The following is a 72089-nucleotide window of genomic DNA, read 5'->3' on the forward strand; positions in this document are numbered from 1 at the left end:
CTTGGAGCTGTCATAACATGAATCATGCAAACAAAAGGTGCTGGTGCTTTCTGTTAGCCTGGAGTTCTTCTAGAATACCTGGTTGTAGACTTACATCCAAGCACTCAAAAGTTACTAATATGCCATTCAGTGTTACATCATACAGAGCTACAGCATTCCCATCTGGATAGCATCAGAGTTAATGATAAAAGGAAATTAGAAGCCTCTGGTGGGCCTTTGTAGTTGCTGTTATCCCCTGGAGACAGGACTTCATCCATGCAAGAACCACATGGGTGAGAGTGCAAAGAAAGGATATCTTGCTGCAGCAGAAACACTTCTGTAAGTTATTCTTTCAATAATTACTAGACAACCCTTTTCCTAGTGTTTCGTCTGAGTCTTCTGTATCCATGAACAAAAGTTTTGCTATGACAATTTTGAAATGACTTTAAGGATCTGTCATATTTGCAATAAACCTGAGAACCACTTAACCGTTTTCTTTTCATGCCCTAAGGGCTCAAAGCTGCTGGAGGCATGGTATTAAAATTCTTTGCCAAGAGGGTGTGCGTGTGGGGGAACCATGGAAGGAGACAAGGCTCCTGGTGGCGTGGTGGGGAAAAGCATATGTGTTTCATCTTTTCAGCAGTGTCTATTAGAAGGCACTGCTGGATTGTTTCCCAGCATTAATTTGCAATTATCACAATAATTTACATTCAAGCCTTAATTAATGATGATCTGGATGCATATGGGTGGGGTGATGTGAGAAGGACAGACAAAATCTATTTCTGGCCCTTTTCATTCTGGTAACTCTGTGAGCATGACTCACTGCTCCTTGCTGTCTCCTGACAATGTATGAAGAGAGAGATGTACAGCAGAACAAAATGTTTCTTACTCTGATTATTTGCTTCTCAGCAGCTCAGTGCCTCCCTTACCACAGCCTGATAAATGGCTTCCGAATAATTTTAAATCCTCAGAATTTTTAAGGAAAAGTTTGAATAAATGATTACTTCAAGGTTATTTGTATATCAAGCTATCGTTTTAGTGCTGAACGGTTGTTGGAAGGGCAGGGGGTAGAAAACCCTTTTCTGTGGAATGTGCTGTGGGGGCACCTACAACCTGCTGGTGACAGGCACTGAGGGAAGTTGCTAACAGAAGGAATGCTATGAGGTTAAGAGGCTTCATTTTATATACAATAAGATAATTAACCTACAATCCAGCACCCACTTGAAAGCAGCACTGCATTTTTTGAGTGCTCAGGTGCTGTCTGCTCCAACTCAGATCCCAGCCTGGCTGCTGTTTAAAATCTCTGATTTGCTAACTTCTGAAGTACACCTCTATCTGCATGCTGTCTTGTATGGCTTTGTTGTCTGCATGTAGGGGAAGCACATAGCTGCACCTTCCTGCTGCACAGGGCTGTCCTCAGGTTCATGTATGGGTAACACCCCATAAAACCGGCCGTGTGCAGCAACCCCTCTGCACCCAGTGATTGCTTTAGGACAGAAATCTTGTTATACCAGTAAGGAGCACGCCATGCTGGATGGTATTAAGTCTTCTGGTCTGCACAGCATAGACACAGTTGTTGAGAATAATGACCACTGAGCTCTGAGTACAGTTTTACTTTAATCAATGGCATAGCTCTCACTGAGCTTGCTTCCTTTGGAAGAATCAACCATTTCTCTTATGTCCATGCAAAATTTTGTAACAGGATTTACTGCTGATACTTGATGAGATCTTTCTTTCTTGGTTTTAATGCATTTTACACTGTTCTGGAGAAAATACTTCAGTATTTATTGGGGTAAAGTCCACTACCAAATGATGTCTTATGTTTGGACAATGAAAGGTAGATGTTAGCATACCTTCCTTCCCCCCCTCTCCCCCTCCCACAGAATTGGAAGCAGAAGTGGGGTCCTCAGGATCTCTTTCTGTTCTATTTGGTGGTCCAGTTCAATAGCACAGGGTGCTGAAGACATCTCAGGAGCATGGGCACAGCAGAGGAAAGATGACCTGAACACGGGCCAGGCCTTTCTAAGATAAGAATTGGTGGGCCTATGGATACAGCTCAGTTGCAGGATGAACTGGATTAGAGGCAAAAGCATTTGGAAGAAGGATTTGATACCACAAAAGAGATGGAAGGAGTGTGGGCTGGAACCACCCCACTGACTCTTCACTTGCTCCACACCACTTTTGCAGTGGAAACCAGATGGGCTCTCCAGGCCTGCAGTTTCATCAGTCTGTGAAGTGAGGAGAAAGTTCTTTGGCCATCCCTAAAACTTTGCTTCCCATTGTAAAGATCTACTTAACAGCATAAAACCTGTGCTGGATGGATAGCTGGATATGCATGAAAAATACATGTCTGGAATCTGATCTGAACTGTAGAAACAGGCGGAAATGATCCCAGGGAATAAGTTTCTTGAGTTACCCATTTACAGCCTGCACACATTTCATATCTGACAGTAGGAAAAAGCACTGTAAAAATATCCTTAAGAATGTGAATCTCTGCTCTGATTTGCACTTAAAAGGCAACATCTGATTAATGTCTGTGTTTTATTAGCAAAAGGCTGAGACGATGAAAGCATCTCAGATATTACCTCTATTGTATCAGGTACTTTTGATAGCATATTGTGGAAGAAAATGTCACATTTCATTAAAAAGGATCACCATACCACAAAGGATTTGGCAACGGTTTATAAACCTAGTGGTAATTTTCAGTGTCACCCATTTTTCAGTCTCTGAAGATTATTTGAAAAAATGCTTCTGATGACCTCCAACTGGATCTGCCAGTGCTCACCGGTCTGTGCGTGGCTGCATGCTGTTGTGCACCAGCTGTGGAGCTGCCTTCGCTATAAGCAGCACAGCTGCTGTGTCAGCAGTTAGCACAGCTCAATTTTAATAGACTTGGTTACACAGCATATTCTCAGACCTTCCAGCTGTGCCTAATGAAAATGCATACTGACACTCGTTCCAATCTCTGTGTACCCCTTTGTGCCAGTGTTAACTTATTATTTTTTTATTATTCCGCGTACAAGGAGCCTCAGCGCTCCAGATAGATGAAATGCCATATATGTTGAGGATAATCTCCCATCACTGCAAGGTTTCTCCTCTATTAGTTGTCTCTGTGTGCCTCATTTAATCTGTTTGCTACCCGTTAGAAAGGCTGCCAAAGCATTTGGTTCTTGAAGAGCTGAGTGCTTCATTTTATCTGACGTAACTGCATCAGCACAGCAACAATTTACAAAGAATAACTTGTTTGGCAGTCTTAGGCTTTTTTTCATGGATTGTCTTTGAACAAATTGCAATTTTCTTGGATTTATTAATTATTCAAAATGTTAAAGACTTTGAGGATTTGATTATGAGCAATTTTATGTGACTATTTGGTATTCACTACTCAGCTTCTAAGGCCATTACTTTGTTGCGTAGACAGACGAAGGCACATCTTGTCTTCTTTTTTCTGTTGACAGAAGATGCTGAAAAATGTCATGAGAATTTTGCTCAGAGGGTAAGAGCTTAGGAAGAGACAAGAAGAAAGATCCGAATTTTCCCCCAAAACTACAGGTTAGATAAATAGTTTTCTAAATATAATTTCTAAAGTAAAGATCATTGCCAAATTTATTTTCTGTACATATAGAATATTTGTTTCTCATCATACTCATGTTTGTTTCTCATGTTTCTCATTCCCACATAGGGGAATTGGGTGCATGCCCAGGAGAGCACCACAGCTCAGGTCATGGCTGCCTTGTGCTTTGGTGAAGAGTATGTTTCTTCATACAAAATACTCTGAAGGTGCAGTTGTCATCAGTCTGCAAATTTCTCTCGGGATTATTGTGAAGGTAACGGGATGCAGTTTCCAGTTCTGGAGGGTGCTGCCAGACGACTGTGCAGTTTGCTGGTCTCTGAACATTTGCTTTCTAATTCTACTGAAGCACAAAAGGTTTTAATTTACAGTTAATGAGCTTTCTGTGGGATAACAACCTGAGCTCTTGAACAGCAAGTGGCTTAAATGCATTTGAATACTTGATTAGGCAATATTTTGTAATGAGTTCTTTGATCTGCTCTTGCCTAATTTTGCTGCAAGGAGGAGGGGAGAAAGGGAAGGCTGTTGCTGTGAGATAGAGTTACATATTGCTTCTGTCTTTGTGTAGGTATAGATCTGAATGATGAGCATGACAATGCTGAAAATTCATATTTCCATTACCATATCTATTTGCTATATATATAATTGCTATAAACAATCTGGGAAATGGGTGTGTGACTGGCTGCTGCTGGCTGGAGTTTTCTTCCTATCTCTAAGCTCTACACCTCCTCAACATAACTTTTTCATTGCTCTGATGGACATATCTACTTCTGGAGTTCTCTGAAAAGCAGACTGTTATCCAGACCTCAGAGTCGCATGCTGTGCTGAGGCCCTCTGTAGCTGTTCAGGTGAATAAAGAGCACTTTCATTCCTTCATATGGCTCTGCACAAGCTAAGGCATATGAAGGGTGCAAGCACTACTGAGGACTGCCAGTTCAGCACAGGAGTGGATCACAGCACAGCCTGTCTGAGCACTTGAGAGGACCCACCTGCAGTTCTTTCCCAGTCTGTTCAAGATATTTTTTCAGTGAATGTCCAGTTGTTGCCTTATTTCTTTTCCCACAACCTTCCACCATCTGGCTTGTGTTTAAAAGTTTAGTTCAACACATCAAATTTCAACAATGTGGGTTGCAGCCAGCTCCTGCTCACCAGAAACTGGTAGGGTGTTGTGTGTCAACACTCAGAGAAAGATAAGAGTTAGCCAGTTAGAAAGTGAGCAGAAAAGAAAAAGCTATACACCTTAAGGTTCCCACAAGCAATATAAATTAATCTATTTTAAACTCCTTACATCATTTAAGCTTCTTGGAGCAGGGATTTGTCTTTAAGTACCTGTAAAATATCATGTTATATCCATTCTGCTCTATAAAATGAGTAAAACCCACAAGACTCAGCAGACATGCCAGAAATGTATGGAGTACCTGCATTTTATCTGTGCAGAAGCATCACCAAGCCAATCTCGATGATGTCTGAAAAGTCATGGCAGTTAGGTGCAGTCTCTGGTAGAAAAAAAGGCAACAAAGCACTCATTTTTAGGAAGGGTAGTAAGGATGACCCAAGGAACTACTGACCTGTCAGCCTCAGTGACCTCAGTGCCAGTGAAGATCAGGGAGCAGATCCTCCTGGAAGCTGTGCTGAGCTACATGGAAGTCAGGGAGGTGATATGGAATAACCAGCATGGCTTCACCAAGGGCAGGTCCTGCCTGACCAACCTTGTAGCTTTTTATGATGGCATAACTGTATCAGTGGACAAGAGAAGAGCCACTGGTGTAATCTATCTGGAATTTGGTAAGATCTTTGACACAGTCTCCCACAATATCCTTCTGTTCAAACTAGAAATACGTGGATTTGGTGGGTGGAGTGCTTGATGGATGAGGAACTGACTGGGAGATTGTATCCAGAGAGTGGTGGTCAATGACTCAATGTCCAGATGGAGATGAGTGGCAAGCAGCGTCCCTCAGGGGTCAGTAATGGGGCTGATGCTCTTTAACATCTTCATCAATGACATCAACAGTGGGATTGAGTGCGCTTTCAGCAAGTTTGCAGGTGACACTAAGATGTGTGGTCTAGCTGACATGCCCAAGGGATGGGATGCCATTCAGAGAGACCTAGACAGGCTCCAGCAGTGGTAACATCATGAAGAACATCACGAAGTTAAGTAAATCCAGGTCTTTCACCTTGATTGTGGCAACCTGCACCATCAGTACAAGGTGGGGGATATAAAGATGGAGCACAGCCCTGCCAAAAAGGACTTAAGGGTACTTGTGAATGGCAATCTGGACATGAGCCAACAGTGTACCCTCACAGCCCCCAAAACCATTCTGGGCTGCATCAAAAGAAGAATGGCCAGCAGGGAATGGCCAGCAGACCAAGAGAAGTGATCCTGCCCCTCTACTTTGCACTGGTGAGGCCTCACATGGAGTACTGTGTCCAGATGTAGAGTCCTCAGTGCAGGAGTGATGTGGATCTGTTGGAGCGTGTCCAGAGGAACACCACAAAAATGATAGAGGGGATGGAATGCCTCCCTTGTGAGGACAGGCTGAGAGAACTGGGACTGTTCAGCTTGGATCAGAGTAGGCTCAGGGAGACCTGAGAGAGGTCTTTCAGTACTTAAAGAAGGGCTATAAGAAGGAAATGACAGATTCTTTAGCAGAGTCTGTTGTGACAGGACAAGGGGAAACAGTCTCAGACTAAAACGGGAGATTTAGATTGGTATAAGGAAGAAGTTTTTTACAATAAGGGATGAAACTCTGGCACAAGTTGCCCAGAGATGTGGTGGATGCCCCGTCCCTGGAGATGCTCAAAGTTAGACTGGACAGGGCTCTGAGCAGACTAATCTAGCTGTAGGTGTACAAGTTCATTGCAGGGGAGTGGGCTAGATGACCTTTAAGGATTCCTTCCAACTCAAACATTTCTGTGATTCTTTGATCAGTAAATCCAATCTAGCTCTGCACAGTATGCACTGAAATAAAAACTCATCTTCAGTTAACAGTGCTTTGGCATTTCTCTGGCTGTACTTCAGAAACAGACTGAGCTGGATACATTTTATTGCAAAAAAAAATACAGAATTAATCAAATTCTGTTCAAGATTATGACTGCCAAATTCAAGCATTCATTCATTTGTATGTGAGCTAAAGGCATGATGCAGGTTTTGATTACAGGTTTCTGCAGCATTCAGAGTTGCTCAGCGGCTCAGCTGGGGTTATCTGTGAGCATTTGGACTCCCAAGTCCCCATGGTGGCATAGAAAAAACAGATGGAGTAACTGAGATGCCTATGTTTAGGCAAATTAATCAACAATTAGGTATATAATTCCCTTTGTAGTCAGTGGACATTTTTTCAGTGCAGTTGAGAGCAATTTGATCACATTGAGGAGGGAATCTTGGGCCATTTTTTCTCATCTCATCTCAAAACTGTCCAGAACTTCTCCTTCATGTGTCAGAGCAGGGCTGCAGCAGGGTGCATCTTTGCATCTTCCTGCCCCCCAGGTCAATCGCACTCACCTTTTGGTTTGACCTTCTGGTCGACAGCTCTCTAACTACACGCCACAGAGGGTTACTAGATTTCAAATACTGCTTTTTTAAATGTTGCTATTGCAACACACAGTTTTTCTGTGTGTGGTCTTCTTTCTGTACAAAGAACAAGGTAAGAGAGCAAGAATGTTAAGTATACAAGTATAAGCACGTACATGTGACTACAGCATACAAAGACTATAAGGAAAACAGCAGTTTCTGTTGTCATTAAGCTGTCTAATAATTTCCATTTCCTTTTACAGATGCCTCTGGATATGAAGTTTATATGAGTTAAATCTTTGTTTGCTAATTCTGAAACAGACTCTCTATTGATTTGACTTCCCGTGCTGTAAAACCCTGCTGCTTCTAATGCACATGCCTTTGGGCCAACTGGGGATCAACAGATACTTCCTAAGAAAGATCTTGGTGGCTTTTCTTTTCTTCACTTGAAATGCAAAGTCCTCTCTCTTCGAATGTTACAGAAAAGTGCAGTAATGGCAAAGCTACAGGGGAAATGGATCCATAAATTTAAAGGTAACAGCCAGGAGTCTCTCTCTGTTCTAGTTTGGGGTACACACAGTTGGCCAACCGCTGCGTGTTTCTGGAACGCACTAAAATACCAGCAGAGGCTCGTTCTTTGTCTCCCACTTTTAACTTGACAAGATTTTTATGTTTTTATGTTTATATGTTTTTATAGTTTCCTTCCTGACATGCTCTTGAAGTAAATGGCAGGCCAGTACTGGCTGCTAGAAAGCTTCTCTTTGCATTGTCTAGCAAAAGCTACAGAATTTGCTCCTGATTTCTCTGTTAAGCCACCACAGCCAAAGGACAATGCATTTCTAATTGATGCACTCTTGGTTACTCTGAAAGTGATATAAAGAAATTTTAAAACTCCTATGCAGTGTAATATTTGATCATGTACTTTTTCATGGACTTTGATGAAGAGAGGTGGATTACAAACTGTGAAAGGATTCTTCTTTGTTCTACATGGGACAGCATTTTCTGTTTCAGTTCGTTACACTGAGTTTTCCTGCATGGATATTCCTAATACAAGTCTGCTGTGTTCCTGGGTTCTCTTTCATATTCATATCACTGAAGGTAGATTTTGTTTTGATTCCAACTATTCTGAAACATTTAAAAATTATTCCTTCAACAGAAATGCTTTAAAAAGTAGAGTAGGAATATCCACATGGGAAAACTCAGTATAGTAAAATGTAGTTTGCTATTTTATTTATCTTGGGAAATGGGGAATGATAAATAACAATTGCTGTTTTAGAAATAGCAGAAAGCAGTAGATTCTGCAAACTCACCATGCATCTACAGCTTTATGCGGGGCTCATACAGCCTTTGGAGCAGGTCTACTTCTCTTTCTGCTCCTGACCTGCTATCCTGGTCCTGTATCAATGCATTATAAAGAGCATGAATGACACCAAAGGTCAGTAGCTGAATTTGAGGTTCTGATGGGGCCTACTGATAAGGCAAGATGCAATACTTACAAATAGGTGATAAAGTAGCTTGGTCACAGTGTCCTAATATTTGCCCCAAAGAGGGAAAATAGATGGTGGAGCAGCTGCTCCCTGGGAGAGGACAGTGGCGAGGGACCACTTCGTTCCTGTGCAGATAGGTGAACTGCAGCAGACCTGGGAGGCCGTCTGGACCCTCCTGGTCTTTGACACTGTAAGAAGCAAAGAGTAGAGCAAACTTGCTTGTACAAAATCACTGATTTCAGGAAGTTATAAGTGCTAAATGATCAAAGTCATTAGCCAAAGGAGACAAGAGCCACTAAAATCAATGGGAAGATATACTGATCTCAGCAGCCTTTGGATAAGGTTCCACAAAAAGGATGTTGGGTCACTACTCATTGAGGAATTGAGGAAAAGTAGGAGAAAAACTGCTTTAAACAGAACTTTACTTTGTAGTTTACATCTTTACTGAAGAAAGTTCTCTAATGCAAAGGACATACTTCCACCAGCTTTTAACTGGTTAGCATGAAGACTGCTTTCCTTACATGTACACAGCAGTGACAGTTCAGGAGGACAATAAGAGGTACTCAGGTAGCTGAATTAAAAAAAAGAAAACACACAAAAAAATGAACCCACAAAAAAAAAAAAAAAAAAAAAAAAGGAATTAGAGGAAGATAAATGAAGCAAATCCCTGCAAGTGAGAAAGCTTCCAATAACCTAGTTACACAGAAAGGAAAAAACAGCCAACTTCACAATTGTCAGGAGAGGCATTTGGAAATGCTCACATAGAAAAACCTTCAATAAGAAGCAGGTGAGCTCTACCACTTTTTTAGTCAATACAGAACTATTTTACCTTTTCCAGCATCACTTCCAATGTCATCTAATACAGTAATATAACATGCAAATGAAGTTGTTGTTATGGAGAATAGCCTGTTATTTTTTATAATTGTCAGCAAAGAAACCAGAAGATTGTATTTACATCTCAGTAACGAATGAAATGCTCCTTGGAAGAGTTTAGGGAGCCCAAGGATGAGTAGGTCCCTGCTGTTTAACTTGTCAAGAGGGCAGATGTGCAGTAAGTAACTGGGGAGAAAATCAACAGAGATCAAATTGTGTCAATGCCAATGAGATATTAAGAACCTCCTGAAATCTGTAGAAGTGCTTTGAAAAAAGAGATCTTTGAATAGTTTTAACAATTTCAACATAGGAAGCGAGTATCTTAATGTATCAGGGCACTTACAGTATTGGCATTTAGGAGCAGAAAAGAGTATGTTTCTATTCTCAGACCTTACTTGTACTTTGCAATGATCTAAATATAGATGTATATTTATATACATATATGTACATATATTCATAGAGAGAGAGAGGTATATAACAGGCAGAACCTGTTCTGGCTGGGGTAGAGAAAACTTTTTTCACAGCAGCTGTCATGGTGCTGTGTTTTGGATTTAGGATGAAAATAGTGTTGATAACACACCAATGTTTTAGTAGTTGCTGAACAGTGCTGCACAGAGCCAAGGACGTTTCAGCTTCCCACACTGCCCTGACACTGAAGAGCTGGGGATCACAAGGAGCTGGGAGGGGACAGAACCAGGGCAGCTGGCCCAGGCTGACCAAAGGAATATCCCATATCATATGGCATCATGCAGAGCATCAAAACTGGGGGGAACTGGGGGACTGCCATTGCTTGGGGATGGATTGGGTGTTGGTCAATGGGTGGTGAGGAATTGTGTTTTCATTGCTTGTTTTCTGATTGCTTTTGTTTGTTTGTTTGTTTCCTATTAAATTATGTTTATCTCAACCCACAAGATTTCTTTTTTTTTCCCCACCAATTCTCTTCTCCATTCCATTGGGAGTGAGCAAATGACTGTGTGATGCTGAGCTCTCTGCCAAGCTAAACCACAGCAATTAGTCGGTGAAAGCCAAAAGGCCATGGTTGGGACCTTTGCACCTCTGAAGTGCTCCTACAGTGTTATTCAGAAGATACGAATAAATGTCAAGCAGTACATAAGCCTTACATTACAGCCTTGAACAGGATAAAGTTAGTCCTGAAGTCCTATTGCCAAGCAAAAGTCCTGTGAGAAGCCTCATTTCTGTAGAAGAATGTCATTATAGCAGGAAGAGATGAGATTCATCTCCACACACTTCTGTGATCTCAAAGCTGGGCACTGGGAATAAAGGCAGGAGGCAGCAGTTTCTCCAATCAAAGCAGGAAGATGTCAGCTCCCGTGACTAAGTGATTCACCCCAGTCTAAAGAAGGCAGCTGAGACAAATCAAATGAGCTGCTCTCTAGAGACTTCTGTCTCTCCGCTGACAATAGAGAGAACCTGGACTACAAGAACAGACCCAGTGCTAAATTCTAAGTGGCTATAATAAAGTGACAGAAATCCTATCTTTCACCAAGCACTGACAGTGTTTTAGTGTAAACCATTTAAGACACAATGAAAACATTTAAACGAGGAGAAATCAAGCATGTTTATGCAGAGAAGCAAATACTAAGAGGTAACACACTTTAGATGTCTGAAAATGGTATACTTATAGCTTATTGTGTAAACAAAGAATAAAGCATGCAAGTAAGGAGTAAAGAGTACCTTCAGGTACATTCTTTATCCCTGGTATTTTTCAGTATGACAGCAACAAATCTTACTACAGTGGATGCTGATTTCTCAGTCTGGCTGGTCACTGGCTGGAGGCCTCCATCCTGTAGATGCTTTGCTGTGGAGGTGTTCATGGACCCAGCACCTCGCTGTACTCCTGGGGCTGGTGGCACAGAGCTGGGCAGCTCAGCAGGGTGCAGTTTTATGTAAAATTGCAAATAAAGCTACAGCTACTGTCTTGGCATTTCATTAAAATTCTTCTTACCACCTGAGTGGGCAAACTCATTACAAAAAGGGGAAGAACGTTAACATGCTGTTTCAAAGGAACATTTTCAGACACTACATAGGTGATTAGATGTTGAACACTTGTTATTCTTAATATGAATGATTGCTTTAATCCCCTTGCTATCATGCTACAAAATTACCCTTGACATGATCTTCTGCAGTGTGCTGAGCATTATTTTAGAGGCTGTGCTCCTAATGAACTTGCTCTGGTGAGAAAAATGCCAGTGAAACTGAAAGTCTGCACCTCTTTCTCATGTCTGATTTCTTTTGCATTTCTTCTTGAGGTAACGTCTGGATCGTGATCTCTTTGTTGCTAGTGCAGTACATTAAGAATCAGCTAATGTAGCATTAACTAAACACTAATAGGCCATTAAAGATGGACTTTCATGCTTGAGAAAACAAGAATGTTTCAAATGTAAGTATGAGGCAATTTCATATGCACGAAGTTTTGCTGTCTGATGCCTTTTATATTAATAATTTACACACAAGTACTATAAGCCGCAGTAAATATCCCAACTTTCTTGGCTCGGTGCTGCTTCTTGTCCTCAATAAAGGTGCAGGGGGCCCACAGAAGGCTGGCCACTGCCCCATGTTCCCCTGCCAGCTACCTGGCTGGAGAACAAGCCCAGCTGGGTGCAATGCTGGCAGCACAGCAGTGATCCAGGAGCAAGTAATCCTTGAGAAGAAACCCGCTGTCGTAAGCCCCTACAATTTGCATGATGATCAGCAAATGTTTTCTTGTATTTTAGGGCACAGTTATACTTCCACTAAATTTATTCAGAGTGCAGATACATACACAGCCACCCTGGGAAGCCGATAACCTTGTTAGGCACACGCACACACGCTTCTGCAAGCACGAAGGAAATTTCCACTGCAGATCTGGTTGAAGCCCTTCCTGCTGTGGTGTTTATCTCCATAACACAGACCCGCAAGCCAGAAGGCCTGCTGTCATGCAGCCCCCACATGAGGCAGGGCTCCCAGCCCATACATTTGGCTGCCTGTGTTCTGCCCATCTCTCACAGAATGTAAGCCTTGGAGCAAGCAGCCAGCCCTGTGCTGCCCATCCAGTGTACCACACTGCCCACCCCGTGCACCCTGAGCCCCCACTGCCTCCCAGAAGGCTGCCAGCATCTTGCCACAGCTGAGAAATTAAATCCTTGTACACTGCCCACTGAAATCAATGGGTATGTTTGCTCTGCATAACCTCACAAGCCATGCTTTTTATAAGATCTGGACTTGTGGCAGGTATAGTTCAAGAAATACCTTTGAAATTATCCAACTACACAGTTGACATGAGGAAACAGAATGAGAATGGATGGTGAAGATGAAAACTTTCACCTCCTAGAGCTACTCTCCCGATGATTTCCTAATAAGAAGTTCTGTTTGAGTTGTTGTGACTAAATAAGCTATTGTGTTTTGCTTTGGAATAATCATGATAATGAAACTTGCCTGTAGCAAAATGCTGTTGTGAGGCAAGGACATGATTTCCATCTGTCTTTCTCAGCTTGTCTTAACCTCAGCAAAAACTTTCATTTTTTGAACAGAAGCTGCTCACACACATGCCTAAGTCCAAGACACATTTTCAGCCTCAGTCTGCTGATAGCAATCATTCAGTCCCTTGCCTTCCCTCCACTTGGGTGGGAGTCTTTATTAGAGAAAGGAATCAAAATATTCCTGTTAGCATTGAAGTTGTAGTACATACATACTACCTAACCAGAAAGAGGCAGAAGGGATTTTTTTTTTTTTTTTCACATGACAAGTAAATAAAACATCAGAAAAAAATCTTGCTCTGATAGAGCCAAATATAATTTCAGTCTAAACCAAAGAATAAAAAAAAAAAAAAGAATCAACCAGCTTATTTCTGGTGCTTTCCCATCCCACCTGGTCTGAGGTCAGACAGGCATGGCTCAGTCTTTGGGCTTTCTCAGGCTTTTCCATGGGACTGTTCTGGGTTTGTTTGATGTGGCAGAGTTAGGGTACCCACTCACTAGATTTAAAGACCTCATCAAGCTGATGCCTTGATAGATCGTTATCTTTTCTAATTATTGCCTATAGTTAATTGGAATGAACACTGTTGAGCCGATACTTTCAGTTTAAAAGCATGTGCAGATAAATTGTTTCTGGTCTTTGAAACATCAGAGTAATAGATGCATTGTTTATATCTGAAATATGCTAGTTTTACAAGTGTCCCTTTTGCAAAAAAAAAAAAAAAATCTGTTCCTATGCCCCTCAAGGCAGCATTAGATGATGTTAAGTGCTCTCATTTTTCTGCTTCTTAAGATATTTTTATCAGGATGAGTCATTAGGTATTCTGGTCACTCCTCTTACAGATGCAGTTATGATTTTAATGGGGAAAATGTCAGTTCTGTGACACCTCTCTGCTACAACCTCTTTCTATTCAGGAAGGATTTAAGCTATTGTGGAAGTACAGAATGTGACACACAGGACATCTTGCCCCCTGCCCCAGGGCAGGCTCAGCATGCCTTCCCAGCACTGCTCAACTTGTCTCCAAGGACAGACAGCCTCTGGCATTCCCACAGCTCGAAACTGGTGTTATTTAACCTAAATACGCTGTTCAGGCACTTTTTAGGACAATTTATTTTCCTGGCCAGCAGAACAATTTTATATCTTGCTGCTTCTGCTCTGCAAACTGACCCTGTGTTTCTTCAAGCAGAGCTGAGATGTTGCCAGTGATAAACAGGGCAGAAGGATTACTTAACATATCTTCCACACAAATCCTCTGTTTCAGCATCCTGCTGCAAATCTGACTGCCCTCAGTAGCTCAACATCGCTGACATAGGTCATGTGCCCCTTGTGGACTCCACAGTCTTTACTAATACACAGGTGCTTTGTTGGGCTTTTCTCATCTTATGTTGGTACAGTGAATTTTACTACCTACTTATTGTATTACTTATTTCAGATCATTTCAGTTTTTAAATACCTGTTTGAAGTCCAGCCCTGTACTGCAGCATCTGTCCTGTTCAAGAGTTACATTGCCTCGTGTCCAAGCCCAAAATATTGTATAATACTGAACTGTGAAGAAATCCTAGCATGAATTTACATGTCATTTTCTGTAGAAATACAGATTTCCAGCCAATTCTACAATTTCACAGGAGTTTTGGTAAGAGTGCTTCCTTAATTCGGTTATGAAACTCCCCTGGTAAGTAAAGTTAGAAGCTGGAGCCAATATCATAATACCTACCAAATTCTTCCCTGCTCAGAAGTCCTTGTTTCCTCTCTACACGTAACATTAACCTTCTCTTTCCTTAGAAGCGAGCCTCTTTCTTCCTTGCCTGCACACTTTAGCAAATGTCCTTTCATTATATTTTTCCTACTGCTTCTTCGTTTCATTCTGTGTCAATTCTGTTTTTTTCCTATACACTGTCCTTTCTGATTTTGCCCTTCTAGGTTTGTGCTAGACTTACACATACCTTCTTAGTAACTTGACCTACTTTCTACGCCAAATAATTTTCAGGTCACTGAAAAACTCCTGAGTTAGCACAAGTGATTTCTCACAACACTTCCTGTATCTCTTTCTCTGAGAATAAAGTGTGCTTCTCTCTTCGAGACGGCGTTTTACAGAACTTCCTTCTGAACCCCCTTTCTCTATCAGCCTAGCTTACCTCTCAGTTCTCCAAATAATGTTTGTTTCCTTGAAATCCTATATTTTTATTTGTTTTCTTGATTGCTAGATATCAGGAATTCCATTCCTTATGATCACTTGCATCAGTTTGTCTTTTTCACACTCTGGGCCAATTCATCCTTTGCTCTATAGAAAGAAGACTCAAGGGAGCCTTTCCCTCTCCAAGATGGCAATCCCAACACAGCAGGGCTGCTTCCCCTCCTCTTGTCATGCTCAGAGTCTCTCTGCATCTTTGTCTGTCTTAGGGGCTCTTGTAATGGCACAGGTTTTCAGTATTTGCTTGCATCCAGGCTCTCAGGAACAAGGTCTTCTGGGATGTTAGGTTAAATCTGGAAACATGTATCTCTGTCACTCGTATACTTTTCCTCAGCAGACTGCTGGTTTCATACATCTTACAGTGATCAATGAATGTCCTCAAACCTTACCAACGATGAGACCTCATCAGCTACTAAGGCAGAGTGTGGATAACTACTCATGTCACCTAGAAAAGAGTTATTAAAACACAATAAAATAATAACCACACTGTATACTCCCAGTTTTCATCAGCATGAGAGTGGTCTACTGCCAAATGTCATCTCACTTCAGTATTTTTATAACAGGCAACGCTTATATGAGCTTAACTACAAACACAGATCAACCCAGTGGAGCTATCAACACCAACAATCAACGTCTAAATGACAAACAGATGCCTGCTGTTCATCTGGTCTAGTCTAATGGCAGTATGCAGACTTCTCTACAAAAATAATCTGTGCTACTCAATACCCTGGAAGTCAAAGGTGCGAACAAAACTGCTTTCATTACCAAGTCTGAATTTGATTCCAACTAGCAACATGTCGAATAGTTTCTTTTTGACTCTGTTTCAGAAATTCTAGGATTATGTGAGGCTCCAAGATTTTATTAAAAGCTGAGCAACGCTTTATGATTGCAGAGAGAAACTGGAAAACGTGCACCTTTTTGGTTCAGCAGCAAAACAGCAAATTTAGAAGTCTGTGATTTGTTGATTGCTTCATTTATTTGAATCCTGCTATTTTAATGAGAACTCTGTGCTTAATGATTTTGAAATGTTTAGGCTTGCTGCAGTGCCAGATAAGCGTGGCAAATGTTTTCAGGATTGAGACCATTAGATGAAGTGGTCTAGTTCAACTTACTTTCCTACCTGCCTTTCTGAGAAAAGAAGTTGTAGAGATATAAAATAATAACCTGACCAAATATCAATACTATGGAGCCAAATTTATCTTGGTTGATGAATTTGACCACTCATTATGCGCAGGATGATTCTTCTTTTGTGTGCTATATCCCTTAGCTTTGTAGACTCTTTATCCAGTGACAAATTAGTCTCCCCTGGTTTGTCACTGATAACAAAGCCACTCACACAATAGGAAATCAAGTTTATTTCTTCAAGGCTTAAGCAAGCAACATTTTCTATGGCTTATTTCCGTAGTGAAGAAACTTGCAGATAACGTGGAAAATTGGCTTTCCTATTTTCCTTGATGGGAGCACTAGGCATTCTCCATTGTGCCAGCTCCTACTTGCAAAACATAGTAGTTGGGAGGAATAGTCAGCTTCCTATTATTTAGTGGGATGTCATTCCTCTGTGTAATGCTAGCACATATATCATACTTCGGCTTTTTATGAGAAAATCATGTTTTACACAGATTACGAAGCCACCCTAGTATGGATCACTTCTTTGGGCAAATTTACCTATAGATCAGTATGCACATATTTGGGCAGAATCCCTCAGCGGGTGTTTAAGGTAGTGGTATGAGCAGAAGCAATTCAAATTAGGCATGCTGTGGAGCTAGGGCCATCATTAATCTACACAAGGTGCAGAAAAGCACTTCTTGTCCTTATCCATTGTCATCCTCGCCTGGAAAGTATTAAGCTGTTATATTAAGTTATTTAGAATGTTAGTAAAATAAAAAAAGGAGACTCTTTTATTGGACACTGGTATTTTAACAGCCAGCAGCAGTCTCATATCTTAATCAAAGCGAGGCCTCGCTCAGAGGAAATCCACTGTTTCCTTGTGCAAGTGCAAGCAAATGACTGCTACATTCCTGAGTTTTCCCAAATCCTAGAAACTTCCAAGGGGAAGGGCTACTGCACCAAGTTATTATTCTGGTGTTTGAAAATGAGGATGATCTGATCAGAATTTGAAAATGAGTGTTAATTTTGTTTTTTTTTTCCTTGCTTCACTATAATTAAATAACTGGTGCCCTTCACTTGCTTTTTCCTCTGCGTAGGGAAAGCTTTTGGGGCAACGCAGAGATGTACAGCAGTTCAAATAAGATTTCATTCACTGAGGAAAGAAGGCAAGAGGAATTAGTTAGCAGACAAAGTGTACAATCAGTAAATGTACAGAGGTGTAAACATCAACTGGCATACAGAGTTTTAGGCTAAGTAAGACTATCACAATAGAAAGATAATAAACGGAAACTGCTTACCAATGCTGTAGGCTCACAATGTTCTCCACAAGGAGTGATCTCCAGGAAAACTCCTTCCTCAGTGGCAGTTAGCACTTGGGATCTAGGAGAGGTGGAGCCAGGCTCAACCCCTTCCGGTAGCACAGGTGAGTTGCCTTCACCTGTGCTCCCGTGGCTGACTCATTGCTTGCCTCAGGTGGTCAATCAGAGGTTCAGGCCATGATTCAGCAGTTCCCATACACAGAGGTATTTCTTTTTCTTTCTGTGTTAGTGAACATGAACCTCAAACATTTTTGCAGCCCAGAAACTAGACATGGGGCTCTAAGACCTGGATGCCAGCAACATAAACACCATCACCACCTACTAAATGCAGAGAGAGGGCTGTGAATGGACAGAAACACATATGTTCATGTTTGCACAAGAAGAAAAGAACAAAACAAATCAGTATATACTGTTGCATCTTTTCTACCTCCCTCTGCTTGGCTGGACGAGGAGGGGATATGGCACATGGAACAGCCTGGTCCCTCAGCCTTGTTCCTCCTAATAACCAGAGCAGATTGCATATTTCTGTAGTGCTTGCAGAAAAGTTGCAGCTTTTCCTCTGCCTTGGCTCAGCACAAGGTGTAGCACCAGCCCAGAGTGTTGGCCAAACCATGTGAGGATCACAGCTCTAGGTTGATTTCCATACCAAGAACCACACCAGTTTTTCTCCCCTGCCTCTTACCGTGCCTTAGTTTGCTGGAGCCTGACAAGAGATGAGGGAACCTTTAAAGCTTGTCAATTTCTATCCACATTGCCTATTGCACTCAGAGCTGGGAATTCACTCAAACCTGGGATTTAACATAAAATCCCTCTTCCTCATCTATCACACTCTACACAGCCAAAGCAGCATGCAGGCCTGTATAAGGCACTGAAGTGACATCCACTTGTGTTCCTGATAAAATCAGACTGGCTGCCACAAACTGATGCTAGAATTTGCAAGAATTGTCAAATGCATACACATAGGATGGAACTGCTATATATATATATACTTTTTTTTTTTTTTTTTTTTTTTTTGCAAGGTTACTGGGGCAAAACACTGGAAGTCAAAATTGTTCCAAACCAGCAAGTTTTTTTCAAGCCCCTCAACAGCTGTACAGGCTGCTGAGCACTAGGAAATAGTTAAAGTCAGCTCAGATTTTGATTCTTGTTTTAAAAGACTGTTAGCATAAAGCACTCAGAAATATTGGATCATTTAGTGCAGTGACTAGCAAATTCCTGCTGGGTTGGAGTTTGGTATTTCATCTTCCAAATAATTTCACTGAGCACAGAAAAGCAGCTGGAGAGACTTTCCTGCAGTGGGAAAGATGCTTTTTCCATACATTGATGAGAAAATAAGATTCTCACTATGGTATTACATTTGCCAGAGTGTGCCGTAGTTCAACTCCAGTGCTCAGTACTGGAGGAATTAAAAGGTCTCCTTGGTTCACTTGAAATTAAAGCTGGGATATCTTTCTCCATCATGATTTACAGGACAGTAGGGACATCATGGTTGGAGTAGCTACTGTCTGCAGGCACAGCAGACAATAAGGCAGCGTGTCTGGCCTCCTTGTCCAACCTCCTCACTTGGATTCCTGCAGCAATATTGGCATGGGCAGAGGAGGTACTGCCATGGCTGAACACACACACACACAAAAAGCTATGGGGAAAGATGCAGATCACTTCTCGATCCTAAATTTGGTGTTTCTAAATAAAAAGGATTTATTCCACGTTGCCTCCTTTCTCTGCTAAGATGCAGTTCTCAACAGATGGTGAGGAGCAGCCTGGAATTAAATGTATCCTGCTGCATTGCTAGATGCCTTTTTACAGTGCTACACACTGGGTCACGTCCTTGCCTCTCACAGCTATGGGGTGTAGATTTAGCTGCTCACGCTGCTTTTTTCAAAATGCAATTTCTGCTGGAGATCCTGTTTCTTCAGAATGGCCAGATGCACGCATTTCCACAAGGCTGCCCATTGGCAAGGAGCGAGGGGTACTGCTCAGCAGTGTCACAGCAGGCTCAGGTCTGTGATTTACCCACAGAGAAAGGAGTAGCGCTTCAGGAGTGGCACGCCTGACAAACATTTCATTAGTAAAATGGATAAAACACTTGAAAACTAACTGCAGGGAGTAAACTTCCTACTCAAAGGTAACCACTCCTCAGGCTGTGCATGGTGAGTCTATGTTGTGAGGTAGGAGACTAAAACACACCTTTACATAGAATCACAGAACTGTAGGGGTTGGAAGAGACCTCTGGAGACCATTTAGTCCAACCCCCTGCTAAAGCAGGTTCCCTAGAGCAGGTTGATTAGGAAAGCGTCCAGGTGAGTTCTCAGTATCTCCAGAGTGGGAGATTCCACAATCTCTCTGGGTTCCATCGTTGCCAGAAGGTCTGAAATACCTTCTCAGTGACCCTTTGAATAGTGTCTTGCATTCTGATGGCATTTAGTTTTAGATTTAGATCTTAGAGCTCCTCCTTGAGTGCAAGGATGCTTTCCCTTTACATTTAGGATAACATGACCAAACTGACTAGTGATTCCCAGTCAATTAGTGCAGTGTTTTAGAGAGCTGGTTCTCCACGGTCATCTGCTGCCCTCAGCTTTGCAGAAGTTTGTTCCTTCAGCTGCCCTAATGCTGGTTGGTTGCACATGGTCCTCTGCCTTGGATATACTGAAAACTGAAATTTCATCTCCAAGCTTTAGACTGAAACAAATGATTATTTACCTTATAGATAGTCTTCTAGTTGAGGAAAAAGAACTCAGGCATCCCTTCTGTCAAACTAACAGAATCCACTTGTGGCAAGGCTGGAAGGAGCAGTCCTTGAGAGTAGCCCTGCAGAGAAGAACCTGGCAGTCCTGGTAAATGGAAAACTTGGATGGATGAGTCAGCAGTGTGCTCTTGCAGCTTGGAAAGCAAATGGTATCCTGGGCTCCATTCAGAGGAGGGCTGGCCAGGAGGAGGGAGGGCCGTCAATACAAGAAAGACAGAGAGCTGTTGGAAAGGGTCCAGAGGAGGGCCACAAACATGGTCAGAGGGCTGAAGCTTCTCCCCTATGAAGACAGGCTGAGGGATAGTCTTGATCAGCCTGGAGAAGAGAAAGCTGAGGGGTGACCTCATTGCAGCCTTTCAGTACCTAAAGGGAGCCTACAAACAGGAGGGGAGTCAACTCTTTACAAGGGTAGATAACTGCATGAGAAGGGGAAATAATTTTAAGTTGAAGGAGGGAAGATTTAGGTTGGATGTCAGGGGGAAGTTGTTTACTATGAGAGTGGTGAGGTGGTGGCACAGGCTGCCTAGAGAGGTTGTGGATGCCCTGTCCCTGGAAGTGTTCAAGGCCAGGTTGGATGGGACGCTGGGCAGCTTGGTCAAGTATTAAATGTGGAGGTTGGTGGCCCTGCCTGTAGCAGGAGGGTTGGAGATTCATGATCCTTTAGGTCCCTTCCAACCCAGGCCATTCTGTGATTCTGTCATTCTGTGAACTGGTAGACTTGGCTTAGCAAAATGAAGGAGAGATTCTTTTCATGATTCTTTTCATAATTCTTATGTCCAATTAAGTGGAACAAATCAAGGAGTTTTGGGCCAATTTTTGGAAGCTCTCCTCTGGGAGAGAAGAGTATCCAGAAGTACTCAATTGAGGAAAGAGAAGAAATAGCACACAGAGAAGTACACTCACTCCTCCTCCATCAGTAAGCCCTGGGAGTTAGAGAATGAATTCCTGCAAGATGCATATATAACATGATTTCGGCAATGTTGAGGTTCTTTACATACAATATTTCTCTTTCGTGTTTTTATTTATAACTAGCCCCAGACATATCAAAAGGCACTAAAGATTTATTATGTTTAGCATTTTTTTCTTTTCTTTTTTTAATTGCTTGATGATAATGACTAGTTGATAACGAGGAAGTTACTGCAGACCAACAGTGAAACCAATGCAAGTCAGTTTTAGTTAAAAAAAAAAAAAAAAAAAAAAAAGGAAGAGAAAGACTAAGCCAACTGGAGTACTCCCGGAGAAAAAACAACAAGGGAGTGATAGCCCCTGTTAATTACCGACAGAGTTGCATCAGGGAAAACCTTAAGATCAAAGGTGGTACTATTTATAAGGAAAACACGTATCTTATTGGGATGGATCAGCAATTTCAAAATGATCAGTTAATATTTTAAATTTCAGGGTATAAAATGTTGACAATTAAAGCTGTATCTTCCCTGCTGGGGCATCAAATGCTTTCCTTGGAGGCCTGACTCGTTAGGTAATTATTTGAACTAGTCAGCTTCAGGGAAATTGCAGTCTTGAAATAAGCTCAGCAGAGACCTTAGCTGTTATTGGAGCAGGATTTTTGGTGTCATTTCTCACTAACTCACTGAATGCAATGAGAAGCTGGTGGCCTCCTCCACTGCAGCTTTTATTATGCTCCCACTAATCAGGGACTGTGTGTGTACCTTCTGATCAGTTCAGATTCCTTTTATTGTTTGTAAGCACATTAGGAGCATGTCTGAGAGCATCCCAAACCAGTAGCAAGGAATCTGAGCAGTGATACTCGCAGCTCTAGCGCTCTGCTTGCTGATAGTATTTTCAGGTCATTATTGTTTGATTGCATTGAATTAAAATAACATTGGTAGTGAGGGGCTGCAAAAAGGAAAACACTTTTTTGTGATGAAAAGAGGTACCATTTTCCTTCTGAATTGCTTTGCCAGCTCTTGCTTCATCACAGCTGGTTTAGCAGTTTCCCTCTACAGCAGGCCAATAGTCCTTTCTCCCTCAGCAGCCAGCCTGGACGTGGTACTGACATTGTGGCCTCACCTGTGCTGTTACAGAGAAACACTCTAAAATGTCTCCAACAAATAATCCGAGTCAATGCATTCAGAGGATACAGGCTTTCACACTTAAGGCATTTCTACAAAAGCAGTTCCTTAGTTTCTGAATGCCTACGATTCCTATATGTGTGTTTAGGTCTGGGTGGTACAGGCTGCCTAGGTTACAAATTCAGCCCAGATATATCCTGACCTTTGAGGCTCTGAGCTTGCAAATATTTAATGGCAAATCCAACTTCTATTTGAGAGCTGAGGTACTTGCAAACACAATGACTGCAGAGACAACACTGGAAACCCTTCAGTTATATGACTGTCCTCTCCATTTGGACTACCTAAAAAAAGATAGTTTGCACAGGTCTCTCTGTCTCAGCTTTGCGGGTGGCATGTGATACTCTTGTAAAACCGTGGGGGCAAACTGTGCTGTCTGGTGGCTGAGTTTACAGATATCCCCATTCCAGCAGAAAGGTGTGCTATCTGCATCTCAATGCACCCTTGTCTTCATTCAGGTCCACTCAGTATATAGGAAAATGTCCCCCATGTGAAAATGAATAAGATCAGAGATGTCTGGACACCCTCTAGCTCTGAGAAAACACTGTAGCTTTCTGTAACTTTGGAAAAGCACTCTTCCTCTTCTGCCTGGCCTGCAGGAATTTACCAAGCTGCTCTAAAAACAAGACCTAACTATGGATGTTTATTCTGCTGCCTCTTCCCTCCCTTCCTGGAAAGCACACTGAAAGAAGGACATTGAAAAAGGAGAGTTGAAGGGAATTTTTTAAAAGTTGACTGAAATAAACAGGTCTGTGTTACATTTAAGAAACTGGAAAGAGCAAAAAGTGATCAGCTACACACCCCTACACATGTATGCACGTAGCAATGATTTTAAAATTAAAGAAGACCCTTTCTCAGTGTTATTCTACAGTATGTGTAAAACAACATAATGTTATCATGGTCTAGATGCTGAAGAGCAGGCAGATTGTCTTCCTCCCTGTGCTAGTTGCAGCAGCTGTGCAAGTGGGCTTTCTGTAATCCTGCATCAAGATAATGCACTTCTAATCTTACCCTCCAAATATGACTCCCAAAAAAGGACACTGCATCCCCTTTTTGCCATTGCATTTTCCGTAAGTGAGTGAGTTCTTTCATGCTTCAAAATTACCATGCTGTCCTAAAAGAGCCTTGCATTCATGTGATATTAATTTTCTAATAAAAACTATCATTATTTCACAGCTGCAGAGTCGAACACACAATTGCCTCACACATATAATAGATTTATTGAAGCATAAGAGTATCCCTCCAATCTGAAAATAAATTATAACTTCTTCTGCATTCTCAAACACTGGCCCTTATAACCTGGCACTAGGATCATGTTACTCCTGTTAAATTGGGATTGCCTACAAAGAGATTAAGTCCCAAACCTGGTCTGCAGCTCTTAATCACAGGATTAGTCACAGTGATTTCATGAATTTCTTACCTGTGTAATGACAGCAAGATCAAATCACTGATTTGTCTTTTTTAACTTAGAGGGACAATAGTCACATTTTAGGTATTCCAAAATCCCTTTTGCCTTTGTATCTGGCCATGCTTGCAATCCTTACATCTGTTTTGGATGTGCTTATACTCTTGGTGAGTTGTCAGCAGAAAGAATAGTAACAACTCAGATCCATGGTTACAGCCTGTAGCCTCAAAAGCATGATGGGTCTCGTAGGCCCTGACTCCCTGGGTTGCTCTTGTCCTGCTCAATCCCCATTAACAATTAGCATCACCCCAATATCTCCGATAGTCCGAGACCCTGAGTGAAACACAGGTGAGCAAGAGTGCTGAAGGGAAGTATTTTCAGAAAGCCCTCCATAACCCCTTGTGAAATGAGCGCCAGAACAGCCTTGTTTCAGTTTTGCAAATGAAGAAAATATGATCCGGGATTTTTACTAAAATTTGCAGAAGTGACATCAAATTTGGAAGTCAAAGTTCCTCCTTCCATTCTTGTGATGGATCATGTCTGAAATACTATATTCCTTTGCCAAAACCTGATGTTGAGTTAAATTAAGAAAGAGTGTGTGATATGAAAGTATTATTTTTAGAACTCCAGCAGTGAATACTGCACAAACCAAACAGGCTCAGGACTCAATTTCCTCAACACCTTCTGCTGTCAAAACAGGCAGACAAGGTGTGTGTTTGTACAGGGGTCTGGGCCCAGTATTCTGGCAGCACTACTACCTTCAGCTGCTTTCGTATGCTGGGGACTTCCCAAAGCACCTTTTAAAATGTATGGTAATGTTGATTCTGGAGGCCAGCAGTATGGCAGAGCCCAGACACCAGGCCACCAGCAGTGGTACTGGCGGAAAATGCAGCTAAAGTTCTCCCATGTAAACTTTTGTCTAGAGAGGCTGAAAGCAGCATTTTTTAAAGGCTACAAATTTCTGACACACAACCAAGCACAAAGGGGCACCTATGAAACAAAACGTTCCCCAGTGAGTGGATAGGGGTGGCTGAAACCACAGGTTCTACAGATGGTATTTCCCAGCCTGAAGAGGGCTTTTCCTGCACGGAGGTTCATGGGGAGCACAGAGGCTGTGTTGCCACAAGAGAAGCAGGCCGGAGCCTTGCTGAGCTGCCATTACTCAGAAATCCAACTTAATTCCTTGAACTGCCTTGTTGACATGACTTCCAGATGAGTACACACAACACTGCCTTTGGAAGCAGTCCAGCTCCTCGCTGGGAGCTGAAGGGGAGCTGCCTCCCGTGAGTGTGCTGCCAGATGTACAGCCAGTGCCAGGATGATGGCAGAGCAGGCCATTGGAGCACGACACCCAGCATGGTACCTGCTAGGTGCTGACCAGGTGCTTATGCCTGAAATGGAGCAGTCCTGTGTGATTTCTGTGTGGCTTTGGGGTCTATAAGGCTCTGAACTCCCATGTGAGGCCTTCCCCCTGAACTGCTGAGATAACATGGAAGAATACTGGTGATTTCAGGAATCCCTGATTGGATACGTGGGAACTGGATGACCATTCAGAGTAGCAAGGAACTGGAAATTTAGCAATAAAAGGGGTGCAGAAGCCTTTACAGCCAGCCAGGGCTGCTGCTTCTCAATGACGAACATGTGTGCACACAGGCAAGCGCACACATCCCTGGGTTTTCCCTGGGGAAAGCTTCATCCAACCGGCGTAACCACAACAAGCACTGTCAGTGAGCCTGCAGCTGAACCCGTGTGGAGGGAGGCCAAGAATAATAAACAGAACGCAGTGGGGACCCTGCTGAACAGACCTGGGATACTGGGGCTTTTTACAGACTCTTTGCAGGGGATGTAACTGCAGGCACCGTTCTCCTGGGCTGTGAGTAAATTCAGAAATGCCAAGGTAACCAAAGGAATTAAAGGAAAAAGTACATGGAAAGAGAACCTTCATGGGTGCTTGTGGAGGTGAGAACATGCAGATGGAGAGATGTTTGAGGTAGAACAGAGCAAAAATGCAGCGACTGAGACAGTAAGTAAGGATAAAGCATTATAAAGGAGACAGGAAGGACTATAAAATTCTTAGAAATAGAACAAAGAGGAATAGGAGAGCAACACAGGAGTCCCTGAGCAAAGAGATCTCCAACCTTTTTGTATAGGGATGTTTAGCACTGCAGTGAGTGCTAAAGTCTAAACCTAGGGGTTGAAAATGTGCCCCTCCTTCTTTACACAGAACAGGTCTAGAGAAGAAATAAAGTGAAGGAAAAGCTGTATTGACAGAACAAAGAGTCTCAGTGAAGGTAGATATTTTGAAAGTTGCCTGGGGGGATTGTATTTGCAAGTCATCACTGATACAAAAGGAAGGGACTAAACAAATGGATTCAGGGAGCTGGCAGAAGAAAAAGTATTTCAAAGTTGGCACATTGTGTTACTTAAACATATAATGGAGAATCATTCCCAAACTGTGCTGTATTTCCAAGACAGAAATTGGACAGAGCAGCTGCAGACATGGAAGAGCAAAGCACTTGTGAGTCAATTGTAACACATACATATCTGGAGAAAATGCATAATGGTTTCCACTCCAGTGTGAATCTTAGGGAAGGAATAAGACGTCCAGAAATATATACATATATATATAGTGGATGGATGGATGATGAAGACTTGCAGTGTGTGAGCCAGATTTTAGGTACTGAGGCCTAGTATGAGGCACATCACAAATAATAAGATAACAGAAAGTACCAAGTGGGATACCAGTGCTCAGCCACTTAGGTTTCCTGAGTCAGCCATACACATACACATAGTCTTCCTGGACAATATTTTCCATACCCTAAGGGGAATAAAATGGTTGCTGATAGCTCTTCCTTCAGAAAGCTATCGCATGGTCTACAAAAAGTGAAGTTCTCTGGAGTCCTGCACATGTTGGCTCCCTTCTGCCCATGGGAGTTTGGATCGTGCAGCAGAGACCAGGCACTTGGTGGATGTCTCTTCCACAAGAGCACAGTGGGGCTGATCTACCAATTGAATACGAGACTTGAGGGCCAAAAGCAGAATGCAGTTCTGCAAATTCACCGTCACATCAGGAAAAAATGCATTGCATGGATAGAAGGTATAAAATGAACTGCCTACACGTTGGCTTCTTTGGTCAAGAGGTTTTTCATTGCTAGGAGGGACAGCATTTGGCTTTGTGAGGTAGGTTTTTCATTGCTAGGAGGGACAGCATTTAGCTTTGTGAGGTTGGGAATTTTCTTCTGTGCAGACAATTTCTTCAAAAAAGTGGAATGAGAGAGAGCACCATCCACTGCTAGAAAACTTTTCTGATAAAGGTGTTCCAGCAAAATGAGCCCAGACTGCTAAATTTTTCTTTGACTTTGTGGAGGATGAAACTGACTTTAAGTTGTAAGGATGTAGAATCTTTATTTGAGGGGATTTTTAAGAACACATGAGACCAATGCCTGTCAGCAGTTATTTAATAGAGCTAGTTTTTCTTTGGGTTGGTCTTGCTAGAAAACAACTCAAAGTCCTTCCTAAATTTAAGATATCACATTCTATATTTGATTTTTGTTTAATGTCAAGGACTACATTTCTTTTCTTGCCCAATATTTCAATTAGAGTGCAATAGCTTTATCTTTACAGGTTAATTGCTTTTTTTCTTTTTTTAATGATCATCAGCAATTAATCCATGAGAATAGCTAGTGTTTGCCTTTCATCAGCCACAAACTTTTTATCTCCTCTCATTTCATGTTTAGCAAAAACCCAAGCGTTATTAATGACATTATAAGCACAGATATTGCTAATGAAAAGAGTTTATAATGGGATTCTCAAGTGCAGATTTTGTCACTTTTTCTCTGCTGTTCTACTACTACCAAGGCTATTTCTTCGATCTTCTATCACCATTTGTGTTAGCACTTCAGTTTCAGCAGCTGGAAGAAAGGTGCAGGAGGAACACTTGACCAACATCTTTCTACTTATGATCCAGGACACCCATCCTCCAGAATTTTCCACCGTGATCTTTGAGAATCAGTGTTGTTTAAAAACAAATGGCAAAGCTCAAGTAGTGTTTATTCTCCAGCTTTCCGTACTAGTTGGCTGATGAACAGTAGCTAAGAAGACTTTCATTACTGACTGAACATGCTAGCAGTATTTTAAATGCTGATGGCACTCAGCAGACTAAGTGTATGAAAGAAAAAAATAAACAGGCAACATAAGAATATTGAATCATGATTTGAGGAAACAGACCTCTGAAAAAAAATTGAAAGAAAGTAAATCAGATCACGGTTAGCTCATGTCATCTTTGAGCAAAGAAACTCTTAAGATTCAGGAAACAGTATTTAACGTATGTGAAGCAAGAGATTAATTTTACTGATCTACCTGAGGACAAAGCAAATACAAAGAGGAGATTTACCAGTAATCATAGGTGAGATAATGGCTGTATCATTCCAATTACCAAGGTGTGTCAGCACTATCACTCAAATCTTTAAGGTATAATACAGACAAGATACAGTGATGGTCAGCAGTTACACCACTTTACAGCTCCAGAGACTATCACACTGTACCTTGGAGCAGGTCTTACCACTGCAATATTACACACAAGGAAGAGTGAAAAAGATTAAATGGTTGACCAAAGGTTAGATACCAAAACAGCAGCTGAATAGAATTAATTTTTATTGCCTGTGTAATTTTAGTCTGCTGAATCACTCAGCCTCTACACAGCTGTAGAGTTTCAGCAATCAGACACTGGAAATTTCCTCTTAAGGCTTTCTCTCCTAGGCCAAAAAGTCCATATTGCTTGGAGTAAAATGTTTACTGCTGCCCTTTCCACACTCGGCAGTAAGAGATGAACAAACTAAAGGCCAGCTGCAGTCCAGATGCTGTCAGGTTAAGATGTCTTCAGAACTGAGTTGGATGTACCTCAGGCACATCCATTTGAGAAGGTTGCTGTGATTACAGCCAGTTCTTGGACTGCCGGTTTATCTCCCTTGGTGCATCCCGGCTGCTTATTTCTCCTTTTCCTCTACCTTGACAGCAGAAATGGAAAATCCTGCCAGCCTACAAGCCAATCCAGCACTCTGGTGAAGAGCTGGTCCAGTGGAGAACTGCTTTTGTGCTGGATGAAGAACTCTCCTCTCCTCAGTCCATTACATGTCCAGAGAGGATCTGAGGGGCCATGTTGAGGGCTGGCTAGCAGCAAAGACTTTTGGCAATGTAGTATGCTTCAGGACCATCTAGAAAAGTTGCCGAATTTATTCGTGTTCCAGATCTTTCTAAAACACAGCAAGAAATGTGACCATGAGGAATAACTTCAAAACAGGGTGACACAAAGGACTCGGTTAAAGACTCAGGACCATAAGCCCTTCATTAATGTAGAGTGAAAGAGTGACGACATGCATATCCAAGACTGACAGGAGCTTTCAGAAACCCCTAGGCATGACTATGTGCCTTCTTTCTCAGATAAGAGGATCTTACTCAAGCACGTAGTAGTTTTTAAATCCATAGGAAGGTTGGGATGAATAGTGGTTTTCAGTTCTTTCTGCTGGGATCTGTGCGTATAACTTTGCACAAAATGATGGAACTTCTTATGTTCTGGTTCAGTGAGAACTGGACACAAGCAATGTTTGGGGAGTGCTGTCTCCTATACATTCTCTGCAGTGAATCTATTCCTGTAGGGGCTGCCAGTGTTCCTCAATTCACAGGGAAGGCAGTCTACATAGAAATGTCAGAAGTAGTTTGCACTGTGCCATACCTACAGCCTCAGTGTGCAAGAGCATGGTGCAGGAACCATTTCATTATTCTGCATTTATGCTCTCTTATATAGGCTCAAATCAATATGCGTTGTTTCAGTTATGACCTTCACAGTGGTTAGTGCAGCATGAAAAGCACATGACAGCTCTTACATCAATTAAAAGAAAAAGCTTAAATAGCAGCTTTTAGCTGTAGTCATCATTTTATATCATGGGGTTTTTCCTGAAGCTGTTCATGTTGTTATCTCATACAATCTTCCTTGTTAGCTGCTGAGCTACTTCCTATACTTAGTTGATGAAGTTTCTAGTCTAAGTGGTGAAAACAGAACTGATTATATGTTGACCTTTTAGGCTTTTAATGTGATGTGCAATGCTGTGAACCAAAAAGAAGTTATTGCTTCTGCCTGTTGTCCCTTTTCTGTCTTTCTCATTCTAGCCTCTATTCTTTCTTTTTTTATTCCACAGTTTGCTCCCAATAACACTTAGCTCAAAAGTAATATCTGATTTGAGTTCTGAATCTGTATTATTCAAGTGACTTTATATTTCCCATCAGGTAAAATGATTTAGTTCCAGAGATCTTGATTAGAGAAAATGAAAGATCAAATCATTTGTCATTGAATTAGGATAATGATATAGGCCATGATACTTAAGGAGGAGAATTACTAAAACACTGCATGCACTAAGCTGCTTATTATTTTGACAGTCTTGCAACATTCTTCTCTATTAATGCAGAATGATATATTACTTAGATAAAAACCTACCGAAATCAACGTTATTGACTTGCATGTATCAGACTGTTTCTGTGAAGAGCATGATACTCATCTTCTCCTTTTGAAGAACAAAATCTGTTCACGTGCCATCCCTGAAGGATAGGGATGTATGCGGGATAAGCAACCCCATTTTCTATTCCTGGCGTCATATCCCATTGCAGGAGTGTGAGAGTGCCTAATGTTCCTTTGGCTTCTCTGAGGGTGATGGCAAAGTTTGTCCTTGTTGCATTGATGCCACAGCATGGTGGGGTACCCCAAACTCTCCCCAGAAGGAAGGACTCAAATGCTGACAGTTTTTTTTTTTTTTTTAAGCAAAAAACTATTTCTGGATGCCACAAGACTGACTCACCATCCTGAGTTCAAATCCCCAACCACAGGATTCAGTTCCTTTTATTTTACTGCTTCAGTTTTCTTTCTTCGGAATAAAAGAAGAAGCTTCTGTATACATGCTTGAACATACGCTCAGCATCTCCCTTCTGCGCTGAGTGCAGGCTTAGTAAAAATAAACTCCTGAAGTTCAGAGAAGACAGCTCCTTTTTCCCCTGTCTGTCCCAGGACTGCGTTTTTCAAAGCAAATATCCGAGAGTCTTAAATAAAGGGGTTCTTCACCCATCCAAGGTATATTTTTTGTTGACGTATAGAATGACCACATGATCTGCAAGCTACCCCCTCATTTTGTCTAGTATGTAGGCTTTGGCAATCACTCACCTGTTGGAAACTGTCTGAAAGCCTTACTTTCATCACCATGAGGTATTCCCATGAAATGCTGTGCAAGCATAGTAAAACTGGACTCCACTGAGCCATCCTCTGATTTTCAAGTACTTTTCAAAGTACTTCTAAAGGGGATCTGGCAACAAATGATCCTACAGGCCTGGTGGATTGCTGTTGCCTGCTATCATGGGCAATCATGTCTTATCATCTCCTTGACAAACAAAAGCTCTACATTAAAACAATGTGTTGCCTATGAGAAATAGAGTCATTTGGGAGGCCTGGATACCCTTTTCTGAGTTCTGGACTAAATATTTGCAGGCAATTTATAGCCATCTGCTTTTGTGCCAAGAATATCCTTCACCCTGAATAGTTTGTCTCCCTCCTGTGTGTTCAATCCTCAGTGTATTTATAGTCAGCTGTCAAAACTGTTTCTGGCCTTTATTTTCCTAGGACAGATAAGCTGTGCTGTTTGAGATTCTTTGCTTTCCTACTGATCACCACTGTGGCCTAGTCTGTATCCATTTGTCTTTTGGGTAGTCTTCCTTGATTGTTTGACACAGGACTGCAGAACTTCCGGTGATACCTTGACATCACATTATCAGCTCAATAGTCATCTTGTAACTGATTAACGGACCTGAGTCTGCCTCTTTTCCTGATGCATTCCCATAAAGAAAGTGAGTGTACACTACAGGATGGACTTTATCAGGCTGGTGCCTGCATTTCCTCTCTTTCAAACACAAGGTAGGCTTCTAGGTTAAAGTACACTAGGTAACACAGCAGGAGGCAAGCAAGACATATGGCAGCAAGGGATGCTCCTGCATGGTGCAGGACATGGAGCCTCTAGACTTAAGACTCTGACCCTCTGTGAGGCTGGGGAGTGCTCAGGGCACCTGGGAATGATAAAATATGAGAAGTTCAGCAAATCTGAGCAATTGTTGGAAGTAACATATATCAAGTTAACTTCAGATAGGCTAACAGAAAATTAGAAAAATATTGGAGGAAGAAGGTTTGAGAGAGAAAGAAATCCAAGACTTTCTCTTGCAGAGGCCACAAAGTAAGTTTATTTTCAGCTGGTCAATACATTCTACATTAAAGGTGCATCAATTAGGATCAAACATCACTAAATCATCTGCAGTTACCTTATATAGACTCAGATAACTTCCTGTTAGTGGCTGTAGTATGAAAGAAATAATGTAACTCTTTTGTCTCCCAGCACAGGTGTAGAAGTCAGCATTTTCATTCACCCTGCTTGCTCTACCATGGCTACTATGGAGTGGAGTGGCAAAATTCTCAGACCAAAAAGGTATCAGTGTACAGGAACATGCCTCAGTCTCTGCAGGAGATGTAGTATGTATACACACAGGTATCAGAAAAGCATCCTTCAGCTCCAGCTCCCACTCCATGGATAGTTTCAGCCACTTGTGTTAGGCAGTCATCTGTCAAATTGTGATTGAAATAAGGGTTACAAAGAGAACACTGATAAATTCCGAAGGATGTGTACTAATTTTCAGCTATAATAGAATTATAGAATGGCCTGGGTTAAAAAAGGACCACAATGGTCATCAAGTTTCAAACTCCCTGCTATGCGCAGGGTCACCAGTCACCAGACCAGGCTGCCCAGAGCCACATCCAGCCTGGCCTTGAATGCCTCCAGGGATGGGGCATCCACAACCTCCTTGGGCAACCTGTTCCAGTGTGTCACCACCTTCTGAGTGAAAAACTTCCTCCTAATATCTAACCTAAGCCTCCCCTGTCTCATTCCCTCTTGTCCTATCACTATCCACCCTCATAAACAGCCATTCCCTCTCATGTTTATATGATCTCTTTAAGTACAGGAAGGCCACAATGAGGTCACTTTGGAGCCTCCTCTTCTCCAAGCTGAACAAGCCCAGTTCCCTCAACCCTTCCTCATAGGAGAGGTGCTCCAGCCCTCTGATCATCTTAGTGGCCCTCCTCTGGACCCACTCCAAGAGCTCCACATCCTTCCTGTACTGGGGGCCCCAGTCCTGAAAGCAGTACTCCAGATGGGGCCTCACAAGAGCTGAGTAAAGGGGACAATCACCCCCCTCTCCCTGCTAACCACCCCTTTTTTAATGCAGCCCAGAACACAGTTGGGCTTCCAGGTTGCAAGCACACACTGCTGGCTCATGTCCAGCTTCTCATTTACCAGGACCTTCTCCACAGGGCTGCTCTCAGGGAGATCTTCCCACAGTCTGTATAAATACCTGGGATTGCCCTGACCCAAGTGCAGCACCCTGCACTTGGCCTTATTGAACCTTATTAGGTTTCATGGGCCCATTTCTTCAGTCTGTCCAGGTCCCTCTGGACAGCTTCCCTTCCTTCCAATGTATCGATTGCACTGCTCAGCTTGGTGTCATCTGCAAACTTGCTGAGGGTGCACTCGATGCCATAATCTATGTCATTGATGAAGATGTTTAAGAGCACAGGTCCCAAGACTGATCCCTGTGGGACACTGCTTGTGACCAGCCTTCACCCTGACAAAGAACCATTGATTACAGCCCTTTGACTGCATCCAGCCAGCCTATCCCTAATCCATTGAACAGTCCATTTTATGCTCATTTCCAGCCTAACACTACAATTTGCTCTTTACAGATCTATTCCTGGACTCCATTTCACTCAGCATTTGACCCAAAATCTTCAGAAATTCTGGAACTATTTTTGTCTCTCCCTTGTTTCTACTTTTTTTTTTTTTTTTTCCTCAATGCAACAAACCAATAAATAACCTGGGATTTACTGACCTCTAACGGCTAAATTAAAAACTTCCACCTTTTGTGTAACCGTGCCACTAAAATGAAAAAACACATTCAGGATCTGCTGTTTTAATTAATTTATTTAATGATTTAATCAAGACTCTCCGGCTTAGAAAGCAAGTATCCTCCTTCTAGTGCAAGAATCGCTTATTCTTTCATCTGAGTACAATAGCATATATTTTTGGAGATACGAGTAAATTACCAGTCATTTTTTCATTCTCTGTAATTAGCATGACAAGAGAAAGACAAGAAGCTGGGGTGCCCGGCTTAGAAGGTTTTAATCAGTTTTGCATACACTGCTAATGGGAAAGAAGCAGCCTCCCTCGACAATTTTAAACTCTTTATCTGTAGGCATATTTGTTTACCATATAAGCACAGCACCTGGTTGACTTCACAGTATATTCATAGGGGAAATTGGGTTGGGAAGAGGTGAATTGTACATTGTGAGCAGCGTTTGCCTCTGGCTTACTCTGACCTCTGGTGACCAAATATGCAAACCCAAATCCCAGGCAGCTCTGTGCTGTGCTGTCAGTCCCTGCATCCCCCAGCTTCATGCAAAGGAGGAGGCTAATGGGGAAAAGCAGGCATTTTAGTTGAAAATACATTAAAAACAAGGCATGCTATTGTTATAGGATCTAGTTAGCTGCTCACATTTTGAGTGCAAGCTGCATTTTCCCCATAATTGGCAGGTCAACCCTTCCAGCTCTTCTGAAAAAGAGCCACCATGGGAACTGTGCCTTCTGATGTCCCTCAGCCCAAAGAACCTCCAGTTACCATTTGAGTTTATGGGGATGAAAGATGAGATGCTAGCTTTTGCTAAGGAAGCTGGCAGAGAAGATTGCAAAGTAGATGGATAAATTTTGCTAAAAAAAAAAAGGATAACATTTTTTGCACCATAGTTAGATGCTTCCTCATATGCACCATCATTTTTTGAAGAAAAACATTTTGTTTCCTCTTGAATGTTTAACTGCGTGGTCGGAATGAGCAAACCATTTATAGATTACACTCAACTATAGACGTGTTTTTATGAAAAAGCCCTTCAAATCACTAACAGCAATGGTTTATTTCCTTTTTTTTCGTTTTGTCTATGTAACATAGGAGTCACATTATATCAGTATAATAATGAGTTTGAATAGGAAAGTATGACAAAAATAGTTTAGCATAAGGATTTAAAATTTCTTACTTCTACCAGAATATCATTCACAGTAGATCCAAGTTAGCAGTTATTTTAAGCCAGTTTTTTTTTTTCCAGAGTTGGCAATATGCTTATGACCCTGTAGTTTTGGAGCTCCTGTATCATCCCCATGGAGAGAAAGGGAACAAAAATCACAGGTTTTTTATTTTGCCTGAGTGACAGGATTTCACAGACTAGCAGTTTCACGGGTTGTGCTTACCCAGGTCAGATCCTACATGTAAACTGATACCTGCTTATTAGCAAGGGCCCTCAAGGCTGTTCACTGAACTGTAACTTCCTTGCGAACATATGGTGATGGCCCTACAGAGCTTAGAGAAACCTATAATACAGACCTCTGCAACTCAGGGTGTCCTTAGAACTTTTTGCAGTCAGAAAAGTTGTTTTCAGGGTGCAACAAAAACATACCTTCAGTGATATCACTCAAAGTCAAACACTAGATTCATCACACCAGTCAAAATATAATTTCAGGTCAGGCTGCCCCTTTTCCTTGCTGCTCAGCCATGCTTCATCTACATCGATGAGAAGAAAATGTTTCCTTATTTTGTCATGATTCACATATTTTTGATGCTTATTACCTTAGGTCAATTTCAAAAATGTCCTTTTTTTTACAGCCTACAAAACCAACCAGTACTGAATTAATTTATTGGGAAAAGAGATATGTTCCTAACAAGAGCTTCTTTGGGGCTTGTTGCATGTAGCTTTAATGTTTACCCACCAACAATTTTGCTTAGCCCTGTGTCTAAGACATATCTTCTTTCAAACTACAACAACTCGCCTACCAAATGTATACCATTAGCCCTATTGTTCTTTCACCAGTTTACATACTGAGTTACAGCTTCTTTCACTTAAATTCAACATGTTGAGCTGGAGCTGCAGAGCCACCTCCATCTAAGGTCCACAGCTGCAGTGTCCTTGTTATTAACCCAGGTCCAATGGAGATAAAGCACATGGCAGCTCTGCACTCTGAATTAAATTATGAATTTCACTGCTCAGTTGATAACTTGTCACTTAATGTGAGACTAAAAAAATACAGGTTCCTTGAAAGGTAAGTGCTGATCATTTTGTTTTGTAGTCATCACTCAGTCCAGCTGTGGAAAACACTACATAAATGTAAACAGCTGGAGCACCTTCCTTCAAGCACCGTCTGGTCTAATTTAAAATACTTTAAATTTACATTGCTTCCTTTGGGAGCCTCAATCACAATCCAGAAATCTCTGCTCCGGGCAACTCCCGATATAGCCAGGCACAGTTCTATGCACACCGCTCTCTATGTAGCTCCAGCAATCTGTCACTCACCTTGATGTTTATGCCCTACAAATATTATATGCTACAGAGACAAAGATAACTTTAAAAAAAAAAAAAAAAACCGGATGAAAACCTAATGACAGGATCACCTGCAGGTTACAGTCGTGAGAGAAGGGGTTTTCCTGGCTGACTGGAGTGGTGGTGGCTTTGTAAAGCACTTCTATTCAGGATGAAATCAGCTGTCTATGAAGTGCAACGCTTCAAAAATAGTTCTTTGTAAATGATTCCCTGAAGCCCCTTAATCCCTGTTGCTCTTTCCATTACTTTCAGGATACTTATATCTTTCTTCTACTTAAGTGGTTAGGTCTATAAGCAGCTTTTAAGGGCTATCTCAAGAGGGAAGAGCGGAAGGAGCTGATTCCCTGCTGACTGACGCAGTTATTCCAGACCATAATCTGAGATCCCTTTTTCTCTATTTTAGGTAGCAACATTTTTTTTTACATGAAGATTGTCCATATAGGGAAGAAAGGGAAATTTATACAAATAAAAACACTAATTAATTTTATGCCAAGTATTAAGGAGTTAACAGGAAATGGTTGGGAGAATCTAAAAGCTCTTTTTTCCTGCTGGCAGGTCAGGCACACGCCCTCCATTATTTTACTAATGAGGTGGTTACTAAGCCAGGACCCTGCCAAACTTACAATATGTCAACAATATTTACCTCTCTTGGCTATTACCATTTTATGAGTAAAAAGGAACAGAAGTGAGTCATAAAAAACTGCTGTTTCTGACAGTTTCTTGTTGGAACCGCTCTTGTGAATTTAGGTGTACCATTTCCCACATCAACTGTGAGCATTACCTCTGTGTGAATCACAGACAAATACAGCAGTTTGTTGATTAACTGAGAAATATCACCTAAAATTTGATTTATCCTTGTATAAATATTTTACACATTGATGGAAATAAAAGATTACTACTAAGTCAAATGAAAAAGCTCACAGTATTTAATTGCAAAGAAGAAATCCGTTGAATAGTCTGGAGACAGGAAAATTGTAATTTTTAAGCTAAAGACCACAATTTCTTTCTGCTTATCATACTTTGCATATAATTCTTCCCTGTAGCCCCCTTCAAAATGTCTTTAGCACTTTGCTTCATCAATAACAACTGTTTGAACAGTTTGGAAGTAAAACAAGAACATGAAGATGAATCAGCCCATGCTTTCCCTGTTCTTCACCGTAACTGACAGATGATGTCGGGAATGGGATTTTGGTGAATCAGCTTTCCATCAATACTACTGCAATGAGCTTTAATATTTAAGTACTGTTTCAAGGGCTCTAAAGGAAAAATTATCAGCTGAGAGGTTTAGCTCATTATGTCATGAGGATCCAGGATAGCACTGGAGGGCATCATTACATGTCTGCCTGCTCTTTTGATTTATCCTAGTCATCTAAAACTACTATTGCCCAGAACTGGGTGCTGGAGTGGATGGATCCTATGCATGTCTGCTTTCATGATTCTACAGCAGGAGCAAGCAATGGAGCACTTGGGAGGATGGCGCATTTTATTTATTTTTGTTTAACATTCCTTCTAAACCCACTTATTTTCATCAGAGTTGGCTTTCATTTTCAAAGAAGTACAGATACACAATGCTGATACATTTATCAACATACATCGAGATACCTTATTATCGTAGTACTTCCTTCTCTCCACTTGTAAAAGGTAGAAAGAGATACCAAATTAACTGGCAAATCAGACATTACCAATTGGGGAGCACTGTTGTACTTAGAGTGCATTATTTAAATCAATATTTGGATAATATGAAGAGCAAATGGGAACTACGGGAACCGAGGTATCTTGGCCATGTAGAACATATATCAATCATTAAAATAAATGCTCCACCAGAAAGCAGTATTGAGCAGATGAATAGTAAGCATTTGGCATAACTGCAATTTCACAGAGAGGCTCCTGCAGCAATTGGTAATATCAGCCACTGAAAAAATATGTTGTTGGCTTTTTTTAAAACACTATGAATCATCATTAGTTGCAATATGTGATCTGGAACAGACAGTTACCATTTTTCTTAACTACAAGCAGCCAGCTGGTGTTTAATTACAGTAGACTGATACTTCTAAAACTGTTTCAGTAAAGAGTAACTCACTTTAATAAACTTTAATAAATTTAGTGAAATTAGAAAAGACTTTAATCTTGAAAGAGGATCAAGATATGACATTTAGGAGCCTACTAATATTCCTGCTGAGATAATGCCAATATCAGAAATCGAAGGATGACGAGTCTTAGACTGGAACAGAAAGGAAATTAACAACCAACCTAACCTTGACAGATTTCTTGTTTGGTGGCAGTGTGCTGAGTGACATCCAGGCAATATTTACATGTGCTATTTGTGAGATATATAAAGACTATGAGGTGTTTACTGTTACTGTATGGACAAATTAAAGCCACTGCAGGCATGAGTATGGCGGTGGGCGAGCACATCCTGCTCCTCTCGTTGTCCTGTGCCACTGCTGCTGTGCTGCCTGTTACCTGCCAGTCCCAGGTGCCATTGGTCCACCACTGAGCAGACCTCTCCTATTTTCCTTTCATCTTATCTCAAGCCAAAAATGTTCTACTGTGATTTATACAGAAAAATGTACCAAAAAGTTTGCGGAGCCCTGCAGTTCTCCCTCAGGCCTCGGTGTGGAGCCAGCGCCACGCGAGCCGGGTCGCTGCTGGGGGCAGCCCGTCCTGCCTCGGCTTATGAAACTGAGACAAGTCTTCCTCTTCGGGATGGCTAAATACGGGCACAGCTCAAAGCGCGGCCCTCTCAGAGCTGCTCGTGTCCATTACTTCATTACATGGCGTTATCTCTTCACGCGCGGGTGTCGGGCCCTGCAACAGGCTCACCATGGCGGTGGTTGTGGCCAGAGTTCAAGGAGCATTTGGACAATGCTTGCTTGTTTCTAAATAGATTTGGTCCAACCACCTCAGCTGGCTACCAGGTCCTGCAGCAGGGTCAGCACTGCTGAGTCAAAGACCTGTGCACAGTGAAGGCCCCACGAGTGTTCCCCTGCCACCCTGCGGGTTGGGTGACGTTGGCTCCCACCTGTGACTGACTACCACAGACCCGAGGGAGAACAGAGGGCTGTGAGCTCCCAGACCCCTTATGGTGGCAGGATAGGTTTCTGAGTACTTTCATCTCAAGTTTTGGCTATGTGTGGATAACCGTGATTTTGTCTGAAAGCAAAACCAGTTTTTCTTATCAGTATGCATGTCATGAGGAGGACAGGCAGGTTATCCAAACCCTCCTGTGGTTTGAAGAGCATCCTGCCAGTGACAGATCTTTACCTAACGATGCTTAGGCCTCAAATCAAAGGGGGAAAGCAGTGGTGATGAGTCCTGGAGCCACATGACCTCTTCATTTTTTGCTAAAGGAAAGTTACACTTATCAGTGCAGAAAACCCCCTGCAGAGCAGAAAGTATGCTAGTGAACACTGAGTACACTTACACAGACTGATGAAATATCCTGTAAGGCACAGACACCTACACTGAGGTCTAGAACAAGTTGTAAGTAAATGACTTACTGGCATTTTTCATTCAAGATCTCTTCAGATCTGAAGGATCTTTGCTATAGGCTCTTCAACAGTGGTTTGACAGAGCTTAACAGACAGAGGAAAGAGGCCCAGTTTGCTCTTCTTGAGCTAATGTAATTCTCTACAGGTTATATCTTAATCAATGCTAATTTATGCTAATTGTCCTTAGGAGCTTTTTGCCTATGCAATTAGCAAGGGCTGACTTGCAGTACTGTCTTGCAGACCTTCAGTCAATGCTGTTAATCACTGCCTACATGGCAGCTTTCAAGACACTGTAACAACTGTAGGGTGGGTGCCCCTGCCCCAGGATCATGTAGCATAAACCATCATGTTCCTCGCCTCATGCACTGATGTATACTGGGAAAGGTCCTTGGCTGCAGAAAAAGATAGAAAAGGATTTTCTAACAATAAAGTCGTGCAAATAACATGAAGGAACTTAAGCACAGAACTGGCTGTGCAGAAGTCAGGACTGAACTGTTTGTAGAACTCTGAAAGAAATGTTAAGTTCTGTATTTGGGAGTAAGACACTGAAAGCAGATAGCCTTAAGTTTATGACACACATGGGACTCACATTAATGAGTCTTATCAATCCCCAATCTACTTTGTCATTTGTCTTTGTCTTACAAAGCCTTGAATCCTCTTCCAGGGCTTGTGGAGAAATGCCTCATGTCTGCAATGGAAGCCAAGCAGGGATTTTTCCCAGTGCCTCTTCTGCTGACTGGAAATGCAAAACCAGATGCCACAGGTACAGGCAATTGCATGACACATTTGGATGCTCAGGCAAGCTTTGTGGCATGGCCTCAAAGCACAAATCCACCCCCAGCAGCTGCAGGACTACCAAAGCCTCTACTTCACCATTAACAGTTTGATATCAAGAATGTTACTGATGTCAATGTCTGTTTTCCTTCACCAGATGTTCAGCACGCTTAGGACTTTAAAGACCTCAATTTTCCTTTCTTTAGAAAGGAAAATGTGGCAGTGAGAACTTGGTCTCACGTCAGCTGAACAAATTATGAGGTTCATTTCCAAAATCTATGCCTTCATGTTTGCTCTTAGAAGTTCTAAGAAAGAAGGCTTATGGTTTGAAAACAAAAATGAGAAAAAGTTCAGCTGGAAGAGGGACGTTATCATGTTGCAGAATGATTTTTTTGTGTGTTGCATAAAATGATCTATTTAATTTCAATAAAATGTTGCAGTACTTGCAAGCATCATAATTTAAGTGGTTTCCTGAGCTAAGCATCAGTTATAGACATAAAGTAGATAACAATTGTTTTAAAGCTCTAAGAAAGCATGCCCACATTTTTCTGTTTCAGCCATATGTCTTTTAATAACTAAAGTTTGTGTCTTGCTTACAGAAATGTCTGTGTAGTGATGAAAGCCAGTAATCTTTTGTAGATCATCTAGGACAGATAGATCTCCCTGTAACAGAGTGTAAAAAGTGTTCTTTGCAATTATGGTTTTAAACTATTATGCATTTTGACTCTACTTGAAAAATGACAGTAAGTTAGACTGATACGGATAGCATTTCATCAGTTTATTAACAAAAAGATCTAAAGAATGGGGAGAACTGAAAGTAAGGCAAGATCTAAGCCTTCAGTAAGAATTAAAATGCATGAAACTTACAGAGGCTTCACTAGAAGAGAAAACAGGACCTTAACATGTTTTTGTGTGAAGATGTAAATGCTGATGATACATTTTTTTCAGTTTTTTTTTACATTCGCAGTTATGATGAGGAGTGGATGATGAATAATGTGAAGGGTTGCAAAGGTTATCTTTCAGGCTGGAAAGTTTATGGTACTCTATTATTTATCTTGTGTTGTTTGCAAGCTACTTAGAATAAGTAAGATAATCACTGCAATTCTGTCAACACCGGAGTCCTTAGAGCTGCACTATGTTCATGTTTTGTGTACATACACTCCTACACTCTACATTCACACACACGTGCACAGGAATACATCAGAGAAAGAAAACTGACTGCTAGACATTCAATTCTGCTGCTGCAAAATATCTGGCAGTTCTGCTGGACATCTCCCCAGAAAATCCGCCCCCTAATACTCCAATGGGCAAGGGATTCAGAAAGGGAGCAGCCAGCTATGAAAGACTCCACTGCTTGAACTGTGAACACTGTGAACAAGAAACGGAGCCATGACAACTCATAAACTGCAAGAAAGGATTGTATATACTCTGTGTCAGAAGGTGCAGAGATGCCTTGCTGTGGTTTTTGCAAAATGTAAAAATCAAGAGCCAGAGTAACCAAATGCTGTCCTCAATGTGTAAACACTTCTACACCTCACCCCCAGCTGTACCCCAGTGGGTACTCAGCCCAGCTGATTCCTGAGGGTGCCTGAGGACAATGTGTACCATCCTTTCTCCCTCTGTCCTGTTTCCTCTAAAAGCTGAGGAATGACAACATCTGACTGCATAAGAAATTGAGATGATCTGTCTTAAAGAAGATACTGTCAACTTGTTGTAACAGTGCTTATAGGTTACTACTCAGGTAGACTTGAGCATCTCATTTTCATGTATCCAAATCCTTCTAATTGTCCACGGAGTTCTAGATATGAAAATGTTACTTGGAGAGAGATGTTATTTTGGATTTATCCAGGCATGACATAGTCATGCTCTGGTTACAAATTTAAGCACCATCTCTGTGAGAGAGCAAAATGGACAAGCTTGAACTGCTGAAGGGTTGTCCAATTTGTACACTGTATTATTAATCCTCAGGTATGTTTTACATGCATGCAACTCAGGCTGCTGATGATGGTTGAATGTTCCAATTGAAAAAACGCTTCAGTGGTCAAAAATTACAAATATGAAGGAAACTGCTGTAAATAGTGTTAGATTTCATTCTGTGAACCGCCACCCTCTTTTTATGTCCCAAATTAATGAATATGCCTAAAATAAAAATAAAAATAAAAAGAAATTAAAAGCATGAAATTAGGAATTGAATTACTTTGTTTTTTATTAAGACAATTAGGGATGGAGTTCTGGAGTAAAATAACATAGAATTTTAGATACTATTGGCTGTTCTGTATTGGCCAACTCTAAATTCGGTCAGGGCAATCCCAAGAACAGATAAAGGCTGGGTAGAGAATGGCTTGAGAGTAGTCCTGAGGAGAAGGATTTGGGGGTGCTGGTTGATGAAAGACTCAACACGAGCTGGCAATGTGCTCCTGCAGTCCAGAAGGCCAACCATATCCTGGGTTGCATCAAGAGCAGTGTGACCAGTGGGTAGAGGGAGGTGATTCTGCCCCTCTATTCTGCTCTCAGGAGACCTCACCTGGAGTACCTTATCCAGTTCTGGAGCCCCCAACACAAGAAGGACACAGAGCTGTTGGAGCAGGTCCATGGGAGGGCCACAAGGATGATCAGAGGGCTGGAGCACCTCCCCTAAGAGGACAGGCTGAGAGAACTGGGGCTCTGAGGAAACCTTATAGTGGCTTTCCAGTACCTTAAAGGGGGCCTACAGGAAAGCTGGAAAGGGAGATTTTATAAGGCCAGATAGTGGCAGGATGAGGGGCTTTAAACTGGAACAGGGTAGATTTAGACTACATATTGGGGAGAAATTCCTTACAGTGAGGGTGGTGAGTCACTGGGACAGGTTACCCAGAGAGGCTGTAGATGCTTCCCTCTCTGGAAGCACTCAAGGCCAGGCTAGATGGGCTTTGAGCATCCTGGTCTAGACAGAGACATCTCTGCCTATAGCAGTGGGGTTGGAACTAGATGGTCTTAAAGATCTCTTCCAATCCAAACCATTCTATGATTCTGTGATTCTAAATGGAAAAGGTAGGTAAGGAATTCAATGTCTCCTAGAAAAATGAAAAACACAAAAGTGATATATATTTTTTTTCATCTTTGCAATGCTCCTTTGGTTAGTGCTAGCTTTTTATTAAAAACTTAAACATAGTGAAGAAATTGTTATTATGATTTTACACAGCCATATATTTTGTAAACAAAACTAGAGCATACCATTTTGAACACTTAGAAACTTGCTCTCCTTCCAGTCATATTGGAACTTTCTGACCAAAACCATGCTTATACTGCTTTTTTCCACAGTATTGGTAGTTTGAATAGAAGCCTATTTTCCCATTTCACTACAGCATGGAAAAAATAGGCAAGAGACGTGTAACAGCCCACGAGAAAAGCAGTCTGGGAACTTGGATTCACACAGTTTACAGTGAAGGGAACTCACATTATTTAAAATCTACAACAAATGGCATTTTAAGAGGAAGTATACATGTACATTTTTCAGGGAAAAAAGTAATCAATACCAGATACATGAATCTTGAAGTTAGGTTTTTTGGTTTCCAAGGAAAAAGAACATTAGGACTACCTACCAGGAGGAAAGTACCTTCAGGTGGCTCCGAGAAGGGGTAGATCCACAGAGGAAGTTTAACGTTCATAAAATGTTTTTAAATTCTTTAAATTCATTGTAAGGTAAGTTAGACCAAAGTACCACCTTTATTAACACAAATGCCAAGAGGAACTTTGAGCAACGGTTTACAAACTCATTTTCCCCAAATTGTGAGGTTTCAGTATATGAATTTACTGATGGTAACACACTGTGCGTCTTGAAAGCCTGCCAAAGACTATTATCTGGCATTACAAAACTTTGACTAGGCTGTTTCCCCATTGATAAGGCTCTTTTGTCACTTGACTGTTGCATAGGCTGTGAGAGACTTGCCTAGGCAGGAAGATCTCAGCAAGACCTGTCTACACTAGGGTTTGTATCAACAGATCTAAGAGCCACCCCCACAGCCCACTGCATGGGAATGCCTGTAGGTATGACTGAAATAACAGACTGGGAGGGGTGGTCATTCAAAGTCAGGTGTACAGGTTCCTTCAGTGTGAAGGACGGAACTGGCTGCTCCTTCAGGCTCTAGTTTGTACAACAAGAGAGCATCCCTAATGCACCCAACCATTGCCCCTAAAACTCTGGAAAATAAATAGAGGTAGGAATTGCAATTTTCTCTAATTCTCACTGTCAAGCAAGAGCAACTTAATTTTAAAAAAGCAGACCGAAAGGAGTATGTAGTAATGCTAAACAGTTGAATTCATAATCAGTCTGCAGTTGTTGGCAACCTCTGCATAAAGAATTTATTAGTAAATTCCAGTTTCGTGGAACATTTTTCTATTGCTTATACTGACAGAGAATTGTTTCTCAGATATAAGATAAATCATGTTTTTGTAACATTTATGACTGGATTCTGCTTTTGAAAGGATAAATACTGGTAGCGCTCTGCTTTTGGTAGGGGTTGCTACCACAGTGGGTTCGCAGAGTGGGACTGAAATGCTCCATAACAGATGCTTTGCAATTAAGCAAGAGCTTTCTTCTCCAAATTGGGCTGAAGTACATATTTAGTACAAAACAAAACAAACAACAAAACAACAATTGCAAAGTGAGAAGATGTAGCAGCAGACTTTTTAAAAGACTTTGAAGGAGAACATGAGCAGATAAAGTGAAGAAGAAAATGACCTCTTAATGCGCAACTGAAGAAAGCTGTGCTGTGTTCTGCTTCTCGTGATCACAGAACCATAAAATCATGGGGTTGTTTGAGTTGGAAGGGACCCTAAGGGCTATTGAGTCCAAGTCCTCTGCAATGAACAGGGTCACCTACAGCTAGATCAGGTGCTCAGGGCCTCCTTAGCCTGACAGCGGATGCCTCCGAGGATGGTGCATCCACCACCTCTTTGGGCAACCTGTTTCAGTGGCTCACTACCTCACTGTGAAAAATATTTCCCATATATCCAATCTAAATCTCCCCTCTTTTAGTTTAAAACTATTTTCCCTTGTCCTATCACAACAGACCCCGCTACAGAGTCTGTCTCCTTCCTACTTACAGCCCCCTCTCTTTAGATACTGAAAGGCCGCTATCAGATCTCCCTGCATCCTTATTTTCTCCAGGCTGAACAGCCCCAGTTCTCTCAGCCTGTCCTCATAGAGTAGGTGTCTCATCCCTTGGATCATTTTTGTGGAGCTCCTCTGGATATGCTCCAACAGGTCCACATCACTTCTGTACTGAGGACTCCACATCTGGATGCAGTACTCCAGGTGAGGTCTCATCAGCACAGAGTAGAAGGGCAGGATCACCTCCTTCTCCCTGCTGGCTGTGCTGCTTTTGATGCAGCCCAGGATATGGTTGATTTTCTGATATGTGAGGGCACAGAGCCTAGATTTAGCAGCAGACATTTCAGACATGATTTAGCAGCAGACATTGCAGAAATAACCTCAGTACCATAAAAGGAAGTATCCTTTAAACTAATTGCAAGTTGAGCTCCTGAAGAAATGACGTAACTCGTAAAAAGCTTTAGCAAAATATGAATGTTTTCGAAAGAGAGAAACAGCTGATGAAGAGTCTGAAGAAAATTACTGGACCAGTTAAATGTTCCTCTGAACTCTGAGTTTTGGCTAAATAATAACTGAATACAAACTTTTTAAAAAAACATGCTAGTGCTGAATCATCAAATGGAGCTTTAAAGACCCTGCTCTAGAAGAGGAAAGTGCTAGAACCACAGAGATTATCCTGTTTGTTGAGGCATAGGATGCTCTGCAAGAGCCAGGTGAAAGAATCATGACAGATAAATTTTATCCCCCATACATCAAAAAGTTATATGATGTAGAAGAAGAGTAATAAAGGAAGGTGAACTCTTTCTTTCAAAAGAAAAGATCCTTCCCAAGGGCTGTAGCTTTGCTTTGCTGTTTGGAAATTCTGACTGCTGTAGCAGTTACGTAGTAAGATGGGTCAGCATAGATGTATTTCTTCTCAGGATGACCACAATAATCTCCTTGTATAAATGAGGTCCTGAATGATTTGTTTCATTCCAATAGAGAAGGGCATTTTTCAGATGTCAGCTTTTCTCAAGGCCACACTGCATCAGCATAATTGAAATCTAAATGAGATTTCATGTTTCCTCTTAGATTAGAAGCCCCATGTTGATTAGAGTATGTTCTTTTTATTAGGCAGAAAACATTCTGTCTTTCTCCCTGGTTCCGTTTGAACTTTCACATACAGAGAATCCAATGTCTCATGACCCTTTTTTTTTGTCTACAGCAGTATATATTTGTAGACAGATTTTTGGAAAGTACCTACAGAGGTCTGCATGTCAATGACCTGTTGCTAGCTCCTATCAACCTACATCTCTCACCATGGACCAAAACTTTTCACCATGCAAGGGATTTTTTTCTGTGCCTAGCTGTGCACCTGGTAGCTCAAAATGTACAGCAGTTTCTCCAGATGCTGAGAATTTGCTTCTCCTGCAATAGACTGAAAGTAGGTTGGGCATCCTCTTTCTTGACCTGCAGACCCCTTTCTATAAACGGAGCAATGGAACTTGCAGACTGACTCATCCCTAAGAGTGATCCACAATACGTCCCTAAGCTGTACATTTGCAGACATAACCTTTTATTTGGAGGATATCCTAGAAAGTGAACATGTCACCTAGGTCCTCAGTAGAATAGTGCAGACATCTGTTCCTATCTGTGTTACACATACCTCAGCAATAAACCTCAAGTGCCTGTGATTTTCTGGAGTGGTGCTGACACCTGAGCAACAATAAAGCCATTTTCTGATGAAAATATGTGTCACAGTCCAAGTAAATACTGAGGATCATCGTTGTTATTGGGGATGACTGAAAATGGTTCTGAGAGGGGGCACTTTACATGCCAGTACCTTTGAACCTTCCCAGGCACTGTGTAGAGCCTACGTCCTTGATAGCTGTGTGACTGGTGGAGCTCTGTGGCTGACTCGATGGGGATCTTATGGCACACCTCTCCTACAAAAAGCTCCACTGAATCCCAGTTTGTCATACATGGGCAGGTGGCACAATGTGAGGGTGAATTCTGGGTCCCAGGGCAAAATTGGATGCACAAGTCTTGGTTCTTATTACAGGCTTCAGGTCAGGAGAGTTTGGTTGCTGTGGTCAGTATAGTAATTATGCTATTATTTTTCCTATGTAGGACTAAATTATGACTTTTATCTATGCGAAAAATTCCACTCATGCATTTTTTCTTGCTCCTTTCTAATTTTCCCACCAACTAGAACAGATGTAAATGCGGATCTCAGATAAGTTGTAGCTCTCCTGAATTCTCAAACAGCAAACGTACACTTCTATTCTCTTTCATGGAGAAAAAATATAATGCATAACCTTTCATTGAAACAAATGATGATTTTCAGAGGTGTCATCAAGAGGACGTGAAAGAAAACCAATCCAGATTCCAAGTCTTCTTTCATAGAGTGTATGTCTATTTCTATTTCTATCCTTCTTTTTTTTTTTTTTTTCCCAAGGGAATAGAAATCAGATTGTTTATACAACAGATTAGCTATCTGCTGAGAATAGTACTCATGAGTCAGAGATGACTTGTCCCTAGGGTGAAGAGTAAAGAGAGAGCATACGTGGAGAGATTATAAAGTTCATGCCTGTGTCCTAGCGTGCTTTCTATTAACCAGTCATGACCCAAGAAATTAGGAAGAATCAGTTATTTTAATAATTATCATAAAAGTCGAACCCACTGAACACAAAAAGTAAATATAGCAGTCTGAGCTAAGAAGAACAGGGCTTTTAGGCTTGCTTCTATCTCCAGCTTCAAAAGCAGTTGAAATATGAATGGGCTTACTTATTCCTTCATGTTCTGTTCACTCCTTCGGGGACCCTGAAACGATCCTTGTCTCATATCCCAAAAGCTGCTTCTGTTAAATGGGAACCACATAATTTTCATTTGCCACTGGCCAAGTGACCTCTTGGATACATGTGGTGTATCCATTTCTCCTTGTTAGCCAAAACAGCATGTGAACATAGATGGCACCAAATTCAATGTTTTACAGTATTTTTGGCACTGTCAGTTGAATCTCACACAACCCATTCACCACTCACATCCCTCCCAGGCAGATAACTTCAGTACTGACTGATTTTAACTAAGGAGTATCAATTCTTAATAACAAAACTCCCTAAAAATTCACACACATTCCTTTCCTGTTTTTGACAAGTTCCACAAGAGTACTTGCCTAATTTTTCATTTTTCCTTACCTTGATCAAGTCTGGAAGTGAACATAGTGTTCTTTTGAAAAATAGGAAGTTGTTTGGGGTCATCTTAAAATTTCTACTGACTTTCAATTCCTGAGCACTTGTTTACAATCTACCATCTATATCTTCTTTTCTATGCATGTGATTTTTTATTTCTAGCTATAAATATACTTATGGCAGGGAGGATAGGAGAGCTCCCTAGTGGATTATGGCTTGCATTTGTGACACTTGTAATTTGTCAAATGCTGATGGTTCAACTGAGACTACTGGATTGCTATTTCTAAAAAAAAAAAAAAAAATTGTAAGGGAAGAAAACGCAGCCTTGGATTTGTGCTTGGAAAAAGAAAGAAAGAAACAAAAATCCTGACAGAATTTATTAATTTCTAACCCAACTTTCACAATTTAAACTGAAGAGAAAAAGGAGAGAAAAAGAACACTGTCCTTATAGAAACTGAAAATACACAATAGAATATACTGGGAGCCAGAGTATGGACCAGAGATAGAAGGATTGAGAGTTTCTGTGAAAGCGATGCTCAAAATAGTCTTTTCTCTCTATCCTCATTGGATATAGGGAGCCACTGCCAGAGGAGAATAGCTATGGCACCCCCTATGTCTCTTATTAGCAGATCCTTTTGACAGTCCTAAAGGTTGTGAGAGCATGCTCCTCATCAGAGGGACTGAAAAACTCATCCATAACATTGTAGATATGATGTTTATTGCAGTGAGTGCTAAGAATAAAAAATCCAAAAGGCTACATACTCTGAAAGGCTTATTGTTTTCTCCTATGATCTCTCAGATAAGAAGTGTGCTGTTTCAATCTCTCTTGTTGTGACGTGTACAGGAGCAGGTGTGCAAAATCCTGCCTCTTCACCTAAGGAGACCTGCCCTCAGCAGCCTTCAATCTCATGAAATGAAAAAGTGATTTTATTTTGCTGTATCTCCAAGTTGTTTTTTAGCCATTTATGAGCTCACACACATGTGCTCAAAAGCACTGACACGTACGCCCAGGGTTAGCAATGAGAAACGGATGTAGGGTTCCCTTTCCCACCCTTTAGAAGTGGATGCTGTTTGGGATATTTTGCCCAGTATGTCATCTCATCCGTCCTAACTCTTGTTTTCCTTATCTGGTTCCAGTCCTGTTCTTCATCTTCTTGTCACCTTATCTTAAGATCAGATTATTCCTCCTCTTCCTTTGAATAAAATCACGCACACAGAGATATTAATCTTACCTCTCCTTTTAAGACTTCTGCTGTTTCATCTGCTGCTTTCACACAAGCATTTCCATTCATAACTAGCTCATAGCAATCTTTTGGTACAAATTTCAACAAAATCACACAACTGCAGTGCCAAAACTGCTGTGCCTTGAGCAGGGCTGCAGCCAGCTGTGGGGATGCAGCATGTCTCCTCTCATCTCCTGCTAATATGCTCTGGTGGGTCCTGGCTGATGGAAGGACCCCTCAATACAACTCTGCGAGGCTACAGTTTCACTCCAAGAGAGATGTCACCAGGAAACTTTCAGACACTCATCAGTAGAAGCTAGGAGCCTTTTCGTGACCCTGGCATGTCTTGTGTTACGCTTTCATTTAGTCCCTAATTTATTTTAGTATAAAAGACTGCATGAGACTCTTTTTTGCTCTTTCTGGAAAAGCCTTCAGGAAGACACACAAAGGATATAGACAGACATATACAATTTGTGTAGGCAAATGACCCACAGTTAAATGCAAGGTAAGCAGAAGGTCATATAAAACCATACATGGATTCAGATGGCTGAGAAAAGCTCTGAGATCAATTCACAGCTGCAAGAGAGAAAAAGCTCATAAAAATACATCTTGTTTGAACCAGTAGGTGAAATGTCACATCTGACCATGCACTCTCCTTCAGTTCTTAAGCAAACCCTGATTAAAAGAGGAAGCGCAATAAAAACTAACATTTTTTTCACAACATTCTTTAAAAGATTCTTTAATGTCTTTAAAAGTCAAAACCAAAGCAATAGAATCAGAAACTGGTAAGTCCCAGTAAGAAATGCTGTGCTTCGTACCACTGCCATGTATTTATCAGGAACATCGGGGGCAGTGGGTGAACATGAATTTTCACGCTCACTGTCCTCACTGTATGCACACAACATACTGGAAAGGCCTTTGACCTTTAGTTATATATTTACCTACTGCATCACCTCAAATGACACTCATTTGAGAACAGCTCTGAGGACAAACGAAAACAACATGCTTATCATTTGCCTTGAAGTCCTTCTCCGGATTTTCAAAGCTGAGATTGTACTTAAGCCTGAGATTATACACCACAAAAGAAACATATTTATGTCCTCAAAGTGCCAGCGTTTTATTAAAAAAAATACAATTACCAGTCTCTGGAGAAAAAAAAAAATCCATCAAGAAAACCTTATTCATATCTTCCTGGATATTCTCTCTCGCAACTATAGGATAGCTCTCCAGAGAAGAGATCACCTTACAGCTAAAGCAGCATATTGGGAATGGGTTGATTTGGTCTGGTTTCCAGCACAGTGACAGATTTCCAGCCTTCCCTGGCAGGAGATACACTTTCCATCTGGGTGCTGCAGTCCTCCCCTAGTTGCCCCAGCTGTCCACATTTACCTACCTAGCAGTTCAGGAGTGAGGGTGTGGCTGATGCCAGGCTGCTCCATCAGCTCCCCCACAAACGCTGCCTATGGACAGACTTCAGCAGGCCCCAACCCAGGACTGCTGTGTGGCTCTGTTGCCTTCACAGAGGGTAGGACATGGGTAGATCTGGCAGTTTACCTGGGCTGTGATGGCATGGATCGTGTCACAAATGTGAGCTGTGACAATTCTAAAAATAGCTGAAGGATTAGCAAGAGACAGGGACCAGAGATATGTTGGATTCTTTGGAAGGAAAGTGAATTTATGTGTGTGAACTTCACTATGTTTCAAGGCTGAGAGCTGCAGAAGGATGTCTGATCTGTGTGAGGTTTTTTGTTGTTGTTGTTTATTTTTAGGGGTTTTTTTTTGTTTGATTGGTTGTTTTTTTTACTGATAAAGAAGCAGCAAGAAATGCAGATCAGCTGCTTGCAAGGTCTCTGGTCTTTCCTACCAGAATCTTGTTTTTAGCTCCGGCTAACTTGTTACTATACCCTGCCCTGCAAATGCTCTAAGCAGCCAGTAGCAGAGTTGATCAGCAGTAGTGAAATGGGTCATCCATGGTGAACACAGGATGACTTGGGCTAGCATTGCCCTCCAGAGATACACAAACTGCCTAAGGCAAAAGCAACGTAGGTTGAGATGCCAGGAGCACGAAGGCTGGCTCATTCGACACAGCCTGCTGCAGGGAAGAGCTCCATGCTGGTCTTCCCTGTACCTTGGTTTCATGTGAAAGTGTCTGAGCTGGTGCTGTTTGTCTCACGTTTCCTCTCCCACTGTTCAGACAAGAGAATTTGCAGCCATTTCTTTACAAGAGAGAGGCACTTTGTGCTTTCTAACAACTGCTGTTGTCCCATTGAACATAACACTGATGCACATCATGAAGGCAGGCAAGGGAGACTAAGAAAGATCAGTAAAGACAGGTGTGGCTCAGAAGAACTTCCTTCATTGTCCACACACCTTCACTGGAAAGCACTAAAGACATCACTCTTGCCTGTTAATCATGTTCACACACAAAAAAATCCAAGGTAAAGAGGCTGAGAATATAAATTAACCTAGCTTGCATAGCTAAATTCTTCTAATTGATGCCTGCAATATGTGAAATTCTGCAATTTGCAGGACAGATGAGCACAAAGAGAATGCTCTCAAAAAATATTTCTGTAATATGATGGCAGTATTCTCTCTTGCTTAATATGTGATTTCCAGACAGAAAAGTACTTCAAGTTAAGAAGATTAATGAAAAGACAAAGCATGGATGGTTTTAAATGTTCTTCATTTCAGATTAATTCAATTTTGAAAAATAGGTACCCTCTTTCTGTCGTGTAGTGCCTATAAATCACATAGTATGAAGAAACCACATTATGAAATATTTATGTTTTATGACTAATGAATCCAAATATTTGGCATATGTTATCACAGCATTTCTGCTAATTAGCAATATGTTGGTTTGTTTTGACTCTTTCACTGATATGAGAGCTGGCATCTGAGCTGGAGATCTGATACAATCAAAAACGCCAACTATTTTATCTCCCTATTTTGTTAGGGTAACATTTCCAGTCTTGCTTGAAATTATGCTCCCAGATCAATTCAAAGAGATCTAAATAAAATAAAGAGCAACTGGACCACTAAGATGTGGTTCATCATAGATCAGTAACATTAGAGGAGAATATCAATAAATAAAGGATTTATATTCTTATTCTAACAAATTATTCTTTGGAAAACTATGAACCTCCATCATCAGAAAATAGTGCTTTAAAATATTACATTTAAAATTTCATGATTAAAGCTGGTTAAAAATAGAAGATCAAAGACAAAATGTGTGTGGATATATTGAATCACTCTTAGTCAGCTCTTTATGTGAGAAATTGCACGTAGTATCATAGTGCTGGGTCAAGTATGGAGCTCAGCAAGACTGAAATGTGCCAGTGCTTTGTTTTGAACTAGAATTTTTCTTTCTCCTGTGAAGTACCAGACATAAAGAGATGAGCTACAAAAAAAAAAAAAAAAAAAAAAAAGGGGAAGGGAAGGGAAGGGAAGGGAAGGGAAGGGAAGGGAAGGGAAGGGAAGGGAAGGGAAGGGAAGGGAAGGGAAGGGAAGGGAAGGGAAGGGAAGGGAAGGGAAGGGAAGGGAAGGGAAGGGAAGGGAAGGGAAGGGAAGGGAAGGGAAGGGAAGGGAAGGGAAGGGAAGGGAAGGGAAGGGAAGGGAAGGGAAGGGAAGGGAAGGGAAGGGAAGGGAAGGGAAGGGAAGGGAGTCCCTCTAAGATGTAGTTTCTCATGGCTGAGGAAGTTCACCAGCCTCTATGTTCTCTTGTGACTTTGCCTTCAGGAGGATTTAAAAATACACACAGGAAACCAGTCATGCTAGTACACGAATAGTTTGTGATGTAGAGACAAAGTCTTCCAGTTGGGAGCTGAAGAAATGTGAAGAGGCTCCTGATTCAATGCACCCAGGAAGACAAAGAGACCCCTGTCCTCCCCACACATACAACAACATCTCCATCATAAGAAGATGCTCATCCAACATCTACTGTGGAAAAAAAAAAGTATATTTTTCATGAGAGGTCATATCTGTTTTTTTTCCCACTAACCCATTGAATCACTTTCATTTTTCACTTAAACGCTCATGACAGGAATTCATTGACCAGAATTTTCACTTCCTCTTTTATTACCACTGCTTCTGCTCATGCTGAAATCAGTTGCTGAGGGCATCCGGTGCAAATTATTTTACACTGATTATCTTCCTAAAGTTTCTACAATTGTGCTGTTTCTTAGGAAACCAGGACATCACGTGCTATGCATGGCAGAGGTACCTAACATGCTCCTCTCACTTTCCTCATTGTTGTTTTTCTCTCCACACAGCATTAAGAAGAATTTTAGGCACTGTACTGAAGTTTTATCCCCAGTCTTAATTCTTTATGTAATAAGATACATCTTTCTATACTGCTCATTGACCCTTAGGTGTTGTATTATCTGAGCATCTCAGAAAGGTCTGCCTAATTAATGATTTTCTCTGAAATCCACCTTTAAGAACAAAGGAGATGAAACCTGAAAAGGTTCAGCTTGCTCAGATGGGACACATGGAAAGATTAGATGGAGTGATCATTCAGTCTTTATAAAGCGACAAATGCCATGTGTGTGTGAGGAGATAAACTGATCTTTAGGCTCAGTTTTGTTCTGATACTGCTGCTGACATTACTAACAAAGGCACCCACCTGGCAGTACATTTGCAATATGAACCACCCTTTCTCACCCATTGGCATCGCACTGTCAACTCCATTTAAATTACTATTAGGTGGTAATGTTTTGTAGTTGCCCTGAAATAAAGTAAAACCTTGAATTAGTAACATGGAGGTCTCTGTTAGATCTGACAAAACGAAGAAAAAAATAAAGCAAACCACATCATCAGCAAAAAACTATATCCTATATAGGTGTACTGCTCTCAGCTATTTGACTACCTTCCATTACAAACAATGAGTAGTCTTTTGGTCAGCACAGCAATGGAGATAAGAATAGCATTTGTCTGATCAGATGTTGACATCTCTGTATGATCCCTGGGCTCCAAAAACTAGTTTTTCTTTGTCTACTAAATGATCACTTCTGCTCAAACGGAAACACCTGCATTGTTGGTAAATGGATTCCACCTTTGTATCCTCCACTTTGATTTCCTATGTTGAGCTACTTGGGTCATAAATTTATAAAGGAATAAGAATCTAGTTACACTAAGCTTCTCTCAGTGATCTCTATGAGGCAGAGGAGTAAGTGCTAATGACAAATCTTATCATGCTGAAAGAGTGAGTCAAGCTGGGATTCTTCGTGGTGCTTTGAATCACCTCATCTCCAATATGATGCATTTAAAATACATCTTTTCTGCGGAACTGCCATAATGGATGTAAAAAAATAAAAGCGAACAATGTCAGAGCTCTGTGCTCATTTTCTCAACTTCTTTTTAATTTATCAATGTCATTAACTAATAAACTTCAAATCTATCAGTTAAGAATATCTATAACCATATATTGGAACTCAGGGTTCTTGAGGCCCTGAACTGCAGCCTTATGGTGAACTAGGCTTGTCAGAGATACATAACTAACTCTCTGCTCGTATCTTTAGAAAAAGAAGAGCAGTCTTGTTTGGGAAGTAGGAGTATATATAGAAACACAAATGAATCCCTTCATTTTGTTTATTATTAATAGTATATAATTCTTAATTGCCCTGACCTCCCTCACAGTACTTGGAATACTGGAGACAGTGGGACTCCAGAAGGACTGAGATCCACATGAATCTCCAAGCATTTTACTGAGCTCAATCCTAGGCATTTTCTTGCCAATGTCATTAATTATTTTTTTATTACTTTAGTGGCTTGTGTCACACTTGGAAGCCTTCCTTTGCTCCCATGGAAACATGTCACATTCCACGTTTAGGAAATACTATAGTGGACATTTAATAATGCCTGATCCTTTTCTGGAGTGAATTACATGAACTAAGTGTATGGCAAATTAGTCTGATGATTTGATTACCTCCTTTTTCTGATCTCAGCTAATGATAGAGTAGTTTCCTATGACTGGCACCTTCAGTATTTCAGAGGATGCATTTGTCCATGGCTACTTCAGTCTGCATATGTTTACTTCATAACACAGCCAACTTTACAGGGTGCCAAGAGAAAGCACTTGCAATCCAGTTAATTACTACTTGCCACTACCCTGCACAATTGGTATTCCTGTTAGAAAATCATTCAAGCTGCCAATAGGACAGATTCTCCCTTTGATAAAGAACTTTACAAAGTTAAATGCCTCCTAATCCTATGGGTTCTTTTTCTGCTGCTCCTCACTTCCACAGTATCTCCAACAAAAAGTTTTCTAAAATAGTAGGAAGTCTGTTGTATTTTAGATTGGAGATTTAGACAGCTTCTAGGACATTTAGTCTGTCTTTATCACCTCTTTCACCTCCCTGAAAACTCTATGGCTGCCCACATTTCCCATGGGGCATTTCCATATTGTTGAGACCAAGACCCTGCAAGTCAGGTGTTGAGTACTTAACTTGAAGAACTCTTTGGACAATACTTTGAATGTATTTTTTATACACAACCTGGTAGCTAGCACGTCAGCAGAGACATATTAGAGTGGAAATGAACTTCATGTAGTTACAGTTCCTGGAGATAAGGGGCTCCTTTACTAAATACATTGCAAATATCCCACAATTCCAAAATGAAAAGCATCTTGATGCTTTCAAATGATCTTTATGCTGAAGTATTTTTGTTTGCTCACACATCAGTTTCTCTCTCACGCAATATTCACAGTATCCACAATATCCACTTTCCTTCCTCCGAAGGGAATTTAAAATGAGCATGGAATAGAAAGCCTATTCTGCTGCTACTCCTGAGCTTCCTGTCCCCACTCCTTCTGCTGCCATCATTACTAGGGACAGGAGAGGCTGTGGCAGGATCAATCACAGCAGCAGTGGTGGAAGAGGCCAGGGCAGCCTCTGTGCCAGCCTCTGGTTATCTCTTTTGCACCTTCCAGAATGGGCCTCATGCTCTGGAGAACTAACAGGTTTGTAACCCCAGTTTTGTCATGTTTTGCTCCAAACGTGTAAAAGCCAATGGGCCACATACAGTCTGCATTTCTAGAACTTCTTGAAAAAGGATATTGAGTTTGTCTGTAGTACTTCTTATCCATTACCCTCAACCATAGGTGGATAACTCAGGCACTGGTAAATTAGTTTGGTCAATACTGGGTAAGATGCCACCACTGGGTACAGCCCAGTGTCCTGCCAGTGCTTGCACCTTTGTAAGGGGAATAGACAGTGGTAAACAATCATCAGTTTCTCTCTTCCTGACAGCTCTCATGGAGAGATGGGAGAGAGGCTGACACAAAGTGGACCAGCAATGGCTGGGTGACTTCATCAGATAAAACTGTCCACATGATTCTTTGTTCAGGTTACTTATGCCCTATGCTTGTTCTATAGCTGTTTGGATTTTTTTGGTTTGTTTATTTATTAGGCTTTTTCTTCTCAAACTTAGACTGAAAATTCCTTGGTTCAAAGGTCACAGCGCAATGTATTTGTGTAGCACTGTGCTTATAATAAATAATAATAAAAATCTATAACTAAGAGCATAAGTTGTGCCTACAGCAGTATAAATCTCAGCTATTATACAGTAGTGGGCAAATAAATAAAAAAAATCTTGATCTTGAAATGATGCTTACGTCAAATGGGACAACACAGAAGAAACACAGTCTAATAGGTCATTAAGAAGTCAAAATGGAATTTGATTTAATGTGCGAGTCCTCTTTCTTCAGTTTTGGCTGGGCAGCACTGCTTGATCCACAGCAGAAGTAAAGCTCATTATTCTGGTTAAGATTCATGGACCTACCATATTTGTCCTGGAACATAAGATGTTAAAGTCTTAAATGTATAAAATAGTGCCATGCAAGGAAGAGTGTGATGTCAATAGCACTTAATCCTACTGGAACACAAGCAATTCAACAGTGAACAAACATGAAATGGTAGTCCTTATTTCTGATATCAGAAAGCATTAAATCCTAATTCCTGCTTATGCAATTGTTAATAGTGTAGTACTTTATAGAAGCCTGAAATGAAACACAGCTGTTCAAAACTAGTCCTGGGAATCACTTGATTTGTCATGAAATGAAAGGGAAGGCATTCTTGCATTTAGTTTGTCAGTAAAAAGAAAATCCTATACCTATGAAGAGGCAAGAAATATGTAGATGACCTTCCACTGGTCCTGACAAATTTGCTTGAAAGCTTGGACCTTGAAAGCTCCTTTGCTTATATAGCATTGAGAATGTTCTTCCTTCCCTTTGAGAAGGGAAGGGAAGGGAAGGGAAGGGAAGGGAAGGGAAGGGAAGGGAAGGGAAGGGAAGGGAAGGGAAGGGAAGGGAAGGGAAGGGAAGGGAAGGGAAGGGAAGGGAAGGGAAGGGAAGGGAAGGGAAGGGAAGGGAAGGGAAGGGAAGGGAAGGGAAGGGAAGGGAAGGGAAGGGAAGGGAAGGGAAGGGAAGGGAAGGGAAGGGAAGAAAAGAGAAGAAAAGAGAAGAAAAGAGAAGAAAAGAGAAGAAAAGAGAAGAAAAGGAAAAGAAAAGAAAAGAAAAGAAAAGAAAAGAAAAGAAAAGAAAAGAAAAGAAAAGAAAAGAAAAGAAAAGAAAAGAAAAGAAAAGAAAAGAAAAGAAAAGAAAAGAAAAGAAAAGAAAAGAAAAGAAAAGAAAAGAAAAGAAAAGAAAAGAAAAGAAAAGAAAAGAAAAGAAAAAGGACTCCTCTCTGTACAGGTGAGAAGAGAGCTTTGTGCTTCAGGTGGTTCCTCACAGCCTTCTGAAGTAAAGAAACGCAATGGACTGTGTCAGGAATTCAGCTAAAAATGTCTGTATGAAAACCTAAAGCTGATTAGCATATAAACAGTCACTCCAACCAAGTTTATACTAAGACACAACAAAGCAAAGCAGCAGTACAGTGTTAATGCATCAGTGCAGTACCATTCCAGTACTTTTTGCAGGACCAGTCCTGGGAGAAGCAGACCCATGCTGGCTGGCTCTGACGATGCTCGGTGGAGACCAGACATTGTTGCTGTTTCCTGGCTTCCTACATACTTGCACATACCATTCTGCATGATTTACATTACTTTTGATAATTTCCTGCCTTTTTCAAGACTAGCTGGACCTGCTCTTGTGTGAGGGTTGGTTACCTGAGACAGCCAGGACTGTTCCCTGTGGAGCAGTGCAATCTGTTCCTGGACCTTGAAACCCATTCATTTATGCCCTGCAATTCCTCTACTTGAACAGGTATAGAACACTCCTAAAGAAAAACCCAAGACACCATGCAGTAACAACTAAAGTTCCAAACAAGTGCCGTAGCATGCTAGCTCCTTTCTGCCCTCTGGTCTTTTAACATCTTGCGCAGCAGAGACTGTATGGCTGAAGCTCATGCCAGCACTCTTCAGAAGAGGACAATAAATTTAATTAGTCCTTTCTGTAGAGGAGGAACTTAGGCTGGGACAACTCTGTAGGAGTTTACCTATGCAGTAACTCCATATTCCAGCAATAGCTCAACTTTAAGATCTAGATTCACTTCCCAAGGCTGTGTCACCAGTACCTGCCCTGAGATGAAAGCCAGTGGGCAGCTCCTATCCTCCTTGTACCCTGGTTTCATCAGACATTAGCTGGAAAAGAGCACATGTACACTTCAGTGAGTTCTTTCAATAGGAACAATGAGGAACTGGCTGTGAGCTTTGCTGAAGACAAAACCTTTGCAAGGCTGGGCCCACATGAACTTGTGTTTCTTTGAAGACTTTGGTCTTTATGTGGTAATGCAAAAAAAAAAACCAAAAAAAAAAAAAGAAAAAACCAAAAAAAAAAAAAAAAACCAAACCTTTTGCATTTGCCTACAATTTTTAAAAGAAAATGAATTTTTTTAAAAAAAGGTTTTTTGGGCACTTATCTTTCTCATTTAGAAGAATAACATCTCTTCTGTCTTTTCTATCATCACACATGCTCCACTTTTGACATTCAACTGCTGAAATTCAGCATCTCCAGGAACACCAGATTGTAAGTTCACCTGTTCAATACTGGTTTTCATAAGAGCTTAATGTTTTGTTCACTGAAATTAAAACAAAAAAATCCAAATAACACCTCCAGAGCATGAGTGCATGATATTACATGCATTAACAATACTAATGGACTGCACATTCCTTCTTTGGATGCGTCCTTCCTGCCAGATGTGTGGCAGAAAAAGCATTTTAGATTTGCTTCCTCCTTAAATCATGGAAATAACACATCAAAATTGATGACAAATGTTACATTTTGTAAAATACGTGGAGTATCACCAAATATGTTTCAGGTCGTGCAAATCTAGTCAAGTGAAAGAAACAAAATACTTGTCATCAAACGTGTATGAGTTTATTAGAGCGTGTTGCCATATTTTAAAAGTGTCATGGTTTCACAGCTTCTTGTATCCTTCTCTTCTCATCAGTGTGCCCTCATGAGAACCTAAAGCAGCTGCTAAGGAAAAAAAAAACCAAACATCTGTACTGATGAACAATTAAAAAAATACGGACTGTACCTTCCAAGGTTACAATTATGTGAAAACAAATGAACAAACGAAAGAGCAAACCAACAAAAGTTGGTATTTACAAAAATGCCTGGAATTCAAATACTCCAAATTTGTTTTATTGATTTAATTACAGAAACTGTAGAACACTCACAGAGTACACTTACATTGACATGCCCCAAGTATAAGCCTGGGCTTTGTAACTTACTTGGAAGAAGCTGAAAATTATAATTTTGAGTCAGTTTACTCTTTTGACCCACTAGTCATTACCCAGCCTAGTTTTACAATCAATATTATTGTATACTTGTTTTCTCAGTCTTCTCTGCTTGAATAAAATGTGTAATACAAAAACATCTCAAATCAGCAAACATGAAAATTTTATACAGACCATATGTAATACAAATATAAAACCAGGCAAAGAGTATTATACTTAACTTGAGACATCTGTAATTCCAGTAATTGTGAATTACCCACTTGTGAAGTATAGGCACTATATATGATGTGCACAAATACACACAGGTCTCCATTTCATGCATTTTTTGGACTAAAATGTATCTTCTTTGTCATATACCTTCACCCAAAACTGGTGAGAGTTGCAGTCGTATGTGTGTCCTAATAGTGACCAAAGAGGCAGCCCACCAGATATGATCCAGCCCATCATGTTGTCCTTTGGGTTCTAGTGTTTTAGGCACCACCAAAAACAAACTAGAACAGATTGCTCCCCTGGAGTACAGAAAATACTGAGAAAAATACAGAGAAAAGAGCTACAATTTTCTTTGGTGAAAACAAAACCTCACTTTTCTGTTATTTAATTTCTTATTTTTTGAGGAATATTCTTCCTTTTTCACTGCCTAGTGATACAACTGGGAGCTTATGGAGTGGATGATGGGTTGAATATGGTCTTATCTGTCACCCAGGTCTAATTTCTGCTACCATTATTGAGAGAACATCATCCTCTGTGAAAACTACCATTGCAGCCCCATTTTTTCTCCCCTCAAGCAATTAGGAAAACAATCTTGGTTGTTTGGGTTTGGTGGGGAAAAAGAAAAGTGTTTTGAAGTTTCTCCCTGCCAACAGAAGCACACACATTTATACAGCCAGATGGAACCACGTCAGGAGTCCCATGTGGTGCCAGGGGAACAACTGGATGTCGGGATCCACACTGCTGAGAAAAGTGGAGTAGATGGGGAGAACAGAGCATAACAGATGAGAGGAACAGAGCGTCACACAGATGCTGTCTGAACAGCACTGGGTCTCTTTTTGGTTTCACTATTGTAAATTCAGGAGACATAAAAGAGGTCTTCAGGATTTTGGTAACACAGCAAAAACTACTCAGGGATCTTCAAACCAGGTACAGCATAGTCTCCACAGAAAGACAGAACAGGACTATTTAGAAGTAGTGGGAACTATTTTTGGCTTGGCATGCACAGTAGTGGAAACAAGTTCACCTCGTGTGCTTGACAATTAGGTAATATAATGTGGTGACTTTATCGTAGTTTACTGCCATTTTCACAGCCCACATTGCCATCATCTACCACAAATAAATAACACTGACAATTTTTATATACATTCCCTTCCCAGCAAGCTTAATTCCCAAAACTGTGTCTTGGAATGTACTGATTCTGCCATCATTACCGAATAGTAACATTCCCCCAAATTGATGGGACTATTTACTTAGAAACCAGATGTAGCTTGATACTAGCTGTCTTTGTAAGACAAAAAGAAGAGATACAACTATTTCCCACAGTGGAAGTGGTTCTGGGAGTCGTGATGAGTTCTCTTCGTGTGTCTGTTTGCAATAATGCTGAGCTAATCAGAACTTACCGTACCAACTCCCTAACCTCAGACTCACGTGCCATTGCCTGCCTTATTGCCTGCCTTACATGAGCTTGGCTGCTAAGTGGTGCTCTGGATCTCATTTTAATTTTGAGAGATGATGGTGCCAAGCAATGGGGATTGCATCCTTTTGTCTACGACATTCTCAGTGTCCACTTTTGAGGGAAAGTGTTGGGAACTGAATTCATTGTGGGATCATGGTGATCATGCATTGACAGTTGGATTTAAAGGTCTTTTCCAATCTTGATTCCATAATTCTATGATACTGATATATCACAGTATTTCTTTAAATTAGTTACAAAAATTAAAGACAGGTGCAACAAATCAAACAAAAATGCTGTGTAACCTCCATCAACATGAAGAGAAGATGTCACCCTAAAATTCAAACACCTCAGTCCACATACATACATGGACAATAGTGAGGATTTGCCTTTTCAGGGGCTGTTACATTTTGTCATTAAACTGTCCTACTCTGCTCAGTGAGGACTTTTTTCCAACTCCTTCCTGTTGGTGTTTCAGACCAAATTGTGATCCTGCTTTCGCATTCTCTTTCCACGTGTGAGAAGTTTTAGGCGTTAAATGCTAGAGAGCAAGGTTACCCCATGTAGGCCAACTCTGCCATTTGTACTGCTTGGCATGAGCAAGTAGCGCACATATTACTTCAGAAACAAAAAATAAAATGAAGATTAAATTCTATTTAGAAAAAATAATTGCTTTATTATTGTCATACCTTCCTGATCAGTTGCCCAAGCCCTAAATACCTCTCACACAACAACCTACAGGCTGCAGAATAGCTCACTAAGCAAGGCAACACGTGTCGGCCCGTGGCCATCCTAGTCCCTCCTTGCTGCCATGGCTGGTGCCCGTGCCCAGCCCCAGGTGCTCAGGCCCACCTGCCCAGGGCCTCAGGTGGGTACGGGAATGAAATTGGTGGACTTGGAGTGGGGAGACTCCCGCCAGGTGTTCAGGCTGTGCGTCGGGCTCCGGTTGTTGGTGAAAGAAGTCTGTCGCCTGCTGTTGCTGTTTGAATCCTCCTTGCTCAGCGTCTGCTTTATCTTTTGGCAGCAAGGGAAGCTCTGCACGCAGTCCTGTAGGAGATGCCCGCTGAAGAACATGTAGATCCAGGGGTTGCAGCAGCTGTTCAGGCTGGCCAGGAGGGCGGTGACAGTGGTTGCAGTGTTTTCAGAGTCTGTGGGGGGAAAGAAAGAGGTTTGGCCATCACTGGAACATTCTCAGCCTTCAGTCAATTGCTTTCTTAACTCCTAAATTTTTTAAATTTGCTGAATAATCCCACTCCTACAAGGTACTGACCTGAGCAGCAGCATTTGAAAATAATAATGAGGGCGTAATAAGGGAAAGTTCTTACTTATGTGCAGCCCCTGCTGAAGTCTATAGGAATCTGTCTAAACAGGCTGCAGAAACCTGATAGAAGTACAAGGCAATCCAGTACAGCCCGCAGGCACAGGATAATGCTTCAGTCCATTTCCACTGATGATTAGTCGTGTGTCAATAAGTCTGTGCTTACTACTAAACAGTTTTTACTCTGATTTTTGCTTTAAAAATTGGCTACCCTGGGCATCAATGGCACTGTCCCCACTGATTTCCCCCAGCTTTCAATTATACCAGAATTTCCTATGCACTTTTGCACGCTGGAAATAGTTAAGTGTTCAGCACTGGCAGCTTCCAAATAGAAATTCCTGCTTCAGAGGTTGAACACATTTTACTGAAGGAATAAATGGAAGTGAGCACTGTGTCACCAGTTATGGCCTTCTGCATCTACTCATCAGTTAAACTACCAAGCACTACACATACATGGTCTAATCAGTTCCTCCCATTGTAAAGACATGTTCTTGTGACTTTGAAAGTTAAAAAAACAAACACACCAACAAAAACAATACAAACCTCTATTTCACTGCATGACCCTGAATCCCTGGCATGACTTCAGTCCCACCTTAGTGGCAATCAACGTCCTTGCTACAGCAAGTGACAATTTGGAATACTAAATAAAGCGTAATTATGACTTCCAACATTTTGATTTGCATCTTTCTCACCGTGAGGAAACAGGCTGTGTGCTTCTGTGCTGCCTGTAACCCCACCTAACTGTTTTAAGCTCGGCAGTTATTTCCAGCTGGAATTAACAGAGGGACGTACAGCTCCCAGCTTCGGAATTCCACATTTCCAGGGCACTGGGGGGTGACTGGCAGAGATGCTCAGCGCTGAGCACCCTGAGGAAAGGCTCAGGACGTGCTCAGCCACATTATTAGACAGCAGAAAATGCGTACGAGAGGCAGCTGCCGGGGAGCGGGCGTAGCGCGTTCCCCGCTCACAGTGGCACTCGCGACAGTGCGTACATCGCAACACCGACAGCACACCCTCCTGCAGCCTCCACCCGGCTGTGCAGCGTCCTCCGGGAGCCCCTCGGGCCCCGAAAGCCCCTCCAGAGCGGCGCCCCGGCCCCGACGTGCTCCGGAGGAAAGGCCGCGAGTCTTCCCGAACCCCGACGGCGGCCGCGCCGCGGTCCCCGGCGGCACCTACCGACCCAGGGGAAGCGCTGGTCCCAGACGGACCACATCTGGATGGTGAAGAAGGGCGCCCAGCAGACGACGTAGGCCGAGACGATGACGAAGGTCATCTTGACGGTGCGGATCTTGGCGCGGGAGATGGTTTTGACTCCGCTGACGCAGGGGGCGAGGAGCAGCCCCCGTCGAGGACCGCCGCCCGCCGCCTCCCCGGGGCGCGCCCTGCCGCGGGCGCTGCGCCAGATGCGGAAGCAGATGAAGCCGTAGCAGGTGGCGAGGATGAGCACGGGAGCCACGAAGATGCCGCCGGTGATCCAGGTGACGTAGGCGCGGGGCCCCCAGGGCATGATGAAGTGAGCCCAGCAGTCGTAGACCCGCGAGCCGCTCTCCACCTCGCTGAGGCTGAAGATGAAGTACTGCGGGGTGCTGAGCAGCAGGCTGAGCGCCCAGGCGGCCGCGATCATCGCGTAGGAGCGCTTGGTGGGCTGCTGCAGCGTCTTCAGCGGGTGGCACACGGCGATGTAGCGGTCGGCGGTCATGGCCACCAGCATGTACGCCGAGGCGAACATGCCGAACACCTGCAGGTGCTTGACGACGCGGCAGAGCACGTCGGGGCCGTGGAAGCGGTGCGTGACCTCCCAGCAGAGCTGCGGCAGCACCTGGAAGAAGGCGACCACCAGGTCGGCCAGGCTGAGGTGCCGGATGAAGAGGTGCATGCGGGACGCCTTGCGCGGGGTGCGCCGCAGCGCCAGCAGCACGCTGCCGTTCCCCAGCACCGCCACCGCGAAGGTGACGGCCAGCACGGCGATCTCCAGCTTGGCGAGCTCTTCGTCCCGCCCGAACGGGTCCCAGTCGCCCGCGCTGCCGTTGGGCGCCCGCGACCAAGCCTCGGGGCTGGGGCTGCTGCCGCCCTCCGCAGCCCCCCGCCACCGGCTGCCGTTCGTGGGGGGCTCCGCCGCCCGCGGGCTGCCGCCGCCGCCGCCGCCTCCGAGCCTCATGGACGGGGCTGCGCGGTGGGGCCCTGCTCGCCCGCTGCCCGCCGCGCTCCGCCGGCTCCGCGCCCGCCGCCTTTATCCCCGCGGCGGGGGGCGAGGCGGGGGGAGCTCCCGTGCCAGTGGCTGCCCGCCGCCTGACGCAGCCCTGCGCCACGCCTCGCCTCGCCTCGTCCCCGGGGCCGACGAAGGGTTGTCGTCTCGGACCTCAGGACGGGACGGCAGCCTTTCGCCGGCCTACGGTGTTACTTTGGACGATGCGAAGTTGTCCTCTGGAATTAAGGAACCTGCCATAGAAGATAGGTCTTCAGGAGTACCCCACGGATTCAGTTTTCAGTTGCCCATTTCATTGTCTGGAAGTATTGAAAAGTGGTCAGAAAACTCGGAATCTTATGATTCTTTTTTTCTTCTTCCCTTCCCTTCCCTTCCCTTCCCTTCCCTTCCCTTCCCTTCCCTTCCCTTCCCTTCCCTTCCCTTCCCTTCCCTTCCCTTCCCTTCCCTTCCCTTCCCTTCCCTTCCCTTCCCTTCCCTTCCCTTCCCTTCCCTTCCCTTCCCTTCCCTTCCCTTCCCTTCCCTTCCCTTCCCTTCCCTTCCCTTCCCTTCCCTTCCCTTCCCTTTTCGTCTCCTCATATTAGCTGAAACCACATCCAGAGTCTAATACTTGATACACTCACAACACTGTATGTGCCCATTCCTGCCGTCCTCTGTTCATAGTGAGGGTCGTCTGTGATGCCCAACGCAGCCCTGCAGAGCAGCACACCCGGCTCAGAGCCACACAGAAGCAGCGCATTGCCCTCCTTGTTCTCTTTGCTTCCTTGTTTCAGTCTTGCTGACCCGGCTGATGGCAATCAGCATCCCTGGGAGCAGAGAGTTCACCGGTTTGCACAGCAGCTCCCTGTCCTGTCTGGATTTGGGGGCAGAGAAGGAAACTGGCATTTAGGAGCCCAATGGGCCCTCACGTGTTTGTAACCACACGCTGGAAAATCGCAGTGCAAACACTCCCCGTTCCCCACTGCCTCACGCTCAGCTCTTCAGCACATCCAAGGGACAATAAAAGCCATCTGAGGCAGTTTAACGAGACCCTCAGCTCTCTATCTCCCCTGTAATCTAAGGGATTGTATTCACAGGGGCATAAATCCACTGAGTCATTCAATGCTGTCGTTGGCAAAAAAGGAGAATTTAAAACGGGGTTTTCTCATGTTGCCTGAGTATCCACCTTGTGAAACCGTGCAACCTCAGCCTTTCAGATCTGAGAGAGAATTAACAGACGTATTTTCACAGGTACTGCATCAGTGTTTTTGCTTTCAGCACATGATCCAAGCTTTTATCTCTTAGGTCTCTTATTTCAGAGAAGTTAAAGGCTCTCATGATGATCTCTCGTGCACCTTCAGCCACATTTTCAATTACTGCTTTCTGAGGTTCCATGCAAACACTTGCTCAGGTCTCCTGCCTGTCTGATAAATGCTTCCACATGTAGCCTGCTGTATAAATCTATCTTAACACTTACCTGGTGCTTTTTTAAATGTTTTTGACAATTTTTGGTAACTCTTGTGGCAGTTTAGTAATGATTTCTGTATTAGGAAGCACCCAGCCAAACTAATGGAAAATAGGTTATAAAGTTTGTGGCAAGACTAATCAGTAAAAGTGAAGTGAATGCTCAGGGGTATTGGCTTGGTTTCTTCTTAGAAAACAGTCCACGCACCTCCTATGAAAGCATTTAATTCCAGTAAAAATCATCCTCTGGCATTTAAAATAGCGGGAAGGAACACAGACAAGCTGTGCATGACACTGCTTCTGAGGGATGTAACTGCACCAGCAATGACATGATCTGATTCTCAGAAGGAGCCCAAAATATTTGTGTAAAAGCATTGCACAGAATTGCCTTGTTTATCCCAGAACCATGCCAAGAGCTTAGTGTACCTGAAGGCAGGCAGGCAGGGTGAGTCTGAGCAGGTGGGTTGGCTGCTGCTTCGTAATCTCAACTGTAAGATGGAGACACTCAACATGTATGGGATAAATGGAATTACACTTCTGCTTGTGCCAATGGACATTTTAGTAAGACATTTAAGCTCTCCTTAAACATGTTTTGAAACATTTTAAAATTTACTGGTTTTGAAATGGTGTACGTCAGTAGTCTTGTGATGATCACTCTGAAGAGGTTGCTGACATGGGATATTGTTGGTCGGGCATGGAACAGGCTTCCCAGGGCAGTGGACTCAGCCCCAAGCTGACACATCTCAAGGAGCATTTGGACAATGCTCTCAGACATAGGGTTGAATTTTTGAGTTGTCCTGTGTGGAGCTGGAGTTGGACTCAATGATCTGTGTGGGTCACTTCTGGTTGAGGTTATTCTGTGATCCTATGATTCTAAAAAGAAATGTTTGGGGATAGGAGGAGCTGGCAAACCAGCTAGCATGGCAAGAGAGGAAATTCACCCCCACAAGATAGAATCACAGAATCACAGAATCACAGAATGGCCAGGGTTGGAAGGGACCTCAAGGATCATGAATCTCCAACCCCCCTGCCACATGCAGGGCCACCAACCTCCTCATTTAATGCTAGACCACGCTGCCCAGGGCCCCATCCAATCTGGCCTTGAACACTTCCAGGGATGGGGCATCCACAAATATATACTCAGCCAAACTATAAGCCAAAGTGCTTAGTTTTGTGTCTGGTGGATAAACATTTTCAATGGCTTCTTAGTATACTTTGTCATTGCATTGCCAACAGCAGGTCTGGTAGTCCATGTGAAATGATTTGTTTGGACTAAATAAGGTAGGTTGTACAGGGAGAAACAGAGGCAGGTATGTGTAGCAGAATAGCCAGAGCCAAATAATATACAGAGAGGGGAGAGGAGTTTAAATCAATTATAGAGATAGAGGCAACACATGTAGGCATTTCTTGAAATTTTCTTAGGCTTCTGGCAAGATTTATGTACAAAGGCAAAGGAGATTTTAGTTGCATTTGCCAAACCCATAAATGAAATCATCTTGTTTCTTACTGCTTGTGATTTGCTCTGAATCCCTTCCAATGTGTATGAAAATCACTGTGTTCCACACTTCATTGAGGGAAGTCCTGGGAATTACCAGCAGAGAATGAATTATGAAGTGTACAAATATGTGAACGAGTAGCAATGTCACCCAGAAGCAGCCTTCAAACATTGCACAAGTTAATGTGATCTAATCTGATCTCTTTGTGCTCATGTTCATGCTGAGGTCAGAGCCTGAATAGATTGGATAATCCAAGTGAGACAAAAATTAAACGTACGGACCTCTTGTTTAAATTGGCTGCTGTTGCTTTATTTTGGTTCTTCCTGCTCTCCGTCTATAATATTGCAATAGAGCTGTAGATTCTATTTTTAACATTTATGCCTTCTCTTGTCAGAATCTTGATTTTCTCTCCTTTCAACCTGAATAATATGGGTCACCTCTATCTTTCTTATCTTAAGTAAGCTCAAGGAAATGCTTGTTCCTGTTCTGAACAAGTCAGCATCCTTCATCCCTTTCTGTTGTCATGGCTGCCGCCACCACCATCACCATTATGAGAGGAGATCTGGTGAAAGAGAAATGATCTGATCTTCCCCAGGAGGCTGAGTCTGCTGTTCTGGGGCTGCTGGAGTTCCTTCCACAGAACACTTCTGTTCTCCAGACTACTGCCGGTAGAGCAATTAAACTGCCTATTACATTAATAGTTTCAATTAGAATTATAATCTGTTTCTCTTTAATATTCATATTGGTTTGTACTAATGTTACTTAGTTATTAATTCCCTGAGCTGATTAGGATGAATAAGCTGCCATTTTCAGTTCTTGGATGTAGTACAACATCCTTAGCTCTTGTAAGCTCCTGCTTGCGTGTGGCTCATTGCAGCACCAGAGTCTTCCCTTCTGGTGCTGCATTATTGCCTTGTGCCTAACAACAATTCCAGAGCTACAGAACCAGGAGACACTATAGCAGCAGAACTCAGCAGCTTTGTGAAGAAGTCTGTTTTGTCTCACTCCCTGGAGAGGCTGTAAACTCTTAGATAGCTACATAAGATACCAAAAATCAGCAAGCAGAAAAGTTGTTTAAAATGGGTTTTCAAGGAATCTAGAAATGTCAAGCTGCCACCTTATGGACTGAAGCAATAAGATAACCATGATCCAAATTAATTTGGTGCTTGTGTAGCAAAATAATCTAGCCCAAGTGATTGAATGATTTAAATGCATATCCTGTTCCATTAAAGATTAGCGAAGGGCTTTAGAAGATTTTTTTTTTTTTTTTTGACTGGGAATTGTTACAGCTTTGCTCTCAAAAGGAAGCTTTAGAGAGCTTTCTGAAATTAGCTAACTGAGGAACCAAGAGGTGATAAAGCAAGAGGTACAGATGAATTTACCAAGTAATTGTACAAAGACGGTTTGGCCATCCAACTCACAAGTTATTATGTACATGCAACAAGTTTGGGAAGAATAAAAGCTTAAAGAAGCATAGCTCCAAGTCCATGGTTTATAAGGTAGTCTAAAGTCATCTCAGTCATTAATGAGGCCCTAAAATAGTAGCTGAAGTTCTTGGAAAATATTTCAGTGAGATTATATTGCATAATGTCTACTTACCCATCAGGTAAGGTTCACCTATCATAAGGAGGGACATTTTCATTTGACAATTGTTATTTATATTTGCTATTTGTTAGTATATTTTGGTCATTACATAAAATATGAAATATTTTTTATTATTTAAAATAACTTGATGCTTGTCATTACTGCAACGCTAGATGTGATTTAAGTAGTTATGTGCAGCAGTGAAGGTTGTTGCTGAAGCTCTGAATAGAAATCTATAGTAAGTTCACATATACAGTTTGAGAAAAATTCTCTTTAGGAAGGAGTGGGACCTTTTCATTAAAATATTCTGTGGGTTGATGTCAGACTATGGGCTATTTACTGGGAAATGTGAGCTCCTGATGTTCGTCTAACTCTATTTTTCTGCTATCCTGCAATAAAGTGTTCAAATGCTTGAACATTATAATTTGCACTTTGTGGTTTTTGATAGCTTATTTAATGCCAAGTAATTCCAAATACTTTTAGCTTTGTATTATACTAGGATGAGATAAATATCAGGAAGGTAACATTTCCTTTTCCTATAAAACTCACTGACGTATATACACTTTAAAATCCGCTTTTATGACACATTTGGATGTCACTTTCCATATCATACTCTTTTATGGTGTGTTTAGAAAAATATATTGGTAGAGAACATTGGTTTCATAAAACTAAGGGACATCTTTATTTGCAGATGAATTTCAACCTGCAAGTAGGTAGTAAATCAGTTAAGTTTGGTCGTATACAAGAGGTTTTCTCTGTCTTTTTTTCTTAATATAAAATGTGTTAGGAAATGAACAAATGCTTTAGAAAAACTTTAGATTCTAGAAGATTATGGGAATAAAGGGTTTTTTTTTTTCCAAATGCAGAGGGATGACAGCCAGAGCTGTGTGTTCAAAAGCTCTACAAACTTGGAGGAACTACTCAAGTTTAAAATTCTGAGGTCCAGATTACTACTGAGAGATTATTTTGAAGTTGCTATACCTTCTGAAGAAAGTAGAAGAACTTATTTAAAACTCAGTTTTATGTTTTAATAATTCCAGCAGGAATGTAAAAGACTGGAACGGGAAAAATGATTTGCTTAAAGCAAGTTCCCTGTTGCATGGAGAAAGAAATATATCCATGAAGCTGAGGAAAAATTTAAAAAAAAATACAGAAACAGACTGCATATTCATGAGCTGAAACTATTCATGGCTTCAATACTACATTATGTCATTTTTTGAAATCAGATACAATACTGACTTAATTGGAATAAATTTTTCAATGTGTCTGGGATTAAAAGGTCAAGGAGAAATGGATTTTCCCAACTGAAATGAAGTGTGGTTAGAAGGAGAAATGGGATGAACAGAGATACCTACAAGGTATTTCCTGACCTATGATTGTTTTGCTTTCCCTCAGGACAGCATTCTCATTTTTTTCAGTTGTGATTTTAGACAATTTGACATGACCTGTCCCTATCGTAAAACTATTTTGATAAAAATTAATGAAGTCTGATTTTTGTTCTGCAAGTAATCTTAAATTTAATTTACATTTTGTTTTGCTTCGCTACTGGATCATTCAAGTATTCAGATTAATGCAGCCAGACTGCCAATGGAGATACCAAACTACTGAAAGAAGGACAAAAAGGAACTTAAAAAAAAAAAAAAAAACTAAGATAGATGATAAAACCAATATAAGCTTCCAATTCCCAAAACGCTGTGAGAAAAAGTTCAGAAACT

General features: G+C 41.8%; 1 protein-coding gene and 2 long non-coding RNA genes across 3 annotated transcripts; 1 reads left to right on the forward strand and 2 right to left on the reverse strand.

Annotated features, from left to right (window-relative positions):
- The first annotated feature begins 229 nt into the window (after nt 1–229).
- LOC149919490 (uncharacterized) lies at nt 230–8057 on the forward strand. Its single transcript, XR_016463610.1, has 4 exons — nt 230–318; nt 3435–3528; nt 3659–3803; nt 7319–8057. It is a non-coding gene; the product is annotated as an uncharacterized LOC149919490 (long non-coding RNA).
- Nucleotides 8058–13646: 5589 nt separating this feature from the next.
- On the reverse strand, nt 13647–17576 carry LOC116226687 (uncharacterized). The gene is made up of 3 exons (XR_004166389.2): nt 17486–17576; nt 15470–15525; nt 13647–15373 (listed from the first exon to the last, which is right to left on the reverse strand). It is a non-coding gene; the product is annotated as an uncharacterized LOC116226687 (long non-coding RNA).
- A 45275-nt stretch (nt 17577–62851) lies between these two features.
- AVPR1A (arginine vasopressin receptor 1A) lies at nt 62852–65806 on the reverse strand. The gene is made up of 2 exons (XM_031589615.2): nt 64825–65806; nt 62852–63478 (listed from the first exon to the last, which is right to left on the reverse strand). Exons 1-2 carry the CDS (start codon nt 65804–65806, stop codon nt 63195–63197), a joined length of 1266 nt encoding a protein of 421 aa, XP_031445475.2. The 3' UTR covers nt 62852–63194.
- Nucleotides 65807–72089: the final 6283 nt, after the last annotated feature.

The sequence above is a fragment of the Phasianus colchicus genome, chromosome 1, assembly GCF_987193195.1.
Source record: "Phasianus colchicus chromosome 1, bPhaCol1.hap1.1, whole genome shotgun sequence".
Lineage (NCBI taxonomy): Eukaryota > Metazoa > Chordata > Aves > Galliformes > Phasianidae > Phasianus > Phasianus colchicus.

Coding starts and splice junctions, on each gene's coding strand:
- AVPR1A (XM_031589615.2), bottom strand. CDS start 65,806: ATGAGGCTCGGAGGCGGCGGCGGCGGCGGCAGCCCGCGGGCGGCGGAG. Junction 63,479..64,824: donor CCAGCGCTTCCCCTGGGTCG/GTAGGTGCCGCC, acceptor TTCCCCCCACAG/ACTCTGAAAACACTGCAACC.